Genomic DNA, 72,089 nt, shown 5'->3' with positions numbered 1-72,089 from the left:
AGGTCAGGAAGCAACAGTTAGAACTGGACATGGAACAACAGACTGGTTCCAAATAGGAAAAGGAGTACATCAAGGCTGTATATTGGCACCCTGCTTATTTAACTTCTATGCAGAGTACATCATGAGAAACGCTGGGCTGGAAGAAGCACAAGCTGGAATCAAGATTGCTGGGAGAAATATCAATAACCTCAGATATGCAGATGACACCACCCTTATGGCAGAAAGTGAAGAGGAACTCAAAAGCCTCTTGATGAAAGTGAAAGTGGAGGGTGAAAAAGCTGGCTTAAAGCTCAACATTTAGAAAACGAAGATCATGGCATCCGGTCCCATCACTGCATGGGAAATAGATGGGGAAACAGTGGAAACAGTGTCAGACTTTATTTTTCTGGGCTCCAAAATCACTGCAGATGGTGACTGCAGCCATGAAATTAAAAGACGCTTACTCCTTGGAAGGAAAGTTATGACTAACCTAGATAGCATATTGAAAAGCAGAGACATTACTTTGCCCACAAAGGTTTGTCTGGTCAAGGCTATGGTTTTTCCTGTGGTCATGTATGGATGTGAGAGTTGGACTGTGAAGAAGGCTGAACGCCAAAGAATTGATGCTTTTGAACTGTGGTGTTAGAGAAGGCTCTTGAGACTCTTCATATTCATTACCTAGCATGACCATCCTGTCTCCTCTGAAAGACCAGAGTCATCTTTTGAACTCTGCAGGGTCCTAATTTAGAGGTTCAGTTGACTCTTCATTACCATGGGGTTGTTCAAGTGGCAAGGAGCATGTGCAGTATTTAAAGTGCTCTTAAACATTACTATCTATGGTAAATAAGAAAGGGGGCACACGTATTAAAGTTGCTGTTTAATGATGTAGGAAAAAGCTGCCCGGTAAAGTGCACCATTAAAAGAAGCTGAAATCTGTGCCAAACAATGACCTGATGATATACTGAGAGCTTCAGGGGCAACACCACATCTCCTAACTTGAAAAGTGATGGGTGTCAAGTGTCTGTGAGAAGTCAAGAAACCTAAGGAGTGGAGGATGCTAGGTTGGAAGAGGAAGTGATTGATGAGACAGGGCTTGCATGCATGTGCATCCATGAAGCCTCTCACCGAAAGTCTGGTTGTGTCTCATTTTCAGATCTTCTTTCTTATTAAACCAATGAAACAAACCCACAAGCTTAGAAAACAAATCAAAACCCCAGTCAACAAGAGTAATTTGTATCTGTTAAAATGGCATATGGTAAGCAAGTCTTGGATCCTTCGAAGAGATGCCCAAAGCAAAACTACTCTTACTATTATTTTTCTGCTTTTACAAACACAAGCTAGTAATTACAATCATGTCTTTGGTTTAAAATGTTTTGTGCAACATGAGACAGCAAATTTATCTGTATAGTTCTAGTAAGCTGTAACTTTAAAAACTACAAGGGATTTTATATCCTCCCAGGAAGATTTTATAGGTCTTTAAAAAAAAAAAAGTTGAAGAATTATGAAGTCTGTATCTGCTTGTTTAGTAGAAGGAGAGTTCCAAAGGCTATTCCTTTGTAATTTCTATTTAATTGATCACGCTTACTGTCTGGTAACTTATAGTGATACAGACTACCGATTATAAGTATTTCCTGAGACTTACAGGAGTGTAAGTCCATGATAAAGTGTTCTCTGGGTCTCACCTGAACATCTCTTAGATTCTTTCTGTTGCTTTGTATAGACAGAGCTAGTCAACTGAATGGAACCCAGCGAGGAACATGCTTCCTAATCCTGAAACGCTAAGAACAGGGTTGGTGAGACAAGACATAACTACACATGGAATGATATTTAGAAAGGTATGGCAAGGGAGTAAATATTTTCTTGGTTTTCCAAGAGGATTATACTTATGAGAAATATATTGGCTCAGAAGGGAGGGGAGCTAACATTACATTTAGATGGTTGGGGAAGTTATAACATGTGAAGTTGGCACTGGATCTAAAGGAGCTGATTTTGAAGTCAGAGGAAACAGAAGGGTGTGCTAAGTGAGTCTAAGCCTGAGCAAGTAAGCAGAGGAAGGAGACCTCCAGATGGGATCTGGAGACCAGAACCCTAAACAAACCAGACTGCCTGAAGCAGATGCCATATGCATGTTGCAGGATTGTTTACTACAGAGGGAGGCTTAGATTAGGCCATGATCACCTTCTGTATCAGGCTAAGGAGTTAGCATTTTACCCAATGTCTAAACTATTAGCTATGGCTAAGGTATATCAAGATTGCCTTGGTTAATAACAATGGAAAATTAAAAATTTTTTTCTCCAAAGATTGAAAATTGGCCTCTCTTTCAAATATTTGTCCATAAGGCAGATAGAACATTTGAATCTTTACATTTTTTGTCACTGTTTTATTGAGTGCATTTTATTTATTTATTATTTTATTAGGTTGATTTTTTTTCTTTCTAATTTATTAAAATATTACAATGCCATTCTCCCAGTATAGTTCTACTATACACTGGTCAAAACTATTGGCAAAGATGGAAAAGAGTTTGAATGTTTCTGTGACAAGAAAACTTATTTGGAAACTTGGGTAGAAGTCTCAAGAGGAAAGGACTTATCACTGAGTTTATTTTTCTATTTTTCTTTTCTATTGCAACTGAATATCCATTAGTGAGTGCATCATGTAAAAGAAAACTCTGATTATAAAGCATTCTATGCAGAAGCAATTGTTTATGTTCTGGCAGACTTGAAAGGACCCTAAAGTAGTGTCCTTTGTGTTTGAGATTGATAAGTACAATTAATCAAATCCTTATCTTACTCTGGCTTCCCTGGTGGCTCAGAGGTTAAAGCGTCTGCCTCTAATGCGGGAGACCTGGGTTCGATGCCTGGGTAGGGAAGATCCCCTGGAGAAGGAAATGGCAACCCACTCTACTATTCTTGCCTGGAGAATCCCATGGATGGAGGAACCTGGTGAGCTACAGTCCAGGGGGTCACAAAGAGTCGGACACGACTGAACGACTTAACTTTCACTTTCACTTTATCTTACTCTACACTCCAATCATCCTTATCTTACTCTACACTTTAAACATCCATGAGGAGAAAGGCTACTTTTAGACAAGACATGGAAGAAACCTAAGTATCCATTGACAGAGGAATGGATAAAGAAGATGTGGTACATATATACAATGGAATATTACTCAGCCATTAAAAAGAATGAAATAATGCCACTTGCAACAACATGGATGGACTAAAGATTGTCATACTGAATGAAGGAAGTCAGATATAGAAGGCGAAATATTATATGACATCCCTTATATCTGGAATCTGAAAAGAAATGATACAAATGAATTTACAAAACAGAAAGAGACTCACAGACTTTAAGAATGAACTTATAGTTGCCAGAGGGAAGGATGGGGGCAAGGGACAGTGAGTTTAGGATAGACATGTACACACTGCTATATTTAAAATGAATAACCAATAAGGATCTATTGCATAGCACATGGAACTCTGCTCAATGTTATGTGGCAGCCTGGATGGGAGGGGAGTTTGGAGGACAATGTGTGTGTGTGTGTGTGTGTGTGTGTGTGTGTGCGCGTGCGTGTGTGTGCGTGTGTGTGTGTGTATGTATGTGTGTATGTATATGTGTGTGTGTGCATGTGTATGTGTGTGCGCGTGTGTGTGTGTGTGCGTGTGTGCGTGCGTGTGTGTGTATTCTGTGAAAGCTGAATCCTTTCACTGTTCACCTGAAACTATCATAACATTGTGAGTCAGCTATACCTCAATACAAAATAAAAAGTTTAAAAAAAGAAAGGCTATTTTATTTTACTCTTAATACCCAAATCAAACCAAATTGTGAGAGCATGGTATGTTAGACTGTAGCTGATAAATATCAAAGAATGTAAACATTAGGTAACCAAAGAGCTTGGGCTATCTCATTCTTAAAATTAATTGGAAGTTTTATATCCTTGCCCCAAGCATAGGGAATGAAGGCATACACAGTTACATGGCTAATACTTGAAGGACATGTTGAAAGCTTATAAATTTGGAAGATACTAGACAAATTCAGCCTGTCCAGGTTTTGTGTGGTCTTTACCATCCATATCAGTCATCTTTTATAAAGATAGATCTAAAGGATTTGACACTTGCTCCCCTTGAAATAGTTATTTCAGAACTATTTACATATTTCCCTAGGATGCCAATGAAAGCTAAAAATAGTGGTGAGTGTGTACACTTGAAATTCCAAAACCATCAACCTGAAACCTATATTTTTCCACTTTTCTTTTCAGACTCACTTCTCTCCTCCCCTCTCCTCTACCTCCTCACCTCTTTTCATTCCATTGTTTCTCCACTAATTTCTATCCCACCCCATTATGTATTCCATCTCAGAAAATAGATGAGCATCAATTTTTAAAAATTTGGGTGGACAATTGGCTTTTTGGTAGAGTTACAAAGAGGAAAGTTGCATCTGACAGGCAGATTCTTTACCACTACCCATAGGGCCTTGACATCAGCCAATTTTTACAGAAAATCATGGCATCTGGTCCCATCACTTCATGGGAAATAGATGGGGAAACAGTGTCAGACTTTATTTTTTGGGGATCCAAAATCACTGCAGATGGTGACTTCAGCCATGAAATTAAAAGATGCTTACTCCTTGGAAGGAAAGTTATGACCAACCTAGATAGCATATTCAAAAGCAGAGACATTACTTTGCCAACAAAGGTCCATCTAGTCAAAGCTATGGTTTTTCCAGTGGTCATGTATGGATGTGAGAGTTGGACTGTGAAGAAAGCTGAGCGCCAAAGAATTGATGCTTTTGAACTGTGGTGTTGGAGAAGACTCTTGAGAGTCCCTTGGACTGCAAGGAGATCCAACCAGTCCATTCTGAAGGAGATCAGCCCTGGGATTTCTTTGGAAGGAATGATGCTAAAGCTGAAACTCCAGTACTTTGGCCACCTCATGCGAAGAGTTGACTCATTGGAAAAGACTCTGATGCTGGGAGGGATTGGGGGCAGGAGGAGAAGGGGACGACAGAGGATGAGATGGCTGGATGGCATCACTGACCTGATGAACGTGAGTCTGAGTGAACTCTGGGAGTTGGTGATGGACAGGGAGGCCTGGCATGCTGTGATTCATGGGGTTGCAGAGAGTTGGACACGACTGAGTGACTGAACTGAACTGAACTGAAGGTTGCCACATAATGTTTCCTTGCCTCCTGATTCCATGTAAATGCATAGGAATCATAAATGCACATATAACCTAGACCCAAAAATGAGTCTTTGACTATATTATCTTCTAGAAAATCCTTAGCTCCTTAAATAACTAAGCTACATTTGGATGCAGATAATGTGATTGTAAGCTTCTTAAGTTTCAGTAAACCCTTTTCCCAGGATTTTTGCATCTTCTGCCAACCTTTGGGAGGATGTGTTTATAGCTTTCAGGTCAGCACGCATATTTCAGGGTTTTCTGGTTTCCAAATTGGCACAAAGCTCAAGGAGAGAGAGAAATCATCCAACAACCACCTGCAAAACCTCCAATAGGTATGTTTCTTCTCAACCCAGTGGTTTAGAGTGCTGTAACAGTGGGTTATGATCCAGAAATGGTTCTCCAAACATGCAGTCTGCATGCTTTGAACTCTCTACCTTTTGTAAATAGTCAAGGCAAGGAAACAAACTATACGTCCATTGATAAATGAATGGATAAAGAATATATGGTATATACATACAATGGAATATTACTTAGCCATATAAAGACTGAAATAATGACATTTGTAGCCCCATGGATGGACTTCGATGTTATTATATTAAGTGAAGTAAGTCAGACAGAGAAAGACAAATATCATATGATAAAACTAATACGTAGAATTGAAAAAAATGATACAAATGAACTTATTTATAAAATAGACTCACAGACATAGAAAACAAATTTATGGGGATAAGGGGAGGGATAAATACGTAGTTTGAGATCAACAGATACATGCTACTACAAATAAAATAGGTAAACAACAAGCACCTACTGTGTGTCATAGGGAACTATGCACAATATCTTGTAATAAACTATAATGGAAAAGAATATGTAACAGACTACACCTTTATGTTGTTGTTTAGTTGCTAAGTTGTGTCCAACTCTCTGAGACCCCATGGGTTGTAGCCCACACAGCTCTTCTACCCATGGGATTTCCCAGGCAAGAATACTGAAATGGGTTGCCATTTCCTTACCCAGGGGATCTTCCCAACTGAGGGATCAAACTGTGTCTCCTGTATTGACAGGTGGATTCTTTACCACTGAGCCATCAGAGAAGCCCTATATATCTATATCTATATATGTGTATATGTATAACTGAATCACTTTACTGTACAGTTCAAACTAACACAACATTGGAAATGAATCACCATGCTTCAATTAAAAAAAAAAGACAAAGAAAATGCTTGATCTAAAAAAAAAAAGAAAAGAGCTCTCTGCCTGTTATTCCCATGTAGTTTCTTGAGGTTGCATTGCAGATAGCACACATTCCACTAAAGAGGGAGTTTTGAGAGGGTATTTTCCAAAGTTCCTTAATATGAAAACTCAGTTTTGTCCTTGCTTCCAGGAACCCCAGGACACAGGAACATGTGCTTTGGGGAAATTCAGACTGTTTCCTACCATCTTCTTTTCAAGGATCCCTTCATAAATGAAATTGAATGCATATGAATGTTGTCTTTCTCCTCAATTCAATTTTAACATATAATTCAGAAAGCTGTCTGTATGCTTTAGTACATATCTGCTTACATAGAAGAGACAGGTTCAAATGCTATGGTTTCCACTCAGTGTTCAACCAAAATTATCTGAGAATTTTCAGTATTGTATGTCACTTTTCTTAAAAATAAGAATGGAGACAAAAACACTTGCTGAGAAAGGCCCTGTGCTCAGTCTTTATTTGTATCAAACTTATTTATCCTCCTCATAACTCTAAAGATGTAATAGTCATTTTTCTACTTTACAAATGAGGAAACAAAAACTCTAAGAGTTTAAGTTGTTCAGAGTCTCATAGCTCACAGTGGGTGCAGCAGAATTCCAGTCCTGCAGTCCTGATACAAAAATAAGTAAACAGAAACAGAAACCTGTGCCCTTTCTACTGTAACTTGCAGTCTCCCTACTAGATAACTTGCTTTCACTTCTGTGTCTTAATCTCTTAATTGGATGCATTCTTTTTCTTTCTAAAAAAGACAAAACAAAACTCTACTCCTTTGGCTTCCAACAAGTATGAAAGTATTTAACACCGGGGATGGGTGAACATCAGAAGGCTTGGACTTGGGGAGGGAGCTCACATCACCTCCTCTATGTTCTCATCCAAGAACCTGGCAGGGTGATTCAGTGAATAGACCTTCCTGTAGGTGATCAACACTTTGGAGAAAATAGCATTTCTCCACCTGTAAATGCGAGATAATGTGAAAATTCAGAGACACAAATGCAGTCAATCTCATCCTATTAGCAAACACGGAGAATCAAAGGAAGGGCTGAAGTTCTGACATCCTGAGAAGCGTTGGACAGAAGTTGGCCAAGGTGCCCATGGCTCCAACTTGTGCTTCTTCCTCCTTCTGCCAGGGCCCTGCCCTACCTCTCACATCTCTCTGAATCCTTCAGTGAGGGTTATCTCATTCAGTGTTCAAAAGATAGAGACGGCCACTCCTGCTACCTCCATCTCCTAGATGAGGAAACGTGGGGCTAGCAAGATAGGTGATTTGTCCACAGTCTCATGGTTACCAAGTAGCAGAGCTGAATGGGAATGGCTGACCATCTGTAAGATATGATGCTTAAACCAAGATAGTCACAGGCTCCCTGGTATCATTGGTCAGCCTAGAATCAAAATTAGTACTGCCTCACTTCATCCTCTATGCTTAGCCTCTTTATAGAACAGGCCCATTCAGGTTTCCCTTTTAACCTGAATTCAGAGATGACATTTAATTCATACAAAATAAGGTAGGGCACTATGGGTTCTAGAGAGGTTCTGGACAAGATGGATCTGTAAGCCCTTCTTCCTTCTGTCTTGACTCTTTGTCTTCCTGCAGCATCCATTCTCTTATACCAGCTTCTCTAAGGAGCTGGTGGCCACAGGTGGAGTTGAGCCTCTTACTCATTCAGGCTGCTCTGAGTGGTGGACACTGATGGAGTTCTAGAAGGGGAGGAGAAGCCAGATTACAATCAGGTGTGGTTTCTGTGTTATGTTTCTGATACATGGCCTAAGAAACCATGGATGAAAAGAACCCAGATCCCTAAACCTCCAGTAATGTGTTGTGATCTCTTTTCTCATCCTGAATACAAATTCTATTCATCCTTAATTTTATAAGCCACAATTTTACATGCCTTTTCTTAAAGACTTCCCAATTGTATAAGCTTCAGGTCCCAACAAGCTCAGATCTGCATTTACCAAGCCCTCTGGGGATCTACCCAAGTCTCTTTCTACCTTGAATGGGGCCTCAAATCACCTCTGTCCACACTGTATGCATCCTCTTAACAAAAATTTTTGAGCAATCCTTCAGTATCTGTATACTTATTTATTTATGTTATATACATAAATAAGTTACATATAAAACATAGTCAAAACCAGAAATTTTAAAAAATGAGATGAACTATAAATATCCCAAGTTTCAGTATGGCCTCTTCCTTCCCCAGTGGATGGTCAGCGTGAACATTCCTTGGTGTGTGCAACCTGGTTAGGAGAGTCTAGTCTGATGACTGGTTTTGATCTGAGTTTTTCTAGAACTGGTTGCACAGTGACGCAAGATTTGTACAGACACCAGATTTAAATACTCTGACTTCCTGAAACGGCAACTTTCTTTCCCAATTCCCAATTTAAAGATTTTTGAAGCAACTCCATTGATCCAATTAATGGACTTTATAATAAATATATGTTATTAGATGAGGGCTTCACATTACATTTTTGAAAAAGGCTCTGCCATGAACAATATTTCAAATCCACTTCTCTGCTTATTACACTTATTACATTCCCCCAGGTGGCTACCGCTACAAAAATATCTGATGGGCTCAGTTATTGTAAGGAACGAACAGCCAATAATTATTTAATGCATTATCTCTCAAGAGGTAGATGAAGTTTAGATAATATTTCTCAAGGGTGCTCAAGAATCACTATGGGAATCACTAGCATAGTGGGGTCAGATCAGGAGGGGAGAGGTTTTAGAGACAACCTCATTTCCTGATCTTTCAGGGTATCCATCTACTGGTGAATTGGACCAGGAAAGGATTTTCCTCTGCTGGGGTCATCCATTCTCAGATTCAGTGGGATGAGCTCAAAGCCTCACTCACTGCCAGCAGGAGAAGGTGAGTGCTGAGTGGAGAGATGGCTCACCACCCAAAGCCAACAGCTCAGGTCCTCACCTCTGTTCTGCTACTTGGAGTGTGTTTGGAGGTCACTTTCTGGACCTCGGCTCCAGCAGCAGGAAACTCTATGTGAAGCAGAGGTGGCCGTGTCACCTTAAGTTCCTTTGTAGAAGGTCAGTGCTGCGGTTTCATGACGTCAGTGTTGCTGCCTGTGGGAGAAGTCTGAGGGCAAGGGTGGTGCCTGGGGTCTAACTCACTCTGTATTTGCCGTTGTCAGGTTTGTGCCAAGTGGCTCCGCCTTTAAATTTGGGTTTACTCTGACAACTAATTTCCTTTCTACTTGATGAATTCCTGATGTGCATGTGTCTCCACACGGGAATTTTCTTTTCTTTCTTGTTCTTTTTTTTTGTGCTGTCCTTTTTTGTTTCTTAGTTCTTTTTTAAAAAATTTATTTATTTTAATTGGAGTCTAATTGCTTTACACTATTGTAGTGGTTTTTGCAATACATTGACATGAATCAGCCATGGGTGTACATGTGTTCCCCATCCTGAATCCCTCTCCCACCTCCCTCCCCATCCCATCCCTCAGGGTCATCCCAGTGCACCAGCCCTGAGCACCCTGTCTCATGCATTGAACCTGGACTGGCAATCTGTTTCACATATGATAATATACATGTTTCAATGCTATTCTCTCAAATCATCCCACCCTTGCCTTCTCCCACAGAGTCCAAAAGACTATTCTATACATCTGAGTCTCTTTTGCTGTCTCGCATATAGGGTCATTACCATCTTTCTAAATTCCATATATATGCATTAGTATACTATATTGGTGTTTTTCTTTCTGACTTACTTCACTCTGTATAATAGGCTCCAGTTTCATCCACCTCATTAGAACTGATTCAAATGTATTCTTTTTAATAGCTGAGTAATATTCTATTGCAGAGAAGGAAATGGCACCCCACTCCAGTACTTTGCCTGGAAAATCCTATGGACGGAGGAGCCTGGTAGGCTGCAGTCCATGGGGTCGCTGAGAGTCAGACACGACTGAGTGACTTCACTTTCACTTTTCACTTTCATGCATTGGAGAAGGAAATGGCAACCCACTCCAGTGTTCTTGCCTGGAGAATCCCAGGGATGGGGGAGCCTGGTGGCTGCCGTCTATGGGGTCACACAGAGTCGGACACGACTGAAGTGACTTAGCAGCAGCAGCAGCAGCAGCAATATTCTATTGTGTATATGTACCACTGCTTTCTTTTCCATTCGTCTGCAGATGGACATCTAGGTTGCTTCCATGTCCTGGCTATTATAAACAGTGCTGCGATGAACATTGGGGTACACATGGCTCTTTCAATTCTGATTTCCTTGGTGTCCACATGGGAATTTTTAAAGCCTTTACCATGGGCAAGTTTTGGTCTACCCACCCGCCCCTCACCTAAATTAATAACTATCCATTTATAATGATCTGTATGGGCTTCCCTGGTGGCTCACAGGGTAAAGAATCTGCCTGCAATACAGGAGACCTGGGTTCAATCCCTAGTTAAGTCTCCTGGACTGAAGGGACTGGCAACCCTTTCCAGTATGGTTGCCTGGAGAATCCCATGGACAGAACAGCCTGTGGGCTATAGTCCATGGGGCCCCAAAAAGTTGGACATGACTGAGTGACTGACACTTTCACTAGAATGATCTGTATATTAATCTCTGAATCATACAATGGAGAAAACCCTTAAGAGGCTTTGTTTCCCTTTTTTACCTATACTCTTGCTTTCACATCTAAAATTTTCTTTATTGAGTATGTGCTCACCTTAGCTTCTGTTCTGTACCTTCCCCATCCTTCAAAGGCAACACTTCAATGCTGTGACCTCCATAAATGCTGCTGCTATTTGCCCGGTCACACCCAAATTCTTCCTGTGCCTCAGGCTTCTAGTACAGAAACTCTTATCCCTTGGGGTATCATTATTTTTGGACATTTCTGTTCCCTCTCTAATATCACATGCCTTTGTTTATTCATCTTTATTCATCTTTTCCTCCCTCTTGTTAGTTTTTTTCCCCTCTCTGTCTCTTACATCCCCCCACTTCTCCCAAATAAACAGCATCTAGCATTCCCCCCAGTCTTAGAAACTGAATTCCTTCTTAGGGTCATTGTCAAGGACATATTTAAGGTCTTATTCTTAAAATGTATGATATGGTATATTTTTTCTTTTAAATTGATAATGCATCTCCCTAAAGGCCCTTCAGTGGTCTGCCTGTAAAATAAAACCAACTGTTGTGCCAAAATCAACTTGCCTAATGCCTTCTGAATCATCGAACAGCAAGCTACAGCCATGCTCACCACCAAATGGGAAAATCCAAGCTCCTGTCCTGCGCACAAGTCATTCAACATGAGGTGAGGTTGGAATTTAAGTTCCACAAAGCAGGGGTTTTGAAGATGAATAATGAAAGAGATCCCTGAGAGGATGCAGCTCTAAGACTGTCTAAAGAGGCCCTGAAGGAAAGCTAAGGACCATCATATACCTAAGATGATAATTAGCTCACAAAGCACAGGCAATGGGAGAAGCTGCCTGTGGCCCTTCCTCTCTGGTGATTAGAGAAAGGAAAGCTTGAGGAATGCTTCTGGAGGCTGAGACAAGCATAATTCTTTTCCCCTAGAACTTTCGAGAAAGAGGAAGCAACCACAATCCAGGGATCTTTGGCTCTGTTCATGTACCCACCTCAGGAGCTGGGCAGCCAGCAGTGGCAGCTTGTGTCTGGTTATTAATTTTAGTCAGAGCAGATTCTCATTGTTTGGGGCCTGCTAGGTGGTGCCAGCAGTAAAGAATCCTCCTGCCAATGAAGGAGATACAAGAGACATGGTTCAAACCCTGGGTGGGGAAGATCCCCTGGAGGAGGGCACGACAACCCACTCCAATATGCTTGCCTGGAGAATCCCATGGACAGAGGAGACTTGAGGGCTACAGTCCATAGGGTCACAAAGAGACATGACTGAAGTGACTTAGCATGCACGTAGAGCTGAGGCAGAAATTGCAGGACCCCGTGGGGAACAAAGTTAGAATTCCCTACCATTTACTGAGCACCTATTATATGCTAGGACTATGTAAGCCCTTCTAAATAGAATCACTCTTCAGTAAAATGGATGCTATACTATCTATACCTGAGAGTTGTTCTAAGGATGAAGTGAGTTATTTCATACAAGTTTGTCACCTGATAGGCCCTCATAATGGCAGCAATTGCTTTGTTTTTGTTTCATCTTTACAAAAAGTCAGCGAAATAATTGGCATCTAGCCTAGGATGCCGCAGGTCTTCTCAACCTGAAATCTGCAAGGTCTCATGCACAAAAAAAATAATAATGCTGCTGCTAAGTCACTTCAGTCATGTCCGACTCTGTGCGACCCCATAGACGGCAGCCCGCCAGGCTCCCCTGTCCCTGGGATTCTCCAGGCAAGAACACTGGAGTGGGTTGACATTTCCTTCTCCAATGCATGAAAGTGAAAAGTGAAAGTGAAGACACTCAGTCACGTCCGACCCTCAGCGACCCCATGGACTGCAGCCTTCCAGGCTCCCCCGTCCATGGGATTTGCCAGGCAAGAGTACTGGAGTGGGGTGCCATTGCCTTCTCCAAATAATAATGCTACCAAATTAATAATGTATTACAATTAACATAATGCATTCAAATATATTATCTCCTTTAATATTTAGCTCTTGCTTTTGGAGTAAAAATTAGTTTCTTTATTTTAGAGATAACTATTTGAGATGAATAGTCCTTCAGGGTCATGTGGTTAAGATAGACCTCAAACACATCAAAACTCATTGGTGGAAAAGACAGGGTCCTGAAGGTTATCACTGTAATGGCAACAAATTAGCCTTCTGCCCCCAATTCAAAATATCTTTTTCCTCACTTGACATGGCCCTGCAATCCTTCCTTCTAAGCCTACGGATTCAAAATAAGGCATTGAGTTTCCAAAAGGTCCTTGAAAAATGTGCAAATACTTTTCCTGAGCTTGGAGGCTATATAATAAGTCAATGATTCTCAAATTAGTGCATCTGCTAGGATATTTTCACACACCACATATATGTGACTATATTACATATAGTAATATATGTCTCTGTGGCTGTAATAACAAATAACCACAAACTTGGTGGCTAAAAACAGTATAAATATATTGTCTCTTAGTTATGGAGGCCAGGAATTAAAATTCAGTGTAACTATACTGAAATCAAAGTTTCCTCTGAGCCTGGAGGGGAGAATCTGTCTGTATCTTTCCAGCTTCTGGTAGCTGCCAGCATTCCTGGGCTTGTGACCCTATCTCCACCTCTGTGTTCACATTGCTTCTCTTCTATGTCTCTGTGTGTCTATTTCAAATCTTTGTTTTCCCTTTATAATGATGTATGTGACTGCATTTAGGCCCACCCAGGTAACCCAGGAAAAATTCCTTGTCTCAAGATCCTTAATCACATCTTCTGCTATACACATTGATATTCATTCTTTTGGCAGTAAGGCAATATTCACGGTTCTGAGAATTAGGAAGTGAATATATCCTTGAGGGCCACCAATTTAGTCCAGTATAGTGACTTAAAGGAATGCTTCACTTGTGAAAGAGAATGATGATGGGACCCAGAGCCTGTGGCATTGGCCAAAGCACTCCAGTCTGAGGCTGGATCCTCAATTCAAATGACCCTGCTGAGTTCCTGGCAGCTTAGGAGTAAGAGCTAAATATTATAGATTGTAAGTTCTTTCTCCTTGATTGTGTCCACCTGCCAACCTTTTTCTTCCTCTTCTTCCAAAAACCTCTTTCTACCCATTCTTTAAGGCCAACACAATCCTTAATCCCAAGGCCACTTCTGATCTCCAAAGCTGAAAACAATCCTTTCTACCACTGAATTTCAAAACCATTTTATGTGGCTCTTTTATGTGATTTTCTTTATGACATATATGACTTTTTAGCTTGCATCACTGTAACTCACATATATTTTCTCTCTCCTCCTAATAGAGTTCCCTGAGGTTGAAGACGTCGTTCACCAGGACCACCACCCACCTTCTATCTTCACTCTTCCAAGCGGCAGTCAGTTCTCCACATAGCACAAATTGATCTCTACAGAATAAAAATCAGATCATGCTATTTCTACACCAGAAAGGTTTTGATGACTTCCTGTCATACATACTCAGAATAAAAATCCAAACTCCTTACCATGACCAGCAAGACCCCACGATAGCAGAAACCCTCTCCAAACCTTCAATCAGCAGATGCCACCTTAAATGACTTTGCTCCCAGGGCCCTGCTCTCTGTATTTGCTGCAGACCATGTGCCACACAACAACTCTCTGGGGTAGACAGACATGTTACTCAAAGGCCTCCTTCCCTGGCAGATAGAGCTCCAGCTGGAGCCAGTCCCCAGCAGAGCCTGGTCCCTGTCCCTAAGCACCTTTCTGTAGCCCATGACGTCATTTCCTCGTGTAAACAGATTCCTTCCCCTGATTCTAAAGATGGAATATGTATAAGTAGAAAAGTTAAGCAATGCAATAGAGTGAGAAAGAGGAAGTATGTAACGATACTCATCACAGAGTTGTCTGTGACAGTGAAAAAATGCAAATGACCTAAATAGTTATCAGGAAAGAAATGCCTGGATTATGTTTAAGTGCATCTCCAGAAATCAAAGCACATGTTGAAGAATAAGACAGTGGTTGCCTAGGGTTGGGAAGGGGCTGCTAATGGTTGTGGGATTTTACTGAGTGTGGGGAGGGTGATGAGAATGTTCAAAAACCAATTGTCATGATGGTTACATAACTCTGCATATGTGAAAAATACTGAATTGTGTACTTTAAATGGAAGAATCGTATGAGAGGTGAATTAAATATCAATAATGCTGTTTAAAAATGTGATAGAGATATATAAGACAACAAAAACAGGTAACTGTGCTGCCACTTAATATTTTAAATAGAAGCATGTTATAGAGAACTTAAATATGTAATATATTTAAATTTAAATAATTATATTATATTGACAATACTAAAATATGTAATATATGATTGTTTCCAGTTGAAGAAAACAAGATATCTAATGAAATATACATTTTCAAATATATTATACACATATGTATATGTGCATGTGTGTGCACAGACCCACACAGGCAGATTGAGAGAGAGAATGCAGTGACAATAAATACAGTTTGTATCCAGCTGCCCTGGATATAAACTCTGGACAGCTGTATTGGTGGAGAGGTTGAAAGGTGATTTCGTTTTCACTCTAACCAATTAGGAATGATTTCAGCTGCAAGTAGTTGAATATCTGAGAAACCAAAAACAAAGAGAGGTTAGTTTTTGTCTCATAACAGGGAAGGCTAGAGGCGGATGGCTGCTTGCTTTTTGATTTCAAGGCTTGATGCCATCAGGACTAGCACCTCTGCCTGATCTTGGCTCCCCTTCCGACTGTTCTGTAAGGGCTGCCTTGTCCCTGGACTGGACAACAAAGTTAAAGCTTTCTTCGATTTCTCTGGGTCCCAAAACACTGTCTTTTACCTTATTACTGGAATTGTGTCACATGGCCATTCATCATTACAAGGAATGGAAAGTATTCCTGGGAAAGGAAAGTATTCCTTTTCCAGTCTCAGTAGTGGTAGGTACTTACAGACAAGGGGGCTGGAAATAAATGCTGGGGCTTCCCTGGTGGCTCAGATGGTAAAGAATCTGTCGCAATGCAGGATTGACCCCTAGGTCAGGAAGATCCCCTGGAGGAGAATTCCACGGACAGAGCAGCCTGGGGTCGCAAAGAGTCGGACATGACTGAATGACCAACACTTTTACTTTTTTCACAGCAGCCAGCAGTGTGTACCCCAGGGATCTCCAAGTGTACCTCAACTGTGTCCTTTGCACTTTTTCAAGAAACTTTCACTCCTTTTGTAGGTACAGAAGTAATAATGATAAGCTAAATCTCACCACTCAAAGGTAGGCACTATTACCATTGTGATATCTATTCTCTCAAATTTCTCTCTTCTTCTATGTATATAGACATACAAATATATGTGTGTATATACATGTATGTGTGAATCTGTATATATATACAGATACACATGTAATTTTATATGAATAGGATCATACACTATTTTCTATCTGCTTTTTTCACCCCAAAATCATGGAAATTAATGTCAGTGGATATAAATGACAACATCCTTTAGTTGTTGCATTGTTATTTTATTATTTTTATTTAACCAATTTCCAATTAACAGACATTCGTGTTGCTTAACAATTTTTGCTATTTTAAACAATATTGTGGCAAACATCTCTCTCTCAGTGCTGTAGTACTAGTGTCCATCTCCTTTGAATATAGTGACATTATTATTTAAATTTAGAAAGAAATCTATTGATGATATGAGATGCTTAAAGTGATAATAAATAAAATCAGAATTACCTTGTTTTTTATGTAAATATTTTTCCTCTTGTTCAAAATATTAATAACAAAGAATATGTAAGGAGGAATATCTCACAATATTCAAAAAAATCACAAAACTACTTCAAAAAAAACTCAAATATTTTCTTTACATAAGGGAAGAATTGAAACTGATTTAAAAAGAGATATTAAGAAAAGAAGCTCTTCTTCCCGGTATTCATTTCTTGAGTTAAAAAAAAAACAACAACAACAGTTTATTTCATTAGTCGTTTTAAAACGAGGAACTTCTATATTATTTATACTGAAAAGGGAAGATCACATTAAGGTCTGACACAAATTGACAAAAGCCAGAGGATGCAAACTGAACACCATCCCTCTATCCCAATCTCAAGCATTTTAAAGCCAAAATGGTTTTAACAGAAGAACTGTGTTCCAATCAATCAAATTATGTCTTTAAAAGATAGAGTAGTGACTTTGTAGGAAAGTCAAAACATATCCAGCATCACATGTTTCCATTGCAGGGACTCAAAACATTTTTAAGAACCCTCTAAAGGAGGATAATAGCAGAGAGCTCGCCAAATTCATGGCTGGAGAGAATAAGATTCTGGCAAATCTTACCCAGAGAACAATCCGGCAAAGGCAGATAAAAGGGAGGCATAAAACAACCTTGCAAATAACCTGCCCAGATATGTCTGCATCCTCCTGTCTGCAAATACTCTGGAAGCGGGTAGATGTAGGAGGGACTGGACAGCCTGTAAGGCATCTGTGCATATGCTTATACTAACTACCTTTAAGAGCAACACACACCTTCTGTTCTCTGAGAGCAACCCACTTTCTGAATGAGTCCTTCACATTCAAATTTACTCTTAACTCATGCTATTGTCCACTGACCAATCTTTGCCAGTTGCCTTCTAAATTCACAACATCTGCAAGGGATCTATTCAAATTTATCATAGTCTCCTCTTCAAAGCTTCACCACTTCCATGGCTTCCATCCTTCACCTCTACTGACTCCACTCTCATGCCCACCCCTATATCTGCACCCAGAACTGAAGACCACAAAGTCTTCTCTGGGCTCCTGCCAACACGGCAGATTTAAAAATAGTGGAAGATCCCTCTTATCAGACATAAAACCACTTGTTAATCAGTTAATCCAAAGTTAGTTCAAGGAGGAAAGGATTTGAAGTGATCTTAAACATTTATTTTAACACACATTCGCTTCTCTTCTGGTTGCTTTCTTCTGTCTGGATCCTCTTTGGAATTCAACAACATCTTTCTTGTATAACCCACAAGCCAGAATGCATTTCTGCAATTTTCCAGTTTGGAGTTTTTCTGAGAAAACTTCATGATACTTGCAAAACAATGTGACTGCCAAAAAGCTGTCCACATTTTTTACAGCTTTTTCTAGTCTTTTACAGTTGTTTTACCCACTCCAATTAAAATAGCCAACTTTAAAAAAAGAAAAGTCACCTATATCAAGTCTTTCCAAAGCACTTAGCTTAATTTTTCATGGTTATAGCCCTTTCTATCTTCATATTTTGATTGTGTAATATTATGTTACATGAGACAAATATATTAACAAGCATGAGTACATAAGCAAGTTTGGAAACAAACTACAGCTGCATTTGGTTCTCTGCAAGCATTTAGTTCCATGGTGAGGAGCCATTAGCATTCATTCTGCAGAGGAATTGATGCAGTGAGTAGAGAGCAGTTGGCTAATCGGGTGGGTCTAATGGGGAAAAGTGGTTACACATTTTAGAGCTGAACCATTCTTGATAACTGGCAGAGAAACCCAGGACTTAGCTGTTTGCCAGAAAGTTACTAAGTGACCATAGGCAGGGGTGATATTAAAAAATATCCAAGAACCATTGGCCAGGATAGCCTGGGCTCTGTCCAATTAGAACAAATGCCTATCATAAGCAACCTGTGAGGATATACTATGTCCTCTAGCTGAATTTAGCTCTGATATTGGATAAGCTGATGGTTTCGGCCTTATTCACTTGCAAACGATGGAGGCTGGTCAAGCAAAGGAAACGAAAGAATTTCCTTCCAACTCGGAAATTCTTTATTGAGCTATATACAGCTCTAATTAATTTCCTCTCACGGGATTCATCAATTCTCTGATTCAATTGTTTGTTCTTTCTTTGGAGAAGTGCCATCTCAGAATTGTCATTGAGATGCAGACTCTCATGGCAATAATATAAAGACAATAGCAAGGGAGGCATGCATGATAAGATATATAGTAAATACAAATGTACAGCATATCTTATATATTGTATATCTGCTTCATTAAAAATCAGATTTACTCACACAGATTCACGTTCTCCTGCCTGATTCTCCACGGGTCTGTGTTCTTGTTTTGTTTTGCTTTTAACCTGAGGAGGATGCTTATTTTGATGCCTTGCTTAGTTATACAGATTGAAGCATGTTTTCCACATGCAGCTTCTTGTTTGCCAACAAACCCAGCTGTTGGGGGGCACTGAAGATCACCCGATTACAGAAAACAATCTCGAATACCTTGTCATGTCTCCCTCTCCAACCCTAGAGGATCTTTTCCAACAACTGCAATCTTAAGAGCCTCCTTCATTTACAGGAAACATTTACTCCTTTATTGTCATTTTTTCTCTTTTCCTTTCCAAATCATCCTAAAAGAGTTTACCATAGAGCAGGTAGGGGGCTCTTTTCAACTGCCTCTGCCTACAGACCAAAGGGAATCAAGTCCGTCTGACCAGACTTTTATTTTGAACTCCCTCTAAAGGGAGACAGGACACAACAGATTCAAGCACTCACTTGGAAAAAAAAACAAAAAACAAAAACCTCTCCATACTACTTTACAGTGTTAGCCCAGGCTCCCGTAAGCCAAGTCCCAGCCCATAATAAATTTTATTGCAATGTTATAAACTCCTGAAAAGAGGAACTTGGAATAAAAGTGCTGACACAGGCTGCCAGAGCTGCAGCCCTTCGTTCTGTGGCTTCTGTCCCGACATCAGCTCACATTCAGGACAAAACCCCAAACACTCAATTACCAAAATCATGTTTTGCCCATCAGATACATACTTTGATCTTTCTCTCAAATTCATTTTGATAAAAAGAAACGGAGGGTGTCATCAAATAAAAGGAGCAGTCTTGCAAACACGACATGACTTCGTGTGGATGCTGGTGTCTTAGAGCTCAACGAGTTATTCAAGCCAAAGTTTAAATTCTTCTTGCAAATAAAGAAGGCCTTTTTGGGAAGAGGGGGCAGTGGGAGGGGTGGGTGATTATTCATGTAAATGACAGCTTTATGTACTATAATTAAGTCATGAATTGAAGGCACAATTACTTTATCATACATTACCAGGATCAAAGAAGGTCTCTTAAGAATCAGTTGTCAGCATATAGAGTCAATACAGAAATTAGACCAAATACAAATATGAACTGGAAAATTCTGTTTAAATAATGCCCTAGAGGTTAAAGAAACAATGAGTTGAAGTTGCAGAGTGAGAAAATTAAAATGACACACTAGAGGTCACTGTTGCTACTTGAGCTGAAGTTATATCTATATAAAATACATACCACTATGCATGCAGATTTCTCAAATATATTTATACATTTATACTTATAAATATATTTTGGTGACCTGCATGCATATTGGACAAACTCTAAAAAGATCAGCTATCTTCATTAAATAATTTTTTTTAAAAATCCATCATAATTTGTTCTTTTTTCATCTGGGCGTATGTGAACAATTTGGATATCCAAAGATGGAATTTAAAAAGAAAGCTTAATTTTGAGGAATTCTTTCATAATCGTATCAAATACTTTGACAAAAAAAATCTTTCACCTATTTGGTGTAACATGGAATACACCTTTCAATTATTCCTTCACCTGGATCCAAAAGTAAAAGTGATTGAAAAATTCTGGTTGGTAGGCCTCTCCTTATGAGGGAAAAATGATTCCATCTCCTAGCACTTTGCAAAAATGTGAGATTATTAAATATGGACCATATATTTAGTTCCACTTTGAAACTAAGATAGAGTCTCTTAGGTTCAGCAAGTCTGTGAAAAATCTTGAAACAGGTTATGGGAATTGTTAGTAAATAAGTTCCAATTCTACGTACATAAAAAGACATTTTTTTAAAGGGAAACAACCAATGTCCCAGACAAGCCATTCATTAGTCTAACAGGAAGAACTCCCTATTTGCAGTTCCTGAAGGAGACTCAGGATCTGTCCGTCTCCCACCAGGACTGCTGGTGCTTTAAAAGTCCATCTTATTGATAGAAGGAGCCTGTCCATCCCAGGCTTCTGAGTGCATTACAGAAAAGCTAAAGATTGCATTGTCTATCCCAACTTGAGTATCATGTCATTGCCTAGGAAGGGATTCAGTACTTTTCTTTTCAGAGTATTGGTCGTAGATATCTGCTTTGGAAACACAAGTGTCAATCTGCAGGTGTGTGGTTTCAACTTGACTAGAGTTGAAACAGGATTTTCAGAAAGATGTCCATCCAACTCCTTTGCTTTCTGTTCTTTGTGCATGAAACAGATCTCTTCCCCAGTTTGATAAAGCAAGGTCTACAAAAGGAAAGAAGGAGGAAGAGGGGAGAAAACTGTGATGTCTCTTTCATCTGCTGAACCTGTATTTAGCTTTCAATGGCATTATTTGCTTTGTCCATGAGGCTCAGAGTCCTGGGAGTAATTAAAGTTCAAAGACCTGAGTAATAACTCCTCTGGAACTGGGTGTTTTCTGCAAGTTTCATGGGTGTGGGTAAAACAGATTTTGAATTTAATTAGAGAATTTTAATGGAGAACTCCACATTTTTAATAGTGGTTTCCAAGTATCATTTGTAAAACTAGTGGTTGCGGAGAAGGCTCTTCAGAGACTCAGAACCTCAGTGTGAATCAGAGGTAAGTGTCTCACCAAGCAGCCATGCAGCTTGAAGGAAGGGCCATGGGGCCCAGATGCTCTGCTTCCCCCACTGTCCCGCCAGGGTGAACTTGGGCAAATTCTCCATCTCTCTAAGCCTAATTTTTTACTTGTAAAAGGGAGATCATAATATCTGTCTCTCCAGGCAGGCTTACATAAATTCATGGCTGTTAAGGACTTGGCCCAGGGTAAGCATTCAGAAAATGTTAGTTGTCATTGTTTCCATGGCTGAAGTTCATTGAACTCCTTTGTAACTTGAAGAAGAGACAGAAATTGTGTCTACGTTCACCAGCAGGTTGGAAACAACCACTACATACAAAAATAGCAGTTGAATTCAGCAGCTTGTTGTTTGGGAGAGGGAAAAAAAAAAACAAAAAACAGGTTTTAATTGACTTTATTGTTTTTGTTTTTCCAAACAGTTTTGTCTGTGCAAACTCAAACTTGGACTTTAGGGAAAACAGAATACTAGTGTACCACAAGAACTATTACCGTATTTTTTTTGGTTAAGAAAATTATATCCATTTTAGTAACTAAAAAAAAAAAAATAGAGATAAAATGTGTCTGGGTTTTGTGCAGTGTAGTAATTTTTTGAAAATGTCCTATAATTCACAGGCTGGATAGAGGATGGGGTTCATTGAAGACAATCGCATTTCATAGCAGCCCCGCAATTCTCACAAGGTTGAAAACCACTGCCCTCACTGCTTCTGGTTACAATTATAATACGCAATACGTTTTGTTTTAATGGAAGCTTTTATAATGAAATTTGGAAGCCAGCGTCATTTCCCTTCCTTTGCTTACTACAGAAAGAGGATTTGAGGGCAGACAATAAAGGAAATGGCAGGGAACTATTATGTGACCTTGGGCAAATCTCTTAGGTGGTTCAGCCTTGTACACAGACACACACAGACACACACACACACACACACACACTTAGTCTTTAATTCTTTTGCAAAACTTTGTCAAGCAAAATGTGGGATGGAGATTTGGCAATTCCATGGTTATTTTGAATAATGAATATTTTATGAAGTTGGATGAACAATTGTTACCAAATTTTCTAATTAACCAGCTAATTGGTAAGGCTGTAGTGTAATCTTACTTAAGAAGTATTGCCCACAATAGGGGTAAATGAAGAGTTTCTTTCTCACTTGCAAGTCCAGTTGAGAATTTATAAAGAGCTACGGGTATTTCAGCTGAGAAATGATAGAGGAGTAGAAAACATCATAGATTTGTCTTCCTGTCATGGAAGTCCTGGAATGGCCTTTTAGACTAGATTAAAACAGTTTTTTAAATCCTTGTTTTCAACCACACCCTGGAATAGCACTTCTGAATCATCTTTATTTTATTAACATCCTGGGTTAAAACAGAGTTTGGGCAGAAATATCACAAGATGTCTATGACTTCAGACAAAAAAAAAAAAAAAAAATCCCAAGACCCTTCCCCAAACGCTCCTAAATGGATAAAAATCAATCCCCTGAGGTAGCGCATCTGCTGAGCCTGCTGGGCAGCAGGGGACTGAGCTGTCCACTCGGTGCCAGTCGGGGAGCCGGCTGCGGTATGTCTACAGAGCATGAAAGGCAAAAGCTGTACAGCTGCAGCTGAGAAACTAGTGAGACGTCCCACCGGAGGTGGAAGCTGCTCTGCGAACGCCTACAGCTCCTGTTTTCCCCTCTGTTGATGCAATGTTGCCACATTAGGAACTCTCAGCACCACAGTCTGACTTTAGGGATAAATAGAGTATCACGGATCCACTGAAAAAGGGGACGTCAAATGGTGATGAGACAGTGAGCAGGAGGGACTTTGGAAGAGAGCTCCATAACCCGGGCTGTGGGCTGAAGAATGGGGAGCAGACCCAGGATGAAAAGAGAGCAGTAGGGAGAGACTGAAGCCCCTCCATCCCCTTTGACCCCACTCATTAATTTAGCCTGTGTCTTCGACTGGAGAATTGAGTGCCAAGACCCTTCTGCCAAAAAGAGATGTCTGTCCTTTGTAGAGAAGTGTGGATTCCTCAGATAGTTCTGCCCCTTTGTGTTTCATGAGTTCAAGCAAGTCACTTCTCTCTAGACTCTAGAACTTTTCCGTACAATAAGGAGAACGCATTCAAGCATCCTCCTCATGTAACTGCCAATGTTCTTGTAATTTGCTGTGGGAGGTATGAGACATTGAGTTCCCAGACCTCAAACATGGTTGATGTAGGTCCAGGGCAAAGCCTTCCACCTAAGGATCCCCAGCAGGATCTTCTCCAGTGCTTCTCAAAGTTCAGGCCACTGATATGGTCACCAGCATCACCCAAGAGCCTGTTTTTAAAGGTACAGTGCCCCCAGCCCTACCCAGGACCCACTGAATCAGCACTGCTGGGTGTGGAGCCTGGGAATCTGCATTCTGGGCAGCTCCCTGCTTACTTTTTGTTTCTTTGCACACTGTGGGGAAATATCATTGGCTAGATATTGAATTTTAGTCTCAATAAGAGCTAAGCTCTTTAAGTTAGTATGGACCTTTTCTCAGTGGCCTTTGGATTGAGCAGGACTGGACTCCACTCATTAAAGGACATCAGGAGAGGGCAGTTTAGTTCATCATTTATTCCACAAACCTGATTCTGAGTGGCATGAAGAACATTAGGGGTTTTGAGAAATTTTTAATCAGTTGAGTGAGATACAGGGACGACACTCTTATCTTGGCCACATCTGCCATAGTGTGGATTCAGTCACTTCTGCTAATCACACATTTAATTAGAAGCACAATCATCATAACCAGTGAAGCAAGATTATAAAGGTAGGTTGTTGTCAGCATGTTGATTTTCTTTAAGTTACTGTTCTGAAATACTGTTTTGAGAAGATAATTTTTAAGTGATAAGTTGGCTGGTTTAACTGCCAATGTTCTTGTAATTTGCTAGAAACCTAGGACTTTCCACTCCTTTCAGACTGTCCTGATATTAGAAGGAGTTGAACTTTAAGTGTGCCAAAAGGTATGAAGGAAGATACATCACATTTTAAATATCTAAATTGCTCACTTTATACTTTCTGTACCATGCATCAAAAATTACATGCTATGAAGAGAATAAAATTTTAAAATAAATATATCCAGGTTGAGGAAAAAGCATGCTACATAAAAATGTCTTTGTATAAATACCGAATAAGATAGGGTGAGGGGATATTAACAGTACTGCAGATGACTTAATACTTACCGCCCTAAGAATTCATCCATCCTTCCAACCAGCCTGAGAGGCATTTAAAACCAATAAAGCATATTTGTGTCCAAGCTGGGAGGAGAGACAGGCCTCACATAGCAGACCTGAGATGCTCGGGCCCAGGGAGCTTAACTAATGTCAAATGTAAACCACTTTTCAAAAACATGTTATCAGGTCCACACCAGACTATCCATTTTGATAATCTCATTCCATTTTTCATTTTACTGTTGAAAGCAGAAATAGATTAATGAGAGCCTAAATCCCCCTAGAAAGAAAACCTTCCTTATAAGGCATGTCTGAAGAGATATTTGGAAAAATTACTTACTCTGCCTTTGTTTTGCCAAGTAGAGTAACTTTTAGATCATTTATATTTTTGAAAAATTCTTAACCCGGTCAGTGTGGCCTACTAGATTAAATCTAGAGGGGAAAAATGAAGAAGAAATGAAGATGATGATGATGACCATGATAATGATGCATTTAGGCAAGTTATAAATCTCTCAGATCTGGGCATGCTTTTATGTACAATGGGGATTTGGAGGCAAACCCCTATGATCCACCTCAGATCCAACAAGAAAAAAAATTGGCCCCAAATAGAAGTTGCAAATGGTCTTCCCTGGTGGCTTAGACAGTAAAGAATCTGCCTGCAATGAAGGAGACCTGGGTTCCATCCCTGGGTCGGGAAGATCCCCTGGAGGAGGGCATGGCAACCCACTCCAGTATTCTTGCCTAGAGAATCCCCATGGACAGAGGAGCCTGATGGGCTACAGTCCATGGGGTCACAATGAGTCGGACATGACTGAGTGACTAAGCACAAGCATTTGCAAATGGCACACCACTTAAACACTTGTCTAAAAAGAATTTTGAATATCCAGCTTCTAAGTACACAAGGTGTATTATTTCAAGTATCTGAGAACAATGAGAAAGCCTTACAGAGAGTAATAATCAGAATCAAAGCTTGGTCCGTGATAGAGAAAAAGGAGCCTTAGAAATCATCATATCACATTGGTGATGTCATTTTACAGATGAACAAACTGGAGTAAAGGCGAGCTTCATAATTTAAAAAAATTTGTCTCTCTTAGTCTTTCAGTGAAGTGGGGGCAACCAATGCTACAGCAGATTCAGGAGGAAATACTTAGGTTTGGAAACTCTTTTGTTGCCCAGCTCTGGAACAAGAGCCCAACTTTCCTGGCTCTTGACCAGAGAGCTGTTCAGGAAAGAAAAGGAGCCTTCCTTTTGAATAACTCCATTTTGTCATCCAATTGGAAGACAATTTTACTTGGATGTTCAGTGAAGACGTAGTAAATTGTTGTTTCTGACTAAAAGTTCCTGCCCTCCATGAGGTTTACAGTAAAGGGTAGTCCTGCCCTAAAACGTTTACCACTCCTGTGTCATTTTTCAACCCTACTATCCCCAAACCCCAGGGTGATTCTCAGGGCTATCACTGCCATTGATCATCTAAGCTTTCAACAAAATCCTCCTCCCTTTGGCTGATAACAGTGTTGCAACACTGGATCCTGCCTGTCACCCTCCTTTGAGGCCACCACAGTGTTAGATTCCTACCAGTTGAGTTGGGAGCTGTGGGTAAAGATAAGTCATCAATTTCACAGGAGTTCAGAAGAAAGAGACATTACTGTCTTTGAAGGAGAGACTAGATTAGCTGTAATGTCACTGTTTACCATGAAGAATTGGGGGACAGGCTCATGAGCAAAGAGCTGCACCTGACTTGATGGGTTATGCTCTATGATCTTATTAGCAATATTCTTGTCTGCCATTTTTTAAATTTTATTTTATATTGGAGTTTGTTGCCAACATCTTGGCTCTCTGTGCACCAGTGCCAAACAGAAATACGGATACACAGTTATGGAGGAGAAATAAAGAGTGGCTTTATTACTTTGCCAAACAAAGGTGGAACACAGCAAGCTAGCTCCTTAAAAATTGTGCTCCCCTCCCCGATGAGTAGAAAGAAGTTATATAGTCAGACAGAAGCATGTGATAAGGATCAAGGCAGTAATAGTCTTGTATTCTTTCTTCTGCAAAGTTTCAAAAGGGTGGAGTTGTTGACAAGATTAGGGTGTAGGCAGGGTCTTAAGTCATCCAGTCTCCCAATCTTGATGGGCCTCTCTGGTCCCTTTAATCTTGCCTCTGGTGGTTTTGTTGCTACTTTTCCTTTGATTGGGCTTCCCTTTGCTCAGCTGGTAAAGAAGCCGCCTGCAATTCGGGAGACCTGGGTTCAAGCCCCAGGTTGTAAAGATCCCCTGGAGAAGGGAAAGGCTACCCACTCCAGTATCCTGGCCTGGAGAATTCCATGGACTGTATAGCCCATGGGGTCACAAAGAGTTGGAGACAACTGAACAACTTGCACTTGGACTTCAGATGGTAAAGAATCTGCCTGCCATGTAGGAGACCTGGGTTCAATCCCAGGGTCAGGAAGATCCCCTGGAGAAGGAAATGGCAACCCACTCCAGTGTTCTGGCCTGGAGAATCATATGGACAGAGGAGCCTGGTGGGCTACAGTCCATGGGGTCACAATGAGTCAGACACAATTAAGTGACTAACACACACACTCCTTTGATTAGCAACTGTTCTGCTCTTGAGAACTCAGAGAAAGCCATGGAGGCTAGAGCTTGCCTAGAAGGCTGCTGCTGCTGCTGCTAAGTCTCTTCAGTCGTGTCCGACTCTGTGTGACCCCATAGACGGCAGCTCACCAGGCTCCCCCATCCCTGGGATTCTCTAGGCATGAGCACTGGAGTAGGTTGCCATTTCCTTCTCCAATGCATGAAAGTGAAAAGTGAAAATGAAGTCGCTCAGTCGTGTACGACTTGTAGCGACCCCATGGACTGCAGCCTACCAGGCTCCTCCATCCATGGGATTTTCCAGGCAAGAGTACTGGAGTGGGTCCCCAGTGCCTTCTCCTTGCCTACAAGGAATGGGAGACAAAAAGACCTCCATGCCCAGGAGCCTTACAGGGCCCTGCTTGACATCAATCTCTTCTTGTCAGGCATTTTGATGTCTGCATTTAGAACCCGAAGATATCTATCACCTTCATTCCTGGGGACATGGGGAGGAGAGCTGATTCCTTGTTCCTGAGAGTTGAAGAACACCTAGAGCCATCAGGCATGGAGAAAGTGACCCATTGCCTTCCGGCCTCAGACCCACCTGGGGCTGCATTGAGGCACACCCCAAGCATAGTCTTAACAAAACACTACATTAAGTGAAACAGGGAATCTCCTTCAGAACCAGGAAAAACACCTCAGGAGGTTGAAACCTGGCCCAAAGGGCAAGCAGAGCCTCAGATTGCACTCCCAGGAAGGGACCACATGTTGTCTCAGGAGGGTGAGGGAACCCTGTGGTTTGGTGAGCCAAGGTGTGGTGCACCTAAGGCTCTCCCACTATGCTGCTTCAGAGAAGATGCAAAACCACACTGCGATACAGACACCCCTGCAACAGAAGGAAGTTAATTAAGACCCTGTGCTGACATTCCCTTCTGAGCTCATGCTACCCTCCAGCTAGGGCCACACATTACTTGCGGAGAGAGCAGACACAGCTGTGGGAGCTGTCTAGACCTGCTGTGATGGAGAAGGACTACGCTGCCTTAATGTTGGGTATGTTTTCTTTTGTCAGTATTGTCTCCTAATTTTAACATGACTGAATTGTTAAAGGTTTCTTTTTTCCTTTCTTCTTTTTTATTTTATTTTATTTTTTGCCTTGCCTGTAAAATGACACAAGTCCTCTGCTTCTCTGGTTTCCATTATATTCCATTGTGTGGCCATGCACAGAGTTAACAATTTTTTTTTTAAGTTTGTGTGTATTTTCTGTCTAATACCATGCAATAACTATTAACATGTAAGCATATGTTTAGGCACTTTGGAAAACAATTTTTAAAATTAAAATGCCTTCTGTCAATCACAGGCATGCAGAACTGAAGATGCAGATTGTATATTCGGCAGAAAATATCCCTGTACTTACTGTGCCTACTCCAGAACCACTTGCCAAAGGGAAACATCTCTGCCATTAAAATAGCATCTTTATTTTGTGAAGACAGTAAAAGCAATTAGAGGCCAGTGTTGATGAATCGCTTGCCAATTTTCCATTTTTAAATCAAAGATGCTTTGGACTTAGTATGCGTGAACTCCGCAAACATCCATAGTCACTCTATTTGCATTTTGCATGCATTCAAAATAACCACTTTCTTCCTGTGAAAAAATGATTGAAGAAACACTTACTCTCGAGTTGAAAAACATTACACCCCAGAGCAATCTGTTATAGCTAAATGAAGGCTTTCTTGATATGATGGTCCTTAATGAAAATTGTGAAGAATTTTCTGCTCTAAAAGCCTGGAGGAGATTGGGTGTGGAGGGCATCCCTGTTCTCCCCCACCCCCAACTACCCTCCAGTAAGAACAACATCCACCCCAAGAAGCAATGAATGTGTTTGTTTCCCAGTCCTCACAGCTTGCTCCTTAATTATTTCAGACATTCTGTCCTGGGACTTCACTGGTGGTGCAATGGATAAGAATCCACCTGCGCATTCAGGGGACAAGGATTCCATCCCTGGTCCAGGAAGATTCCACATGCCCGTGAAGCAAATAAACCCATGAGCCACAACTATTGAGCCTGTGTGATGCAACGCCCTAGAGCCTGTGCTCCAAAGTCACCGTAATGAGCCCATGTGACCACAACTAGAGAGTCACCCCCACTCTCCACAACTAGAGAAAAGCCCTCGCACAGCACTGAAGACCCAGCACAACCAAAAATAAAACAAGCAAATAAATAAATAGATATTCTGTCCTTATTAACTGCTTTGGGTGTTCTCCTTCTCTCTAAATTAAGAGGAAAGTCACTCACATAAAATATGTTGTTGCAAAAGGATAGGAACACAGCGATTTTCCAACATTAGGAATTGAGTCACTTAAGACTTGAAAATCTCAACGCTTATAATTTTTTGTCATTATCACCATTTTTAAAGTTTGCTTGTGTGCACACCAATTAAATGCCATGATTCTAGCTATTCAGTCAGGACTTGGTGAGTTAAAGAATTTAAGGGGATTGTCAACAAACATCAGTCCCAGGTAGCTCAGTGGGTAAAGAATCCACCTGCAATGCAGGAGACATAGGAGACATGGGTTCAATCCCTGGAACGGGAAGATCCCCTGGAGGAAGGCACGGCAATCCACTCCAGTATTCTTGCCTGGAGAATCCCAGGCACAGAGGAGTCAGGCAGGCTACAGTCCATAAGGTCACAAAGAGTCAAACACGACTGAAGTGACTTAGCACGCACACATGCAAATAGTTTGGGTTGTGCTGTCAGAGACATCAGATAAAGAACTATTTCAATCTAAGGCATGTTTCTCAAGAAGCACTTTATTTGCCCAAGCTAAATCTTCTATTCCTATACAATTTTATTCACATTTATTTGCTTAGATGAATCCTTGAGTAACTATGGAGCTATTAAGAGCTCTTTTCACACCACACCTTGTGTGTAAAGGTCTTGACAAGGATTGGAGGTATAAAGATAAGTGAAATGGCCCTGCTTTCAAAGACTGCTGTGTAGAAAAGACATCTGTCTAGATATTAATATAAAACAAAGAAAGGCTATACAGCTTAATACATATAAAATCTTGTTTGTATTTGTAAGAAAATAGCCTGGAGAATGAGGGATTCATTTTTTTCTGGCGAGGTCAAGGAAGAGGTAAACCTGAGTAGAATCTTAAATATGAATGGTAGCATGTTAGGGTCACAAGAAGAAGGTGATTTGTACACAAGGATTCATATTTAGAAGAACATGGAAGAGGGAGTCATGGATAACTTTGACCCTTAGAACGCCAATGAAGCATTTAAGAAAACCAGGTAGACACAGATGCAGATGCTAGAGGCAGTCTTAACATTTTTTCAACTATTCATCACTGAAAATGACAAAAATTCAACACTCAGATACATGGTCTACTTTATTCCAGAGACAGGATACGCAGGGTCTATCATGTGGCACTGCACTTGGCAGATTCCTGGGAAAACTGGTTACTCCATGGAGGCGGTCTAGAAATCACTGCAAACAGAGTTGGACCAGAACTGGCTTTGACTAAAACACTTAGTCAGAAAGGGGAAAATTCAGTAAATCGTTTAGCTGCTTGGTCTACACCATACTTCCGGGACCCCATGGACTATACTGTCCATGGAATTCTCCAGGTCAGAATGCTAGAGTGGGTAGCCTTTCCCTTCTCCAGGGGATCTTCCCAACCCAGGGATCGAACCCAGGTCTCCCACATTGCGGGCAAATTCTTTACCAGCTAAGCCACAAGAGAAGCCTAAGAAAACTGGAATAGATAGCCTATCCCTTCTCCAGGGGATCTTCCTGACCCAGGAATCGAACCAGGGTCTCCTGCATTGCAGGCAGATTCTTTACCAACTAAGCTATGAGGGAAGGCCCATACTGCCCCCTACTATGTCCAAATCTATAAGAAGCTCATACATACACAACATGTACACCCAGAGATGCCCAGAAACACATCAGAAGGATTTGAGAGTATTTTCAGAAATGATTGGACATTTGGACTGTAATTACCATGTTCCTGGAAACTAAGGTAATCAGAGGAATACACTCATCTCAAGGATAAACATTTATTTCAGATATGTTCCGAAATGCCAGCATTTATTAGAAGATGATTTGCTTCTGGATATTCCTCTCATTTCTGCCCTTGCTATCTCTGCTGGTGTCCCAGAGAGCTTAGCCTTTTGGGATATAATTGCTCTCTGAAAATAAGAAAATGTATACCTAGCTCTGTCTCAGGCACAGTGGGATGTTTTACATATCTTACCTCATTTAATCCTCACCCCGACCTACAGGTTGATACTGGTATTACTTCAAATAAAGAAACTGAAGTGGAGAAGGTAAATGACTTGCCCAAGGTCATATAAGTAGTAAATGTATAGACACAATTCAACCCTAAGGAGTCTGATTGCTTATCCCAGTGACCTTTGCCATTTTCCATGTCTGTTCATTTGGATTTACAGATGAACCAGGTTTCCTTGTACACACACAACAACTCAACCATTTCAAACTTTATTGCCAATTATTATTGTCATTTCCAACTTCAGAGTTCACATCTATAGTCATGTGATCCCCTGCAAACCCAGGAAGACCTAAAAGGATGAGATGACACTTCTCCAGACTGGTGACTTTACTCTAGGATCCAGCTGAACTGCATGAATTGTCAAGGCTAAAACTAATACTTATATCTTAACTAACACCTGCCTCTCTCTCTGCTGAAATATAATTAGCTGCTCTTTCTGGGAGAGACTGTAAAACTGAATGCAGTTAAACAAAAAGGGAGACAGCAGATTTTATGGCCAAAAAAAAAAAGTGATTTGGACAGCCAACTAGATGGATGCATATTCAGCACATCAGAGACAAAGCAGACCTCCCTGATTTTGCAGTAATGTAAAATCAAGGAATCTATCCTTGTTCACTGGTGCTCACAAAATGATTTTGGTTGAATTAGGATATTTACAGAGTAGCAATTCTCTGGCAATTGTTTCACATGGGTCAAGGACCCAAATAAGCACGTGATCTGTGAGGTATAGTCCACATCCTAACTCACCAAACAGTCCTGTGGCAAGACCGCTGGTGCCAGGCAGGGTCTCAGATGCTCACTGAGGCTCCTGCTAGCTAGAGGTGTGAGGGGTGGAACCAGCTGCTTTGCTTCTCTTGGTCCAGTTTCTCTATCTGGGAAATGACAATGCATCAGCCTCCCCTATTTCCTTAGGAGAATATGGTGAGACTCAGAAAGGGGCTCAAAACAAATTGGCTATTTGATTCCGGTTTGGTGAATGAAATGCCTGTAATACAACTATTTGTAGAAATAAGTTTGTAAGTTGGAGAAGAAATACTAAGCCCCTGAGTGAAATTCCAGGAGAAGACCAAATTACTTAGTATAATGACTCATCACCCTCCTAAAATTGCATGTAGGGATGTCACTGTCCCAAAGGCAGACCACAAAAAAAAAAAAAAAAAAAAGAGAGAGAGAGAGAGCAAGAAACTCCGTGATTTAGTCACGAAAAATTGAAAATATTTATAAGTGCATCAGAGAAGAGCAAACCTTAATTGGAGGGAAGAAGTACTCAAGGCAGATGTGCAAAAGATGATCAGTGGGTAAAAGCAACCCTGGGGAGAAGAAACAGGGAGAAAGGCAAGCTAAATGTTAGCCTCCTGCTAGAAAAGACCTGCCTGGAGGCGCTCTGGGTTTTATTGAACGCTGCAGGGCTGCTTTAATTTAGCAGTGTTTATTTTCCAAGGTTTGCAACACCAGGGCTCTTTCCAATATACTGCATTTGCCGGTGTGTTTTGGCTGTGCCTAGAGGCCCACCATGGGCTGACGGATGTCCAGGTGTGGAAAAGCAGGTTAGCCATTTGTTTGCACAGTGGATTGATTTCTTTGCACTTTCTTTGTCCCTCTTAATTGAAATAGTAAACATTACTGTACTCAAAACTGAAATAGTCCCTGGACATCAGTCTTATACATTAATAATTAGAAATATAACTCCTTTAGGATGCCTCTTTCTCAGATCACATCCTTCAAATGTCAAGCCAGTTTGTAATAAGCATCAGAGAACTGTATAAGGCAACCTGATACTTAACATGAAACTACACAAACTCTCACAAAACAAAAGCATCACAGAAAGCAGGAGAAAAGAAAGGAGAATTTTAAAAATCGTCTTCCCAAGGCATATGGAAATGCCAGTGCTCTGTTTTTCCAGGTTAACAAAACTAGGTCTCTCTCTTCTAGGTGCTCTGAATAGGTTACTGATGAGCCATCTGTAGCAGGCCTGCTCCTGGATGTCACGCCCCTGTTAATGAAATCTGGATGTGCACTGGAAAACGGACCTGGTGAATGGTAGATGTCAGCCCTTGCGTGATGGGCAATCATCAATCATCCATTGTCAGTTATTTCTGTCCCAGTGAGTAAGCCTTTATTTAAAGCAGAAAGTAAGAATGTTGCCAGACCACAGGAACAAGCCCTGAGCTGTTTGCAGGTGCTGCTATTCACAGCTGCCAATTAAACCCCTGACATTTCCATATTGGCCATGAGGCACAGCATATGCTTTGGACATACCAAATCTTAAAAAAAAAAAAAAATTGTCAATCTCAGATTATCAATACATGTGTCTTTTCCCCCCATGCTTTCAACATTAGGATTTTAAAGATAGTTTATTTTAGAAATAGAGGAAGGAGAAACAGAAAAACTTAAGTGAAGGGAGTTATTAAGATGTGCACGTAGCCTCCTTTCTTGTTTTTGGAAAGTGGCCAGCATTTCAGATGTGGAAAGTCTTTTCTGATGCTGACATCTACATAGCAGAAGTCTCCTTTTAGGATTTCCACTTTCAAAAATCTTTTTCCTGCTATCCTTAAATTTTTTCTTACTGGTTGATAGTCAAATGCTACTGCTCACCTCATGCAATCGAGTACTATTAAAAGGAGATATTAAAATTTTGATCATGCAACTATATTCCATTTCTTTCACTGGGATTCAAACACAAGTGTGCTTTGCGTTTAAAGAATTTCATGAAACTTGCCAGAGACATTTTAGCCTTACATGAACGTAAGCCCATGATAGGATGGATTCCTCTGCAGAGTTTACACGATGCCTTCACTCTCACATATGTCCAGATTGGAAGATGAAAGCATTCAACCATTCTTGTGAGGATTATGGATACTGTGGATGTGTTAATTCATTAATTCTATATATGGAGAAAGAAATGGCAACCCACTCCAGTATTCTTTCCTGAGATATCCCATGGACAGAGGAGCCTGGCATGCTACAGTCCGTAGGGTCGCAAAAGAGTCGGACAGGACTTAGCGACTAAACAATAACAAAACAACGCACATAGGATACAGTTAAAGCGTACAAGCCAGTAGCAGCTAGTGTATCCACAGTGCTGCGCAACTGCCACTTCCCTCTAGTTTCAATACGTTTTCATTATCCCAGAAAGCACCCTGCATCCACTGAATGATCACTCACTCCAAATTTTTCCCACCCAGACCCTGGTAACTACTAATTTGCTTTCTGATTCTATAGATTTACCTATTCTGGATATAGCCTATGAAAGTAATCATATAATAGGTGACCTTTTGTGTTTGACGTCTTAGGATAATGTTTTTGAGGTTCATCCAAGTTGTACCATGTGTCAATATGTCTGTTTTTCCTTTTTATGGCTAAACAGTATTCCATTTTATGAATATACCCCAATTTGCCCATTCATCTGTTGAAGGACATCTGAGTTTTTTCTATATTTTGACTATTATGAGTGATTCTGCTATTAACATTCATGTAAGAAAAAATTCTATACATTGGCAGGAAAAAATATCCACATACAACATCCAGGAATATTTTGCCATTTTAAACTGATTTTACAAGTTCTCTAGGTATGAGTAGCTCTTGATAAGAAATAAAGTGTGGCGACAATGATAGAAATTTTAAATGAATTATTCTTTCTGATCAGTGTTTAGGAAACAAAGATGTATTCCATATGGTTTTACATTGTTCCATCAAGAATTAGATAGCAATCATCTGTGATTGTCGGAGAAGGCAATGGCACCCCACTCCAGTACTCTTGCCTGGAAAATCCCATGGACGGAGGAGCCTGGTGGGCTACAGTCCATGGGGTCACTACAAGTCGGACACGACTAAGCGACTTCACTTTCACTTTTCACTTTCATGCATTGGAGGAGGAAATAGCAACCCACTCCAGAATTCTTGCCTGGAGAATCCCAGGGACGGGGGAGCCTGGTGGGCTGCCGTCTATGGGGTCGCACAGAGTCCGACACGACTGAAGTGACATAGCAGCAGCAGCAGCATCTGTGATTCTAAGTATTTCTTTGTTTCCTGTGTTGAACAATAGGCTTTGATCTGAGATATCTCCCCCTTTCTCGTCCATTTCTTATTCATCTGGCTGAGCTCAACAGTTACTTCCATGTTCTTTGAAATTCTGGTTTCCACTGATTTTAGGGACATCTGTTAGGGAAAAGCAGAGTTGACAAAGCCAGGACCTCTTTTGAATAACTTTAGCTGATGACTTCAGCAGGTAACAACTCTCAATCTCTCTTTCTCTCATGGTGATAATTTCACATCATGTTCTCACTTTCAAGAAAGGGGCAAGTGGCTATCCTCTTTGAAAGAAGCTCGGCCAATTTCTGTTTTGAAAAGGAGAGTACATTTGTTATTCCCATCTACATAATGAAGGATTTCGAAAAGAATTCTCTCTTAATAAAAAAAAATGTTTCTCCTCTGTAAAATTAATTTTAAATAATAGATGCCCCACACATGCATTGAATGGTGAAGATCTTAACAAGAGGGGATATTTTAACATTATATCAAGAGTACATATGTATTTGACATGAAGAAAAGAAAATTCAATGGCTTACAGCTGCCTTGAGCCCTTGGGCTATGGGAACACTTATCACTTTACAAAACTGAGGATGCTGTGCTGTGGCATCAGCTCTGGGCTGCTCACTGGGGATGATGTCCGTCCACAGGCTTTAAGAGTGAAAAGGAAGGGTTTAGTCTTGACTCAGTAACACTGCTCTAACTGGCACCATATGGGCCACTTTTCTCCCCTTAACACCAAGCCTTCCGTGTGCTTTGGGTTGCGGTGATCACGATAATAATAGCGATGATGACAATAATAATGGCAGCTACCATGACAGAAGGCAGCTTTGTGCAGTAGTTGAGAGCACAGATTCTGTAGCTAGCCTGACTACGTTTTACTCCTGGCTCTTTCACTTATTAATAGTGTGACCCTGGTCAAATTACTTAACCCCTTCGTGCTTCAGTTGCTTCCTCTGTAGAGACAGTAGCTACCTTATTGGTACATCGAATGCTTAGAGCAAAACCTGGCATGTACTCCAGGAAGTACCACCAAAGCATTAAATAAAATAAATGAGTGTTCCTAGAAGGTACACACAGACTGTCTCTATTGTTATTCCCATTTCTCAGGTGGGAAAATTGAGGCTGTGTGGAATTAAGTAATTCTCCCAAGACTGTCGCAAATTCAGAAATTTGCAAATTTTAACCTGGGTTGGTGTGACTTCAAGACCCAAGATGTTGTTTTCATCTTTCTCCCCAGACTTCCTGTTACAGGCATCATTTCACAATTATATACCACTGGTTCACAGAGAGAAGGCAAGGGGTTGGATGAAATAGAGACAATATCAGAAATGCTGGAGCACGCAAGAATTCCACAGTGTTAGGGAGACAGAAATCATCTAAGGTCAGGGGAAGAGCAACACTTTCCCAAAGTCGAGGCCCAGTTAATCACCACACAGATGGCTCCTGAATCAATAAATTCATTCATTTCCTCAACAGCTATGTATGTCTCTACTCTTTCTGTACGAGGGCAATAGCTTCATGTCTAGCCACTTAATACATATGAGTATTTGTTTACATCATTTTGTTAAAGAAACAGACCCATGATAATCTTAGAAAAAGATACCAATGAGAAAAATGATAGCATTTTCCTGGCAACTGAGTCAAATTTGGTAAGTTCTGGGGCTCCCTCCTCTTCCTTGCTGCAATGTCTTAAGGCAGAGCAAGCTGGCCATAGACAAGGCAAAGGCTGGCTGTCCCAGGGCTGGTCTCATCAACACATACATGTCTCTGATGGGTGTCTTTATCTAGCCTAACTGGTATTGTTTTTTGCACTCTTTCATAGTGATGTTATGCTTTGGATGTTTCCAAAACTGAAACACACAGGTCTTTCATTTTCTTTCTACCTACTAAGATTATTTCATCTCCTCACATGCAAAGTAGAGGATTATGCAAGAAATTCATCATATCGGAGCAAAGTAGCTACTGAAAAATTGCCAAACACCATAAACACTGGTCAAAATGGAGTCCAACCATTTGCACAGAGAATAATTGAAGCTATGGATTCACTTGGGGTAGCTAAGCAACTTTTCATTATGAATTATAAAGCTTTTCAAACATAAAATGATACCTGAGAGGAGTGCATTACCTAAAAGGTTTCGATAAGCAATGAAAGGGGCTTTAAAATATGCAGTCAGGATCAATCATTCTGCTGAATAGCATTACTTATACTTGGTGGTGTCACCTACATGCCTTGATAAACAATGTCCCGTAACCTCTGAGCATTCCCATTATTTTCATCAGCACCCAGACATAAGTGACAAAAGTGTCAGATGATGTTTTATTTACTAATATAAAACAAGTTCTTATGGAAGTAGACGTTCTATGACAGTGGAGGTTTATGAAGCCTGTTTCCAGCACCACAAATGATTCATGTTATCCAAGAAAGAGATAAAGCTTGCTATTCGTGATGAATTTTAATTGGAATGTTGCTCATCATGGGCATGAATTTCTTTCGTGTAGGAGATGACATGTCTTGTTTCTGTAGCAGAAGGATAGTTGAGTCTCTCTGGTGGGGGAAAAGGGTGGGTAGTTAAACAAACCTTTTGACATGCAAAAGGTAGGGATATCTTGGAGTTATCCTGGTATCACCTGCCAAAACAGGTACTTGGATGTCTCTTACCATCATCATTTTGCAGGGGACATTTGCATCAGTTACATGAGAAAGCGATCCCACTGTTTGGACTCAGAATAAGGACAGTTTTGTCTCCTTCTATCTTGTGAATGAAACATAATGAAATGGGGTGTCAACTGGGAAAATAACTTGATGGTAAGACAGAGTTCTCTACTTGGAACTGGCTATAGAGTTCTACCCAAGAGGCAACAGGATAGAATATTAACCAGCAGAGAAGAAAGACCATTGAAAATTATAGATCCACTTCCTTTTAACAGAAGAGGTCCTAAAATGTGGCCTATCAATGTTGATTAATGCTAGGTTGTGGGGAAAGGGAACGTGAAGTTAAAAGTCAGGAAAAGTGAAGTTAAAGAGAGTGAGGTGAGAGGAAAAGTTTTAAGAAAAGGATGAGGAAAAATTGGATATATGAAAATGTAGTTTCAGGACTGCATGTCCTTTGCAAAGAGGAAATCACATACCAACATTTATGTGGTAAGATTTAAATGAATGAAATGAACATCGGTCTCGTGATGGTGGAGGTAAACCACCTTGCTTGACTAGGATGACTAGGGTAGCTGGAGCCATCCCTTTTGGTACTCGATAGAAAACATGGATTTGCATCCTGGAACTCTGTCAAGCCTGCTTTGTGGATATGGTACAAGGCAATCAGTGTTCTAAAGATATACACATTGATTACTTCAGTTACCAAAAATTAATTTTCCAGAATGGAGTGGGGTATATGGAAATATATTTCAAAAAATCATTTTAAAATTTGCCCCCTCCACCGCCCCTGCCCTCCCATGTAGTTCTCCCTCTCCTGCATCTTTGCTTTCTTAAGGTCTATGGCTCAAACTGGAACCTGGTTAAAACAACTACCAAATTGCACCACTCCCTGTGCCCCAGTGAATCTCCTCATTAGCTCATTGCACACAGTTCTTAGTACTGAACCAGAGTTTGCTCTTATAAGTAAAAGAGTCAGGTCTATTCATGTTTGCTTGTCTGTTTTCATTTAACAGCAGTGATTTGAATTGTGGCTGTCCTTTTTTCAACTGGCCTGCCATGTCTGTTTTTACATATGTTGTATATGGTCTATAAAAACATGGACTATTCTCCATTTAAAGATAATATATATTCGTGCACAATTATCTACATATACAATATCTCTCACACAAATAAACAAAACATGAAAACTTTTAAAATCCTTTCAGATGGTTTGAATGATTTTCTTTACATGCTTTCAACTTAATCTAACAGCAAACCTCACTTCATTCTACACTAGTCTAATTAGTTTGACAGGACTGGAAACTTGTTCTTCCTATTCACACTTATTATTCATCTCTTGGAATGCCCTGTAGGGAGAATGAAGCCCAAGAAAGCAGTAGTTACCAAATGCCTCAACTCTAAATGCCCTTTTAGGCTGACTCGGCACAATAGTGGCAGTGAGAAGATCTGACTTTAGGGCAACCTAAGAAAAATGACATTTTCTAGAACATCCTCTATTTAAACAAGTCGTGAAGAAGAAAACTATGTCCATTTTTCCCTGGAGCTTTGCAATGGGTCCTGGGGACCCTAGTTTATCTCCACGGTATCTGAAATCTTTGCTAAAGAAACAGTAGAGGTATCAGATTTTGCAAGATAAGCCCTCAGTTTGTAACAGTGAATGTGGAGATAATTTCAGGATTTTTAAGGACTGCAAAGGTAACCTGAAACATTTCAGATATTTTGTAAAGTGGTGAGTTGAAACGCAGAACTGATAAACCAGGAAGAAGGGCTTTTCCTTTCAGTTAACTTTGAAAATTTCCTCAGAGAGCAAACTTTTGATATGGGGCAAAGATTCTTACAAGGTTGGTACAGGTGGATAATTAAAAAAATAAGAGTGAATTTATCTGCATACATTATTTAAATACCTAGAGCATTTCTCTGCTTTAATGATAAATTACGATCAGTAAAATCTGTTGGCTGCCTTCAAGCTAACTAATGGATCACTAATCAGCAACAGTCGAATCATTCTAGCTAAGGTGAAATAAATACCTTCAAGGAAGCTGCAGCTAATTTTTATCATTTAAACTCATAAAGATGCCCACATATATCTCTGCATTCTTGTCCTACATATGTGCATATGTAGGACAACATACGCACATACATATGTGCTCATGCACATGTTAAAAAGTTATTCCTTGACACATCCTTGTCCACCCACCATGGCTCTGTTCTCCTTGGTATACTGGGTAAGAAAGATTGTTCCTGCAACTAATTAATCCTTAAAGAGATTGGCCGATAGATCTCATTGTTAGCAATACATTTTTAATTGTTCATTTTACTCAATCACCATTTGAACACAAGTCAATTTGCAATTTCATTAGAGAACAGAAAAGGCCTGGGGTCTATTTCTGGTTTTTTTTTTTTTTTTTTCTTTTAAAGAAAAGGATAAAAAGCAGGCAAATTTTCATAAGGAATGTTAATTCTCTAATTAATTTTATGTATCAAGCAAGGTTGAATACGTCCTGCTATTTAAGCAGAAGTCTTCTGGCCAAGAAGTACATTTTGTCATATCTTCCCTTCCAGAGAAACCTCTTTACAAGCTTTGTGGCCAAATACCCAGGCAACTGATGACCAGCTTTGAACCAACTGTTCACACACCATTTGCTTTGATGACATTTAGAGGCTTTTCTCCCCTCATTCCAAGTCTATTGTAAGTAGAGTACACATGCGTGCAGCCCTTGAAAACTAATCAATACAGTAAGAATCTTCAGGGTGCAGCTGACTAGTATCACATCTTCAGACTCTCTCTCTCTTTTTTTTTTTCCAGCTGACTTGCTGTACACATTTTTAAGTTAAACCTTATGAATGAGGTTGGGTGGATTATCCTCACCATATTCACAGGTACCCTAGTGCACCTTGGCTCACTCTTCCATATTTTAACATCAAAAGCTCATAATCTGTGTAAGCTAACCTTCCATAAAACTAAAATTATATGGTCATCATACATAATCTGATGATTGATTACAGCTGCCAAAAAGGTCACAAATTGTGACTGTTTACTACAGTTGCACCATGAAAATTATTGTACACTTTTAAGGAATCCATCCAGAGAAAATAGACAGCTTACACTCATAGGCTGAAGAACTGAAGCATGTATGTTTTCTTTGTGACTTTTAGCTCTCTTAAAATCAATGTTAAAACCCTTAGGTCTGATTTTTCATTTCAATGTCTTTGTGTAATGTGCCTCGACCATACCTCATCTAATTTAATAAGATGCAAGCTAAGGAAGTACTTAAGTTACTTATCAAGGGTTTCAGATGACACATTATTATTGTATTCGAAAGTCAATATTTGCTAATCATGTTAGTACAGGAACTGTTCCAGGCCCACAATTCTTAAATTGCAGAGATATTTAAGGTTAATTAAACCTATCTCCCCTGGTCCTCTCTCTCCACCTCTGTGGAAGGAGTAAATCAATGACATCCTAAACATGTCCAGAGAGCCAGAGACCCAGGTCTGAAAGTCACTAACATCTTTAAGCCTCTGTTTGCTTCAGTGCCCTAGAGTTGAGCTTTGCCATTTCTCCACAGTTTAAGGAATATTTGCGTGTTTTGAGAGCAAAGTTCACTAATTCACTTGATGTAATTAGAGAGGTCTGGCCATTCTTGAACATACAACATGGACTCCAAAATTTTTTTAAGTCAGGAGAAGGCTGAAATAACATATGGCCTGACTTCTTTTTCCTTTCTGTATGGCAACTTGTGGGTAAATTTGTGGCAGAGTTGCAAGGTCATGTGTCCTTTCTCAGGCCAGGCATAATGAGAACAGGTGACTGGGCCCACATCCCTGAAGAGATTATGCTTGTATGAGGCAGTTCCACTGAACCCCTGACCCCTCATACCCCGGAGCAGAAACAGTCAACTGTTCAAAGGTCAATGTTCCCTTTACTTTTAGACAGTAAGCCCATTACATCAGAACCATTTATAATCCAGGGTTACATACAAAGCCCAGGACTTGGCTGAGATCAGTGCTAAATAAATGTATGAAGTCTTATTAACATGTATTGACTAGGAGAAAACTGGAAAACAGAGCACTTCAGTGATGACTTACAGTAGCTGCTAGTTCAGCTCCCTCAGGGAGAAACACTAACATATTAACCCAACATGCCACCCAGGATATATTTACAGGTAGTTAGTAAAAACAGTAATGCTATATAAACTGAATATCTGGGACATGAATCAATAGAGACCAGCTAATTAGGTTATAAATGTATTGATTTTATTTTGAATATGTCCTCAAATATAGTCCGCGAGTAAGCATTCTGAAACGGGGCTCTTACACTGAGAGAAGGGACAATCAGATATTCTCTGCCACTCTCCAATCAATCCATAAGAGTTAGGTAAAGTACTCTGATGCATATTCTATATAATCAGAATGACACATCCTATTAATATTCTAATTACTGTTGAACTGTTAGCAATGCCTTAAGTCCGATGTCTTAGGGCCTCATAGCAGTAATCCGGGAACCTCGTGTCATCTTTTGTGTTCATTCATCCAATTTAAAATGAGACGATTTTCCCTTTAAAGCATTTTTTATTAAACATTATTTTATGCATGGATTTAACATTCTAATTGATTTAGGTGGACTCTCAGAATGAGTCGCTAAATCCTTTTGTTCTTTTCTTCACTGAAGGAGGTCAGCAGCTGTGATCTTATTTATAAATTTAAATGCCAAATTTTAGCACAATGAGTTATTATTAAAATAACAGTTATTCATGTTCATAAAAAGTCTCTTTTATGCTGTAAAAACCAGGAATCCAATAATTTAATAAACTAAAGATAGGCCAGAATTAATGTCATCTTAGAACACATAAAATTCATAAAATTGTGGATGTGAAAATGACTTTGGAAAAAGCAATGAGATGTTTCCACTCTTCTGAGTATTTTTCTCAACCCCAAATGTACTTCATTTTACTTTGAAACTCATGTAGGGATACATCCTGTATCATAGATAAGATACATTTCCATGAGATAAATACCAAACAACTGTTGGAAAAGTCAAACTTGCCATCACATTCATACATGAACAGCCAGCCTTTTAGAGGTTTGCTTTATCTTAAATCAAATTCAGTTAAAAAGGTTTATGTGATGATGGTATAGGTCTACTCTGTCTTGAATCATGTAGCTGCTACTGGTCCTGAATATCATGAGTCTGGTGTTCAACAACTATGGCCTGGCACAGCTTGGGAGAGGTGGGGATGGAACTAGGTGGATGGATTTGAGAGATGTTTTGGGGGTCAAATTTAAAAGATGAATGAACTAAATTTGGGATATGAGTAAAATGGAGGTGTCAAGGAGACTACTAGACTTATGGCTGAAGAAATTGGAAGACTTATTTCCAAACATGGCAAATATTGGGGAAGTGTGGTTGAGTTTTGGGGGTGCTGGTGTAATAGTGTTCTCATTGAACACGGTAAGTTTGTGATGTGCAAGTGGAGATGTCAAGGTTGCAGCTGAATACTTAAATCCAAAGCTCAGAAGTGAGGTCTTGACTAAACACGTCAACTTTAGCATCAATGGCATTTAAAGCTTTGGAAATGGATGAGCTCATCCTAGGCACAAGTATAGAGAGAAAGGAGAGACTAGACCTGAACCCTGCAGAGTCAACATTTAAATAGATAGGCAGTAAGTGGCTTTTTGTGTTAGGCTCAGAGACCACACTCCAGAAAACTTTAGCAAATGATCCATGATGAGATGTCAAAGGCATTTCTTTCCTCATACCCTAACTTGTTGCTGTTTAGTCGCTAAGTCATGTCCAACTCTTTGTGACCCCGTGGACTGCAGCACCCTAGGCTTCCCTTTCCTTCACAGTCTCCCAGAGTTTGCTTAGATTCATGTCCCTTGAGTTGGTAATGCTATCTACCATCTTTTTCTCTGCTGCCTTCTTCTTTTGCCTTCAATCTTTCCCAGCTTCAGGATCTTTTTCAATCAGTTGGCTCTTAGCATCAGGTGGCTAAAGAATTGGAGCTTCAGCTTCCGCATCAGCCTTCCAATGAATATTCAGGGTTGATTTCCTTTAGGATTAATTGGTTTGATCTCCTTGCAGTCCAAAGGACTCTCAAAAGTCTTCTCCAGCACCACTATTCAAAGGTATCAATTCTTCGGCTCTCAGCCTTCTTTATGGTCCCACTCTCACATCCATACATGACTACTGGGAAAACCATGGCTTTGACTATATGGACCTTTGTTGGCAAAGTGATATTTCTGCTTTTTAATATGCTTTCTAGGTTTGTCATAGTTTTCCTTCCAAGGAGCAAGTGTCTTTTAATTTCATGGTAGCAGTCATTATCTGAAGTGGTTTTGAAGTCCAAAAAAATAAAATCTGTCACTGTGTCCACTTTTTCCCCATTTATTTGCCATGAAGTTATGGGACCAGATGCCATGAACTTCATTTTTTTCAATGTTGGGGTTACAAAGAGTCAGACATAACTGAGCGACTTTCACTCACTTCCTTAGGTCTGGGAGCCTCCATCCACAGAGAGCCATCTGGCTCACTCCCTCGTGTTCTTTTGGTGTCTGTGCAAATGTCACTCATTCAATGAGGACCTCACTGACCACTTTATCTAAACAGTAACACCATTCCCATCCCTATCACTCTCTCTCCCCCTTCCTCTGCTTTCTTTTCTCCATAGAACTTATCACCATGTGATGTTTATGAGTTCATTTGCTTTTCTGTCTCCTCTCACTAGACCCTAAGCCCTACAAGGGCAAGCATTTTGTCTGCTTTCACTGCTGTGATCATAACACCCCTCAAAATGCTTGACACATAGTAGATGTTCAATAGATACTTTTTAAAATACATGAAACAAAGAATGAACCAGCAAAATAGATAGAAGAGATAAAAAAGAGCAGCCCAAGAAATAGGAAGAAAACATGGAAGTATCTCAGAAGCTAAAAGAAAAAAGTGTTCGAAAAGGAGCACCCATGGTCAAACAAAATGCATGCTGCCAAAGGGTTCAGGAAGATACCTATGAAACAAGTCCATCAGATTTGGCATTGTGAGAGTAACCGCATATGTTGAAGAGAGCAGTTTCAGTGTAGTGCTGGGGGCAGAAGTCAGAATGATTAGAGTTGAGGAAGGGCTAGGAGGTAAGGAAGTGGAAGTAAAATCAGTAGCTAACTAGACTAAAGAGTTTTGCTGTGAAGCAGAGTACTGATACGAGGCAGTTAAGAAAGAAGAATTTGAGATCAAGGGAGGGTGCATTAATACTTTTTGCTTTGGCTTTTTAAAATAGTGTACCAGTCATCTCCTGCCATGATAATGCTGCTTAACAAACAACCACACAACCTGAGCAGCGTTCGACAACACACATCTTTTGTTTCTTTGTCTGGAGCAGTGAGGTAGGTGGCTTGGCCTCACATATGGATTTGGGATGGTTGTAGGCTGGCCTCAGCTAGGGTAACTCAAGTATGTTCCACGTGTTTCTCATCTGCCATCAGGTGACTCCAGACATGTTCTCATTGTGATGGCTGAGACACAGAAACGGAAAGAGGCAAGTCCTCTCGAATCCTAGGTTCAAAATAGGCTTCCTGTCACTTTCTCTTCATTCTGTTGACTAAAGCAAGTGAAGAGGTCAGCTAGATTCAAACGGGAGGTATTCCAACTCCTATTGCTATGAAACAAGCTACTCCCAAACTTAACTTCAGAAAATTCAGTTCAGTTCAGTCTCTCAGTAGTGTCTGACTCTTTGCGACCCCATGGACTTCAGCATGCCAAGCTTCCCTGTCCATCACCAACTCCCAGAGCTTACTCAAACTCATGTCCATCGAGTCAGTGATGCCATCCAACCATCTCATCCTCTGTCATCCCCTTCTCCTCCTGCCTTCAATCTTTCCCAGCATCAGTGTCTTTTCCAATGAGTCAGTTCCTCGCATCAGGTGGCCAAACTATTGGAGTTTCAGCTTCAGCATCAGTCCTTCCAAAGAATATTCAGGACTGATTTCCTTTAGGATGGACTGGTTGGATCTCCTTGCAGTCCAAGGGACTCTCAAGAGTCTTCTCCAACACCACAGTTCAAAAGCATCAGTTCTTTGGCTCTCAGCTTTCCTTATAGTCCAGGTCTCACTACTATTTTATTATCCTTACAATTTCTCTGGGTCAAAAGTTCAGAGAGGGCATAGTAGGGTTGGCTTGCCTCTGCCCCTTGGTGTCTGGTTCCTTAGTTGGTAAGATGCAAAGGCCAGAGGCTGAAATCATGCGAAGGCATCTTTACTTATGTTTGACAGTGATGTCAGTTGTCAACTATGACTGCAGCTGGAGCTGTGGGCTGGAGCACAGCCCGTGGCTTCCCCACATGGGCTAGGCTCTCTCACAGCATGACAAAATAATTGGATTTCTTCCATGGCAGTTATGAGATCTGAAGGCTGGTGTCCCAATGTACAAGGCAGAAGCTATGTCTCCTTTTATTACCTAGCCTCAGAAGTCATGCAATGTCACTTCTGACACATTCAATTGGTTACATACCAATTCTCAAGCCTTCCCCAGGCTCCAAGAGAGAGGAATGATACTCTAGTGCTTAACGGGGGAGTGGGAAATTCAAGAGATGGGTACAGGTACATTTATATGTGTGGGGTTGAAAAGAAAACAGATACTGTAGTTTACTTGCTAATATTTCCTTGGGAAATGTAAACCTAGTTGCATATCATTGGGTGTTGCTTCTCCATGTCTACTCTTTCTGAGAGCAGCCGACATAGACTAGAAGGCTCTTTACCCTAATAGAAAAGAAAAAGTAATTTTAACATGAAACTGGAGTCTCCAGGATAAAGAGTTTGTCTAAACTGACTCTATCTAGTTGATTTTGAGGTTAAGTCCTTGAAGATTCTTGGAGATGGCTGCTGTGAAAACTTCTTTACATTTAAAAGCTGTAACAAAGAAAATATAAATTCAAGTCTCAACAATCATGTGTTACAGGGGTTGGGTCTATATATTTGACTCAATGCTACCCAGGGCTTCTCCTGAAATATTTCTAGGGTACAGAAACTCCAGTATAATAATGTCTCTCAGACCGTACTGACTGCAGATTAATTTTGCAAAAACCTATAAGACATTTAGGTCTTTGCAGTTATTTGATTATTTAATTTAATTTAAGCCACAGATATTTGTATGGGAGTCCTCTTATTATTTCATTTGTCAATTTACTTAAAACTTGCCATTATTTCAACAAATTAGATTTGGGATATGCTAAACCTAAGAAGCTTAGGGAATAAATGACACTTTAAAAAGTAAATTTTGCCTTTTCTGTGGCTTTTCTGAACTAAAATATTGAAAATAAGCTGACGTCTGTTGTAAATTTATGCTGTAAATTTGTATTCTCTAAAACCATATAAAATTATATGATAAACATATACAATGAATCATATGCATATATATTATATACGGATATAAACAAAATATCTAAGAATAGTTTGCTTATGTTTAAAACAAAAAGTTTCAATTCTTTTGTGTTACACATTGGTTTTAAATGACAAAGTTGATGTTGAATTATTGACAAAATATACTGTTTGAAGAAGATGGTATTTTTGTGACTAGAGAGAGAAGTAGTTGTATAAATATCACCAAATATTATAAATATTTATAAAATGTTTTGTAGTTTAAAATTTTTTTTGAATGATTCTTGGTATAGCCATATTTGGTATGTAAGGCAGGCATTATTGTTTTATACTCATAGATGTAAAAGCTGAGGATCAAAATATTTAAATGACCTAATTTCACAAAGTAAAAAAATGGCAGAACTAGAATCTAAACCTTGTTTCTATTATACCCCACTAAGTGGACTATTATGTTTATAAATATATGCCTAAATTTACATATCTGTATACACATATGCAATCATATAGGTCAATTTTATGTAATCCATAGTCACATATCTAATTGTATGCATATCTATAGAAATGAATATATTCATAATTATTTAGATTTTAAGAAAAATCACTCATATTTTTATGTTACAAATGTATGCTTATATCTATTTTTCCATCTCCCTATTAAACTTCCATTTGATATTTGAGACTATTCTTACATTCAGTCATGCATTGATAAAAAAGTGTTTAAAAGATGATAGCTACTAAAGATGCCTTTAGATTTTTAAAAGTTGAACAAACACAGAACTTTAGTGTTCAGACTTGGCATTCCATCCACTCCCTTTTTGGAGTTAAAGGGATTCAGCAGTTAAAGTCCATGAAAATTTATGAGGAGGAGCCAAGACAGAGAAAATAGTGTTTATACATAATCCACCCTTGACCTCAACAAAGCTTTTGATAAAGTACAACATGTAAGACTTTGTGCATAGACTTGAGGGCAAAGAACTCAGGAAAAAACCCAAATGGCCAGGAGTTTACAAAAAAAATGTGTGTGTAAGTGAAAAGGAGATGACAGATGCAGGCAAGGCAGAGAGGGTCTCCAGGATGTTTCTTTCCAATACTGATCCAGTAGAAGGAAAGAGGAAAGAGTCATTAATACCAAACTAGAAAAGTTCAGGCCTATATCCACAAAAGGCAAATATATATATTTTAACCCAAATAACTTTACTATCTGAGGAGTAGAGTCAAAAAAAAAGGGGGGTTCCAACATTTATTAGTGTCTCAAACTCATAGTGAAGTCTCATGTACTTTTGACTCACTGTACCTCCAGGATTCTAAGAGGCCATTCTTTGAAAGGCAAAGTACAAAGGAACATTTAGTACTAGTCTTTTGAGGGAAAAACACTACCTCTAATGTGCATGATAAGTTTAGAACACATTCTGGTTGCAGACATGTGAAAATGTGAGGGTAAGAAGGTGGGCAGTGCATCTTAAAATCAAGGAAATAAGGTTAATATTTGACTTGAACCACCTGGATTAAGAGAAAAATGTATTTCACGAATAGCACTCAAATGATAACAAGATTGAACAAACAGCAGAACTCTCAGTGTGGTACAATTAAACCAGCAGTTAAATAATCCAGCGTACAAGTGCTTCAACAAGCAAACAATCACTGCCCGATCACCACTCAATGCACAGAGCGTGAGTCACAAGAAATTATCTCAGCATTATTGAAGGGAAAAGCCATGTTGTGCTCAATTCTGGTTGATGTATTCCAAATAAGGATATCAGAGAAAATGAGAAGTGTATGGCAGAAGGTAGATAAAGTTATTCAGTGATTCAAGGAAATTTATTATAGAGGAAAAGTACAAAAATTAGGTGTGCCTGTGATGACCTCATTGAGGGAAGCAGGATGACAGGCCTTGCACGGGTAGATTCCCTGAAGAGATCTGCATTTAGAACAACCAAAAAGGGAAGCATCAAATCACCAAGAGAGCCAACCAGGTGCTAAATTTAACTGATATTTCTCGTCTATACACTGATATTTGCTAACATTGGAAAGAAAGGGTTCTGGGAATTGATTAAGATGAACGTCAACAGTCCAAATAGGGGTCTTATTGAGAATTCAGAGAGAGAAAAAGAAACACTTAATGAAGGCGCATCCTTTAAAATTGTACTTTATCTGGACTTTTGAATGACCCTGAATCAACATTTTACTTAGGAAGAAAACAATGCACACCTGTATTGTCTGCAGCTGGCATGTGAATGCAGGCTCTGAGTAGATTTTGTCGCTAAGTTTTAGTAGTAGGCAAATTATTTTTCTTTGTTTATCCTTGGGATCAAAATATTACATGAAATGACGAGACCTAAGTGGTTTAAGTGGTTTGTTATAGCTGCTGTTCAGACATCACATTTTGGCTGTTACACTCGACACTTGATGACTCTCAGAATTATCTCTCAGAATCAGCCCCAATATAACCCTTCAGATTAGACCTGTGTGAGATTCCTCAGGTGCCTGCTCCATCTCTTATTTAAGTTATTTTTATCTGGATCACAGTGATTTCAGCTTTGAGTGAAGGAGACCAGAAGAAGTTAACATGCTCAAACTTTATAAACCCAGAATAAAAGTGAACAATAGCTAAAGGAAATACTCATTTGATATAAAAAGTTGATCAGGACATCTCTTCAGAATATTTCTACACTAGCCTTGGCATTCAAGAAGCAGATTTGCATTCTATTAAAAAGAGCCCTCGAGAAAGCCCAGAATTATTTAGAAAATAACAAATGCAACCTGAATGCCCTTAAGTCTTACCATTCTGTAATTTTGAGTAAGGTCACATTAACAGAAATGGCCAAAATTCTCAGAGTTAAACAGGCTTTTCTTAAACAATATTACACCCAGAAACCTTAATGAGAAGAATGCATATTCTATTTCCTAAAATTTTTAAACTTTTCTATTACCAAAGGCAATATTAACAGTTGAGAGAAAAATGACAAAATGCTAAAATTCAGTTTAAACCTATATAGAAAGTTATCTTAATATAAAACTCGATTTTAAAATATAGAAGCACTTGCAAAGCAAGAAGAAAGATGGATAATTGGGGGAGAAAATTAAAAAGTGATAGACAAAACAGATGTTCAAGTACATATCAAAGCAATGAAAAATGAAATAGCAAAATAGTATGTTTTGCTTCTCATAATAATCAATTGCTGAGCAGGGTGTTGGGGAAATAGTGAACTCTTAAATGGAAGATACGGAGAAGGCAATGGCACCCCACTCCAGTACTCTTGCTTGGAAAATCCCATGGACGGAGAAGCCAGTTAGGCTGCAGTCCATGGGGTTGCTAAGAGTCGGACATGACTGAGCGACTTCACTTTAACTTTTCACTTTCATACATTGGAGAAGGAAATGGCAACCCACTCCAGTGTTCTTGCCTGGAGAATCCCAGGGACGGGGGAGCCTGGTGGAGTGCCGTCTATGGGGTCACACAGAGTCGGACACGACTGAAGTGACTTAGCAGCAGCAGCAGCAGCAAATGGGAGATGAGATTTTAAATTGGAACATTTCTAAACAATATAGTAAATAAATAAAAATTTTTAAATGTTCTGGCCAGTGAATTGTGTGAAGAGTGATATGTGTCACTTCCGGGTTGGAACATTTAATTGCCCATTCAAGAACCCCCAAAATGCACTTTTTCCCTCTGGTACAGGAATGAACAATGTTCAAAATAGGATGGCTTCCTCAGAATGGGTCTCAAAGAGACTAGATAAATAAAGAGACCTTGTTCAATGTGTGAAAAACATACAATAAGAACAAAAAATGAACTTATATTGTTTCAACCATTGAGATTTTAGGGTTTATGTCTCACAACAAAACTGAGCTTATCCTGATAGATATATCTTCTAAGACACTGTGTGAGAATCTACCTGGAGTATATACACAGGAGCAGAATTGGCATGCATATGTCTTTTTTTCCCTCACGTTTTGGCTGCACCTCACAGCATGTGGAATCTTAATTCTCCAACCAGGGATCAAACCCCACTTCCCCCCGCCCCCCACCGCACTGGAAGGCAGAGTCTTAAACACTAGACTGGCAGGGAAGTTGGTATGCATACATCTAGCTTGATTAAGTACTGATATTGCTCTCCAGGATGGTTCCCCCAGTTCATACTCCCTATATGCCCAATCCCTGCCAACATTTGGCATTTTCCAGCTTCTAATTCTGGTGAGACTAATTGGTATAAATGCAAAATTCATTGTTTATTTAGTTGCATTTCCCCGATAAAATTAATTTAAGCAATTATTATGCTCATTAGCCTTTGGGGGGAAATTTTATTGTCTATAAATTTTTTTGCTCATATCCCTTGTCCACAGTTGCACAGTTGTGTTTTTCTTGTTGATTTGCAGGACTTCCTTTTATTTTATAGCTAATAATCCCCTGTCAGTTAGAAATATACAAGTGTCTTCTTGCATTCTGCCATTTATCTAAACACTTTCTCTTTCCATGATGACCTTAATTGAACAGAAATCCTTAATTCTGATGAAATCAGGTGCATTAATTTTCTGCCTCATCTTTTGCACTTTGGAATTTTGCTTAAGAAATCCTTTCCCACTATTAGGTTGTTGGTGGTGGTTTAGTCACTAAGTCATGTCCGACTCTTGTGACCCCATGGACTGTAGCCTGCCAGGCTCCTCTGTCCATGGGATTTCCCAGGCAAGAATACTGGAGTGGGCTGTCATTTCATTCTCCAGGGGATCTTCCCAACCCATGGACAGAACCAGCATCTCCTGTATTGTAGGTGGTCTCCTGCATTGCCGGTGAATTCTATACTGCTGAGCCAACAAGGAAACTCGCCATTAGGTCACAAATCTATTTTTACATACCCTGATCTAAAAGGCTGGAATGCTAAAATGTTGAAGTGTTAAATGTTTGATAATTTCTGGTAGTCTTATTTCACTTTTCAGTATTTACTGAGCACTAATTATGTGCCAGGTGTGATGCAAAGTGTTTCTTTTCTTTAATTCTTACAGCATTGTTTTGAGGAGGATACCATTAGAAATTCCATTTTACAGAGAAGAAAACTGACCTTCAGAGAGGTCACGTAAATTTCTCAAGGTCCATATAGCTAATAAGCAACAGAACTTGGATTCCAATCAGATCGTCTGACATCAAAATCCCCTTGTTCATAGACACAAGATAGCATGAGTTCAAGGTTCAATAGATTGACATCTGTTTATTGAATATCTATGTGTGCGTGTCACACACCAAGCAAGCCATGCCCTTGGAAAAAGTAATCATTTCTTAGATGTATATATGTGGTAAATATATTTTAAATTTTAAAATTATGTATATATAGTTATATATATGCATACAAGGAAATAGCTTTCCTTTTTATTGACTCCATAAGCATTTATTGAGCACTTATTTATGCCAGATGTTATGTTAAATGTTGGGATGTGATAATGAACAAGGGGAGATTTCTGCACTCCTGGAGCTTATGGAATGAAACAAATAGTGAATTCCTAAATATCACAAGTAATTGATTGTGTATGTGCATCCAAAGTAAGGTACAGGGTTCTTGGGAACAAGTAAGGAGGGTATATGCCCTAGATGGGATCAGGGATTGGTGATGGCGTTTCTGAGGATCAAATATTTGAATTGAGACCTGAGAGGTGAGTTGACCTCAGCCAAACGAAGAGATGAAACCGAAACTTGACAGGTAGCAGGAATGGCCTGAGCGTTAGACAGGAAAGGCATGCGTTTACCCGGTAAAACCCTGCAAAACAGGGTTCTCTCCCGGAAGAGGAAATAAATAGATAAAGCCTTGAGTTTCCATAGGATTTAACAAAAATCCTACGGTTCTTACTCAACATATTCCAGTTTATTGATTAACTTCATGAGGTCAGTCTCTTAATGCAGAGGACTATAAAATATCCGTTTGTTCTAATACTAGTTTGTCATCATGGGATTATTTTAATTAAAGGGGTTGATTAAACCTTAATTGTTAAGTACTTAATTAAAGTAACCGATTCAAATCAAATCAGAGAAATCAATTTTCTCTAATGTTCTCCAAATACACAAACACATATTCACACACACACAGATACATTCTCACACACATACACAGGCAGTAACAAACTCTCACTAAATGTATCCACAGGCATAAACTCACATGCATTCACACCTTCTCATACAGATTTATATGCAATAGTGCATCCTCACATTCACATAAGCACCAATAACACACATTCACACACACACATATTCACATCCTAAGGTATGTAGCTTGGACACATGCACTTCACCTCTAAAAGCACAATTCATTTATTTATTCAATTTTTTAACAAGTATTTATTGATCAGTTATACAGTGGAAGTGACAAATAGATTCAAGGGGTTAGATCTGATAGATGGAGTGCCTGAAGAACCTATGGATGGAGGTTCATCACATTGTACTGGAGGCAGTGATCAAGACAATCCCCAAGAAAAAGAAATGCAAAAAGGCAAAATGGTTGTCTGAGGAAGCCTTACAAATAGCTGAGAAAAGAAGAAAAACTAAAGGCAAAGGAGAAAAAAGGAAAGATATAAGCATGTGAATGCAGGATTCCAAAGAATAGCAAGGAAAGCCTTCAAAGAATAGCAAGAAAAGCCTTCTAAGAAAGCCTTCTTCAGTGATCAGTGCAAAGAAATAGAGAAAAACAATAGAATGGGAAAGACTAGAAATCTCTTCAAGAAAATTAGAGATACCAAGGGAATATTTCATGCAAAGATGGGCACAATAAAGGACAGAAATGGTATGGACCTAACAGAAGCAGAAGATATTAAGAAGAGGTGGCAAGAATACACAGAAGAACCGTACAAAAAAGATCTTCATGACCCAGATAACCATGACAATGTGATCACTCACCTAGAGCCAGACATCCTGGAATGTGAAGTCAAGTGGAACTTAGGAAGCATCACTACTAACAAAGTTAGTGGAGGTGATGGAATTCCAGTTGAGCTATTTCAAATCCTGAAAGATGATGCTGTGAAAGTGCTGCACTCAATATGCCAGCAAATTCGGAAAACTCAGCAGTGGCCACGGGTCTGGAAAAGTCAGTTTTCATTCCAATCCCAAAGAAAGTCAATGCCAAAGAACTTTTAAACTATGGCACAATTGCTCTCATCTCACATGCTAGCTCAAAATTCTACAAGCTAGGCTTCAACAGTATGTGAACTGTGAATTTCCAGAAGTTCAAGCTGGATTTTGAAAAGGCAGAGGAACCAGAGATCAAATTGCCAACATCCGTTGATTCATCAAGAAAATAAGAGTGTTCCAGAAAATCATCTACTTCTGCTTTATTTGACTATGCCAAAGCCTTTGACTGTGTGGATCACAAAAACTGTGGAAAATTCTTAAAGAGTTGGGAATACCAGACCATCTGACCTGTCTCCTAAGAAATCTGTATGTAGGTCAAGAAGCAACAGTTAGAACTGGACATGGGATAACAGATGGTTCCAAATTGGGAAAGGAGTACATCAAGGCTGTATATTGTCACCCTGCTTATTTAACTTGTATACAGAGTACATCATGTGAAATGCCAGGCTGGAAGAAGCACAAGCTGGTATCAAGATTGCTGGGAGAAATATCAGTAACCTCAGATATGCAGATGACACCACCCTTATGGTAGAAAGCGAAGAAGAACAAAAAGCCTCTTGTTGAAAGTGAAAGAGGAGAGTGAAAAAGCTGGCTTAAAGCTCAACATTCAGAATACTAAGATCATGGCATCTGGTCCCATCACTTCATGGCAAACAGATGCGGAGACAGTGGAATCAGTGAGAGACTTTATTTTGGGGGGGGGCTCCAAAATCACTGCAGATCATGACTGCAGCCATGAAATTAAAAGACGCTTGCTCCTTGGAAGAAAAGCTATGACCAACCTAGACAGCATGTTAAAAAGCATAGACATTACTTTGTCAACAAAAGTCTGTCTAGTTTAAAGCTATGGTTTTTCCAGTAGTCATGTATGGATGTGAGAGTTGGATTATAAAGAAACCTGAGCACTGAAGAATTGATGATTTTGAACTGTGGTGTTGGAGAAGACTCTTGAGAGTTTCTTGGACTGCAAGGAGATCAAACCAGTCCATCCTAAAGGAAATCAGTCCTGAATATTCATTGGAAGGACTGATGCTGAAGTGAATCTCCAATACTTTGGACACCTGATGTAAAGAACTGACTTGTTAGAAAAGACCCTGATGCTGGGCAAGATTGAAAGTAGGAGGAGAAGGAGACAACAGAGGATGAAATGATTGGATGGCATCACTGATTTGATGGACATGAGTTTGAGCAAGCTCTGGGAGTTGGTGATGGACAGGGAAGCCTGGTGTGCTGCAATCCATGGGGTCACAAAGAGTTGGACACTACTGAGCAACTGAACTGAACTGACCTTGTCAATCATCTACCAAATGCTAAACCTTAAAGATACAACAAAAACATGAATCATCTTTGCCCTCATGTGGCTGACATTCTAGTGAAGGTAAAGAGACTCAATAAAATAATATCGATACCATGTATAAAGTAGATAACTAATAAGAACTTACTGTATAGCACAGGGATCTCTACTCAAAGCTCTGTGGTGATCTAAGTGGAAGGAAATTTTAAAAAAGAGGGGATAGATGTATACATAAAGCAGATTCAGGATTCTCTGGTAGCTCAGCTGTTAAAGAATCTGCCTGCAATCCAGGAGATCCTGGTTTGATTCCTCGGTCAGGAAGATCCCATGGAGAAGGGATAGGCTACCTACTCCAGTATTCTTGGGCTTCCCTGGCTCAGACGGTAAAATCTGCCTGTAATTCAGGAGACCTGGGTTCTATCCTTGGGTTGGCAAGAGGCCCTGGAGGAGGGCATGGCAACCCACTCCAGTATTCTTACCTGGAGAATCCCCTTGGACAGAGAAGCCTGGCGGGCTATAGTCCATGCAGTTGCAAAGAGTCAGACACGACTGAGCAACTCAGCACAGCACAGCAAAGCAGATTCCCTTTGCTATACAGTGGAAACTAGCACAACACTGTAAAGCAACTATACTCCAGTAAAAATTAATAAAACAATAAGATAACAAAAATGCAGATTATTATTCCAGGATGTGATGAATTCCATGGAGAGAACAAGATGAGCTAACTGTTACTGGAGACGGCCACCTTGGACTATATCATGGAGATAGTATCCCTGGAAGACAACACCTGAACTGAGGCCTGAGTGATAATGAGATAATCACTCAGAGGATGGGAGAAAGAGCCGGGGAGGCTGAGAGAAAAGCCAGTGCTGACGAAAGGGCTTGATGTTAACAAGGAACTGAAATGTGGTCACATGGCTGAATGTCAGAGAGTAAGGAGGACAGTGGAACAAGATGCAGCTGAGAAGAGATGGGAGCCAAAGTCAGCCAGGCCCTGTAGATTGCATGGCTGAGTTTAGGTTTATTCTAAGAACAGAGAGAAGTAACAGTTGATAAGGGCCCCACTTACAATAGGCTAGCCACTGTAGTTTTGTTAAGTCTACTCTGGCTACCGTTCAAGGAATGAACTGGAGAAGATGAAGGTAGAGGCGTGGGATCCGTGAGATGGTGGATGGTGTTGACCAGGGGAGAGATGGAGGTGGCTTGGGCATGAGCGGGCACAGTGAAAGTGGGGACAAGAGCAGGATTTCAGATTTACATGGAAAGCAAAAAAGCAGGACATTGTTAAAGATTTGATGAGGCAGTGAGACAGGGTAGGGTTAGGAGTTCTCCCAGGTCTTTAGCTTGAGCACCCGAGAATACTGCGGTACTGCTGCTGCTGCTGCTGCTAAGTCGCGTCAGTCGTGTCCGACTCTGTGCGACCCCATAGACAGCAGCTAACCAGGCTCCCCTGTCCCTGGGAGTCTCCAGGCAAGAACACTGGAGTGGGTTGCCATTTCCTTCTCCAATGCATGAAAGTGAAAAGTGAAAGTGAAGTCACTCAGTCATGTCCGACTCTTAGCGACGCCATGGACTGCAGCCAACCAGGCTCCTCCGTCCATGGGATTTTCCAGGCAAAAGTACTGGAGTGGGGTTCCATTGCCTTCTCCGCCTGTGGTACTAGCCTTTATCTAATCACCATCTGGATCATAGTAATGGCTTGTATTTATTTAGGGCTTACAGTGTGCCAAGTATGTGCATTATGTATGTGTGTGTATGTATGTGTATATATGTGTGTGTGTGTAAAATCTTATTTATTCTTTTCAATATCTCTGTCTTAGAGAGAGATGAGGAAAGTAAGGCTCAGTGAAGTTAACTTCCTCACTTCTAAGGACTTGTATGTAAGTGCTGGCATCAGAAATTAAATACAAGGATGCTGAACCAGAGCCACCTCAGTGGGACTTTGAAAAAATCATACTCTGGGAAATTCTCATTCTGCACTGGTGTTGCTAAGATTCTTATTACCAGCTTCTCTTTGGTCCTGAAGTTGACTCAAATGGTGATCGGTTCGCTGCAATTTGTATCCTCACTCTAGACGTGGAAGGATGAGAACTATTGACCATTCATTTGTCTCTTTGTGCTGGAGAAAGGTAGTACAGATGGACTGGAATTATAAACGGAAATGAAGTTTGAGGATTATTTTTGACTTTTATTTTGCCTCCAGTTAATATAATAAGAGATTTAGTTGTATATGAATCATCTATATCAAATGAACAACTCCAGAGAGGATTGCTCTGGGTACAGTTTTTTGCTCAATGACTAATCAGTGTTGGGAGCACACTGTCAGCATGGATCCTGCTTAATGGGATTGTTCCGTTCTGATACTTGTAGGACTCTCCTCCACCCATTGAGCAATTACACACATCCCTGATTCATGACCCTTCTTTCTTCGCACTCCTAATACAGTCTACTTTTGTGACTTCAATTCTCACCACCCTGCTATTCCTAACACCCTCTGTGCACTTGACCCCTCTTAGAGCACTGGATGGCATTTCTTGTCCACCAGTTCTATGCTGGAAAGAGAAAGTAGGGAGAGTGCACTCTAGAAAGCAGAGTGGTGAGAGGTGATGAGGATACTGAGGACCATGAAATATCTGGCCATAAGCAGAAGCAAGCCAGATCCAAAGTCCTACTTAAGACATTTAAGGAAGTCTTGCGTATACTTTCCATACAGGCCCTGTGACCTTCGAGGCAAATCAATACTCAGATTCTGATCATTGAACTGTTACATTTGTAGATAGAGAGCATTCACTATATAGTTCTCAACTGAATATATGTAATTCACAGACAATACATAGGAACCATAATTTCTACATCTAACTCCCTAAATGTAGGGTCTTGTATATAAACAGGACAAACATAACCTAACCAGAGACAGTTCTGAGAGGCTAGTGGAAGCCACAGAAGAATGCTTGGCTGGAGCGTTTATAGGACAAAAGAGGGGGAGGCATTCCTAACCCATTAGGCACTGTTCAGAAGATTTCTAAACAAAATACAAGTTAGATTAGTGCCTAAAGGGAAGAATGAATGCATTCTTGACACTGTCCAACCCTCCCAATCCCCACCCCTTGTACCATGATATGTCTCTTAGTGAATAAAACAGACAGAAGAAACATAAGGCAAGACTGCAGAGGGAATTAAAAACTGGGAAGAGGGAGGAGGTGGAAGACACCAGTCAATTAATCCTCCCATTTTTGAAATCAGAGAAAACCTTGGCATTCAGTGATGATGAATCAATGCTGCTGACAGATACATCATGTTAGGATCCCAACAATCTAATTCTTCCATCAACAGAGAAGGCAGGTGATTACCATATTATCAGAAGGCTTAAGAAATATGGAGGAAATGCCATACAAGTTCTAGTGCAGCATTATCTGACTCATCCTGCTAAAGACACAGGACTATGTTCTAAACTGATCAGCAGTCCTGGAGAAGGTTGGGATGGGGGTGGGGAAGTGGGTTAAAATCTGGTGGGGGCAATTCTTCTTAGGAGAAAAATGTCTTTTGATTGGAAAAATGAAAAAAATTGAAGAGTCATTTCAGTTGTGGAAAGATGGGCCTTAGGATATGGCTGGTTTTGAGACAACGGTACATAAAGACAGCATTGAATTGTTCTGCATAAAAAATGGGGAGAATTTTTAATTTTCAAGGACAGGCATGAGAGAGGGATATCTCATCTCTGAGCAGTGCTGAGATGAAAGGAGAAGGAGGGAAATAACATTCAAGGAAAAAAGTCACAAAAGGACTAGTTCTCAATAGCAAAATGGCCAGAGAACTTTTGAGAAAGTGAATGTCTAATATTAATCTTATCAATTGTGCTATAACTCAGTGTAAGCACTCACCAAATCAACAATAAAAGTCTGTTACACGTAACCGTCTTCTAAAACTGCCTTGTTTGAATTGTGCTTTGGAGAATTTTGAAAAAAAGGTTTTTATATTTGTTGAGTAAATGAAAGAAAGAAAATGGACCTTCCATAAGAAGTCAGAGATAAATGAGATAAAAATTCAGCAGAAGCCAGAAATTTGAAGTAGATGTGACTGTAAGAAACAGGTCCCAGATGATCCTAAGATACACACTGGGGTACACATTAGATTTTTCCACCATAGTGAAATGGACACTAAAATTATTTGAATTTAAATATTAAAACCCTTATGGTTAGAATACTGAGAGGCTTACATCTGAGTTATACTGTGTACGTCAGAAAATTGTTTCATCTGCTTCCCATTGTTTAGAATAGCTTCAAATGGAAAATTAAATACTCAACATAGTGCAAGAAAAAAGTAATAATACATCTGCTAGACAGAAAATTATGCAATCAATAAAATAGTATTTATAAAGCATTTAAAATAAACTTATAAAAGATTTTGTTATGTTGTTTAAGTAAAAACAAATGATTCAGATTGTATATACAGTATGACTGGAACTCTATATGTTGCCTAAATTTATCCTAGAAATATAGAGATGATTTGATTCTAAGAAATTCTTTCATATACTTCCACCAATTAATAGATCAATGAAGACAATTGCATTTGTTTCCATAGATACCGAAAATACATCCATTCTTGATTTTTATACCTCATTAAAATAATAATAGGTAATTCCTTAACAAGATTTTCTACCTGAACCCCGAAGCAAGTTCTTGCTTAATGTTGGATAACTTGATACATCACTATAAAAGTGAGGAACAGTTTAACATTGTTTAAGCTATACTGACTAGACAACACAATAGGTTAGAGAACTAGAAAAAAAATTGTAAATAACTCAGACATACATCAGTAGAGAAGTGATTAAGTAAATGATACTTAATTATTTCTCCTTATAATACCAAGTGGAGAAGGAAATGGCAACCCACTCCAGTATTCATGCCTGGAGAATCCCATGGACAGAGAAGCCTGGCAGGTTACAGTCCATGGGGTCGCAAAGAGTCATACACAACTGAAACGACTTAGCACATAATACCAAGAGGCATCTGCAGATAAGGGGCTCATTTCATGTAATTGACATAAAAATGAAAAACAAGGTACAAAGCATTGAAAATACTGTACGAAGCATGCTTCCTTTCATATAGAAAAAAAGACAGTTTGCATATACACAGATTGCTTTGAAAATAGGAAACAGATAATAAAGGAAAGATTAGGAATCTGGAGGTGTGGACAGGAGGTTATATAAACCCTTCTTTACTGTTCAGATTTATGATTTGTATGTATCATTTTTCCAATTAAAAGAAACTAAGAGTCAAAAGAAAAAAAACTTTACAGATCAAAAAGTAAATGGAAACTAAATATCCAATAATAGAAAGTTGGATAAATAAGCTATGGTCAAAGTATTTTATGGGATTTTATGCAGCTATTAAAAATTGTGTGTGCTAAGTAAAAGAAAGCTGAGCACTGAAGAACTGATGCTTTTGAACTGTGATATTGGAGAAGACGCTTGAGAGACCCTTGGACTACAAGGAGATTCAACTAGTTCATCCTAAAGGAAATCAGTACTGAATGTTCATTGGAAGGACTGATTTTGAAGCTGAAACTCCAATACTTTGGCCACCTGATAAGAAGAACTGACTCATTTGAAAAGACCCTGATGCTGGGAAAGATTGAAGGCAGGAGGAGAAGGGGATGACAGAGGACGAGATGGTTGGATGGCATCACTGACTCAATGGACATGAGTTTGAGTGAACTCCAGGAGTTGGTGATGGACAGGGAGGCCTGGTGTGCTGCAGTCCACGGGGTCACAAAGAGTCGGACACGACTGAGTGACTGAACTGACTGAAGTCGCTTCAGTCATGTCTGACTCTTTGTGACTCTATGGACTGTAGCCCGCCAGGCTCCTCTCTCTAAGGGGATTTACGAGGCAAGAATGCTGGAGTGGGTCACCATGCCCTCCTCTATGCATCTTCCCAAACCAGGGATCGAACCCACTTCTGTTACGTCTCCTGCATTGGCAGGTGGATTCTTTTACCACTAGTGCCACCTGGGAGGCCTAATTTGTACTATAAATGAACTTCATTAAAAAATTAAGTGTATAAAATTAAAATGCAAATGTGTGCTATATTGCTCAGCGGATACTTGTTGAATGAATAAAATGATGAATTCCAAGTGGGAGGAGAGACCAGATAAAAATCATGAATCCTGAATAACCATAATTATATACTACCATCCAAATATACACACAAGAAAAACAATGTCAGAAGGAAAGAAAAATAGAATAGTGATATCTTCTGCTTATGGTATTACAATGTACATACATGTACATTAAAAATAATTTCTTCTATTTTTCTGATTTTCAGAAATTCATGTAATAAATGTGCATTGTTTTAAAATGGACAAAAATTCTTTTAGGAAGCGAGATGTTCTATCTGCTTTTCTGAGGCAATGTGGAAAATAGCAAATAAAGTACTCCCCAAAGGTGGTCACAGACCCTGCTGTGTGGGCACAATTTCCTTAATGTTCACCCTAAACCCAACTATTGATTTTAAGTTTTACTTGCAAAATAAACAGTGAGCCAAAAGTGAAACACTGATAAAATTGAACTTGATCTGATTTATTCTAAAAGCAGACTTGCCTAAGGCAAAATTCTTTAGGAAAACATTCCAACAGCTAAGAGAAGGTTGTGAGCCTGTACTTAAACCAGGTGAATTTTCATTCATAAAATTCTTTCCTGTTCCTGTTATAGCATCACAGAAAAATTAAAAGCTGCTGCCCTTGGACTTTCAATTTCGTATGCATATGCTTTGTAGGAAATAGGTGACTGTGTGAAATATATATAAGACACTCAGTTAACATTTGTTAATGTGATGGCCTTTAGTAAATATGTTTAAAGTCAATTGGAATCAATATTGGAAATCAAGTCTTAGTGAAGAAAAGGATTTTATTGTCTCTCTAAAACACAGTTAAATGCTTTTAGATTAAAGGCCTAATCAGGTAGGTCAGGTTGGTATATATATTTGTTGTTAGTTTCAGTGTTTACTAGTGATTAATGATTTTTACCTCTTATACCAACTCCCCTATTTTACTCAAACCCTTTGTCCAAAAATATATTTTACAAGAGAGGTGCTTATTTTTCTTTATATAAAATAGTGATCTGATTTTTTTTGCTAATTTACTAACAACAAAATATTTTCCCCTCTTCATTTGACTTATGTTTTTTAAAATATGTTTCCAAACTTTTGAGAGGAGAAATAAAACAAAAGCCCAATGGCTTCTTACTCCAGCATCAAATATTCAGTAAATCTTTCAATATCCTCATTAATCTATGTCCTCCCCTCTCGACACATACCCACAGGCGACATACCTGGGTCTCCAGCCAGAATACTGCAGCAATATCATTTAAGTCCCACTTCATTCCTTTGCTCATTATATTATTTCCAATGCCTTGTCTGGTTCTTGGCTTGAATTGTTCAGGCTCAAAGTCTCCCACCAGGTGGCAGTCCAGGCGTCAGCTGATGTACGCTGCAATCATCTCAAGACTTGGCTGGCATTATAGAATCCCCTTACAAGCTCACTCACATAGCTGTTGTTTACAGTTAAGGCCTCCAGTTCTCCCCACATAGGCCTCTCCATAAGCTGCTTGAGTGTCATCACTGCTGACCTCCTCCAAGTTGTGAGAGGAGAAAATGGAGCTAAGATAACAAAGTCACAAGGATGTGAATACCAGAAGTGAAGTTGCTCAGTCATGTCCGACTCTTTGCAACCCCATGGACTGTAGCCTACCAGGTTCCCCGTCCATGAGATTTTCCAGGCAAGAGTACTGGAGTGGGTTGCCATTTCCTTCTCCAGAGGGTCTTCCCAACCCAGGGACCAAACCCGGGTCTCCCACATTGTAGGCAGATGCTTTACCGTCTGAGCTACCAGGGAAGTATACCAGGAGTGAATACCAGGAGCGGTGATTACTTGGAGTCCTCTTCAGTTCAGTTCAGTTCAGTTCAGTCGTGTCCGACTCTTTGCAACCCTATGGCCTGCAGCACGCCAGGCCTCCCTGTCCATCACCAGCTCCCGGAGTTTACTCAAACTCATGTCCATTGAGTTGGTGAGTCCTTTTGGAGGCTGGCTACCCTCTACAGCTGTCACACTTTGAAGCCCAGGCTTGTTACTGAACCAAATTTAGGTCTGCTGATACTGGATTGTGAGCAAGGAAAGTGCAGAATTAATTGCAGGTGTAAAACAAGGAGTCTGGGCTATTAATGCTCAAAAGACCCGAACTCCCTGGTGGCTTTCAGGTAAAGATTTTTAAAGATGGGGTGATGGAGAGGGTTGCAGGGTGCGTGATCAGTTTGTAGATATTCTTCTGATTGGTTGGTGGTGAGGTAATCAGCAATCAACATCATCAGCCTTCTGTTTCCAACTGGTCTGGAGTCTATGTGCTTGTGGTCCGATTGCAGTTAACTTCTACCTGGTAGGGGTTTCAGCATTTGAAAAATAGCTCAAAGGATGTGGTTCAGAATATTATCTCTTGAGGAGAAATTGGGGCTTCCCTGGTGGCTTAGATGACAAAGAATTTGCCTGCAATGCAGGAGACCTGGGTTCGATCACTGGGTCAGGACCATCCTCTGGAGAAGGGAATAGCTACTCACCCCAGTATTCTTGCCAGGAGAATATCATGGACAAAGGAGCCTGGTGGGCTACAGTCTTTGGGACTGCAAAGAGTCAGACATTACTGAGCAACTAACCTGAGGAGAAACTAAAGGTCCTTGACTTTGTTTAATGACTAAACCATTATTATTTTGCCTTGTTGATTGTTTTCTTTTGTTTCTGCCTTTTCTCACTTCTCTAATTAAATTTGTTCTGTCAAACTCAGAGAAGGCCTAGGAGGCTAAACTTTTTCTCCAAAGTTTAGAGGCAGGCAGAAGACATATGGAGGAGTTTGTTCTGGGAATGTCCCATTGGATCCTGCTCTGCACACAGTCTCAGCTTCTCCCAGAAGATTTCTTTAATCACTACTCCTTTATGATTTCTTTCTTCTCAAGACACTTTTAGAACAAGTTATCTACCATACATGGCTCTTAATAAGGCTACTTTTTGAAATTTTTTATTTGTCTCATTTTAAATAATTCTCAAAGAGTTGGACATGACTGAAGCTTAGCATACTCAGAACCAAATAATTCTCCCAGTGCAATGAAGTTTCAAGTCCAGTAACTAAGACTCAGTATATTGTATTTCATAATACCTATCTCAATTATAGCAACATTGGGTTTAGTAAATACTGGGACAAGACTAATTGAGGATAACTTACTGGTTCTGAGTACTGAATGCTGATTAAAACCGCCTGAGGAGCTTTTAAAAATATTGATGCATAGGTGATAGCCCCAGATAGATACTGACATTTATTTAAATGCTTCTCAGGTTGATTCCAGTGGGCAGTCAGTGGCTTAGGGTACTTCCTGCCTCAGTCATAGATTAAGAGGAGTCTATTTTGAATTACGTTTTTTGTTGTTGTCATTCACTATCCTATAATTCCACCAAACAAAACATTTGTATTTTTGATTCAGTTCTCTTTGTTAAAAGAACTAGGACATCGATTAAGTATTCAAAACCCTATTAGTGAATCTATTTCTTTCATAGATATAGTTCTTACTTCATACTCTGTCAGAAGAAGAAATAGACATAATTACTTTTCCAGAATGTACAATTTTTGTGTGATCTAACAGAAAGATCAAATCACAAAATATAACTAATAAAAATTGTCCAAGAGTCATGAAAATCAACTGAAATGGCTACAACTACAGGCCATAAAATTACTTTCAATAGACAAAATTAAATTTGATAGTTTAAAGATCGCTATCAATACAGCTCTTTAGGATCTGTCAGGGGAGGAAGCGTTATTTCATCTGAAATCTCTTCCCCTCTTTCACATTGTCCATGAGGTTTTTAAATTCCCTACCAGTTCTGCTTCAAAAAATTCCGCATTCCCCACTACCCTCCCCCTTTGCCCAACCACATTTTACAATCCTGAAAAAGATGGAGTAAAAAGCCTTTCTGATATAAAAGACCTTTTTAAAGACATGGCTTCTGTGGCTTGAGATGTCACAAGGAAAAGACATTCTTTACTGCCTAGCTAGAAATATCAGCCTTTTCCATTGCTTATTTCATGGCGTTAACCTTAGTTCTTTTGCCAGTTGAATTCCTGTCCCCTAATTTTAAGAAATAAGTAGTGAGCTCATTTACCTTTTAAAAATAAGACACTTCTGTGATAGCAAAGTCTCTTTGGAAAAGGTTAACTAATTCAAGTCCGTGGGTAAAGTTTCGGACAATGATTTTCAAACATGATGCACACCCTTTACAGTTCTTTTTGTTTTTTCTTATAAAGTGCTTATCTGGGATTACATCAGACCTAATCAGCATCTTACAGCTTAAAATGTGTACTGATGGGCACTGAAAGAGATCAAGAGAGAACTAAGCATGATGAGCATCTTGCAACACTCAAAGATGTTTCTGGAATGTTTCTCCATGTCCAACATAACTGAATCAGACTAACAAATAAACAGTTCATGACTGTTGAAAGTAAGCTGAGGGAAGGTAAAATTAAAACATGTGAAGACAAAAATAAAAATTCTGGTTATCAAAGGTTTTCTTGATTAACAGATAGAAGGAAAGCTATGACAAACCTAGACAGCACATTAAAAAGTAGAGATACTGCTTTGCCAACAAAGTTGATATAGTCAAAGCTATGGTTTTTCCAGTGGTGATGTATGGGTGCAAGAGTTGGACCATAAAGTAGGCTGAGCACTAAAGAACTGATGCTTTTGAATTGTGGTGTTGGAGAATACTCTTGAGAGTCCCTTGGCCTGCAAGGAGAACAAACCAGTCCATTCTAAAGGAAATCAACCCTGAATATTCATTGGAAGGACTGGTACTGAAGCTGAAGCTCCAATACTATGGCCACCTGACATGAAGAGCTGACTCATTGGAAAAGACCTGATCCTAGGAGAGATTGAAGGCAAAAGGAGAAGAGTGTGGCAGAGGATGAGATGGTTAGATAGTATCACTGACTCAATGGACATGAATTTGAGCAAACTTCAGGAGATAGTGAAGAACTGGGGAACCAGGCCTGCTATAGTCCATGGGGCCTCAAAGAGTCGTACACAACTTAGCGGCTCAACAGCAGTGCAGAATTACTGAACAGAACCAGTGCAGAACAGAGGGCATAATAGTGCTAATAGCAGCTCAAAGTAGAACGGACCCAGAACCTTTTCCCCTGCCACTTTATAAAAAAGAAATCTAGAAAATCTGCTCCATGCTAAAAGGCTTGAAAGCCAAATTTCTACCCAATGGCTGAAAGTGAATCAGACTTAACAACATACATTTTGTATCCTAACCTTATTCCTGGCTTCATGTCAAACTGGATCTCATTTTCCTCCTATATTAGGCCAGGTTTTTTTGGTTGCAAATTATAGTAAGTTCAATTTTTAAAGATGGACTTTATATACTGCCTCTAAAATCATAGTTTAACAATTTCATTACTTTTCTTCTCACTAAATTTTATAAAATAGAATAAAACGCACTAAATTGCTTATAAAATTGTCCAAATATTTCTGCATAAAATGACAATGCAGTCAAAACAAAACTGTATCTGGAAAGCAGGTCCAGAAAGCAGATGTTTTAATTGTCCATTGAATTGATGAATTGAAGTCTGAGCTGATAGAGTTACAGGAGTACTGATGTAAAATATATGAAAGTACAGATTTTAAATCTGCACCCTCCCAAGAGGTCTTTCAAAAAATAGTTGAAATATAACTGGCTACAATAACATAGCTACCACATTTCCTAAATTTGTCTATTATATATTTTAGGTCTAAATATCTGACTCATTAAGGAAACAATTACAACTTAACTAGTAAGAAGTCAGAGATATAATTGAGAATTTCTTAAACAGGCAAAAACAAACAGAACTCAAATGGAGTTGTGCCTGAAAACTGTTGTTTTTTTCTGAAATATGCTTTAATAGATTCTGTAAGGAATAAGTCAATGGAGATGAGTTCTATAGTATTGAATACAATGTCTCGAATGGCATCAAAGATGAAGATGATGCTCTAATGTTAGAATTTTCCCATTTTCTTCCTGGAAATCACCTAAAGCAACTCAGAGGAATAGACATAATAACACAAACTTCTTTTTTGCAAAACATATACTAAAACAGTAATAAACTAAAAAAATAAGTGTAGGGTTCCCAGAAGAAGGGAGGTCAAGCAAGTATGTATGCAAAAGGAACAAGAGAAATAACATTGTAGCTTCAGATCTCAGGGTCAGAAAAATACACTTCGTAAAAAATAAGGACCACTAGCTGAGATGCAAATCCACATGCCTTGTATGCAACAATGGAAACAGGATGCACGTGCTGGAGGTAGGAACTCTTCTGGACCTAGCTTACTTCTGAAAATCAAAAGGATGACAACAAACAAGGAATCATAAAAAGTAGCTATATTTTGCAGCAAAAGTCTTTCTCAAAGAAAATGAGAGTAGAGATTTGGCATTGTGAAAAACCTCTGTATTGACTACCCTCATTGACTTAGGAAAATTAAAAACTAGACAAACTCACATACAAAATTCTGGGTCATCAAGATCATAATTCCAGCAAACCTGGAATAGTGCTATGAACCCTTCTATACACAAACTCCCCTAAATGATTGATCCTGGAGAAACTCATCTGCTTTAAAGATGAGCAGTGAAAAAGGGATGCATCACCAGAGGCACATAAATATACTACATGGGGGGAAAAAAAAAGAAACAAGAGGAAACAAGTTAGAATATATTAGAAACAAAGCATATTAGGTAGAAAATTTTTCTACTGTAGCAGACCAGTAGACTGAGACCACTTTTCCAAAAAAATTTAAATAGCACAATCAAGTAATACCTTTATGAGGAAAGACTGTAAAGATATATTTAATAACTTAAGGAAGAAATCATAAGATGAGAGGAAGAGAGAAAATATAAGTTCATGTATGAAGTGAAAGAAAAAAATAACAAAACCATTACAAAAACAAAGGCAAAATAAGAAGCACAATAAATAAAAGACTGCAGAAAACAATAAATAAATAGAAGACAGATATAAGAAAAGTAAGAAAAATAAGATTGAAATAAAGAGGTAAAAGAGAATAGAGGAAATTGACTCCAGACTCTCATAGAGTTCTAAAAGAAAAAAAAAATGAAAAAGAATGAACAACTTATAATATAGTTCAAATCTATTTCTCCAAGATTAAATATTTGGATTCAAATAGTGAAAGATCCACTCTGTGAAAGAACTATGTATTCAAAATAATAAAAAAGACATATCTTAGCAAATTTATAAGATTTCAATGAAAATGAAAAATGTATTTGGTAACCAGGCAAAGGAGAAGGAAATGGCAACCCACTCCCAATCTTGCCTGGAGAATCCCAGGGACGGGGGAGCCCGGTTGGCTTCCATCTATGGGATTGCACAGAGTTGGACACGACTGAAGCGACTTAGCAGCAGCAGCAACCAGGCAAAAAAGTTTTAAGGTACAGGGTGTGAGTGGGGGATCAAGCTGGTCCCAGACTTTTCCACAGAAAAATTCAAAGCTACAGATTGCAGAGGAATCCTATAACACTGTTAAGGAAAGGAAGCTGTGAGGATGAAGAGGACTGTAAGAATTTTATATCTAGCTAAACTATAATTAAAAAAATAAAGCTATGCATAAGAACTCAGGAAATACTAAAATAATGAGAACTTAAAAATATTATTCCCCTGAGTTCATCCTAAGTAATCTACTAGAATAATAAAAACTATAGAAAAAAAAAAGATCATTAAGCATTAATTTATTAACATTGAAGAGTTTAAAAATATGTAGGGTTACAATTACAAAGGAGTATAAATGCTGCATTCCCTAGCAAAGTAAGTATAATAAAGTTAATAAAAGATGGAAAGGGCAGGAGCAAAAAGAGAAGAAATTTAAATTTTCTAATTCCCTCCTCTTTAATATTGCAGATCAAAGTACATCACTAAAAGTTAACAAACATTTAATACAGATATAAATACATGTATCTGTTGTTGTTGTTCAGTCACTAAGTCATGTCCCACTCTTTGCAACCCCATGAACTGCAGCACGCCAGGCTCTTCTGTCCTCCACAATCTCCCAAAAATTGCTCAAATTCATGTCCATTGAGTAACTGATGCTATCTAACCATCTCATCCTCAGCTGCCCTAATCTTTTCCAGCATCAGGATCTCTCCCAAAGAGTCAGCTCTTATCAATTGTTTTAGTTATCTACTGCTGTGTACAACACACACCTAAAAATTATTGACTTAAAAACAGTTATCTCTCATGATTCTATGGGTTGATTAGGCTGGGTTGGATCCCTGGGTTGGGAAGATCCCCTGGAGGAGGGCATGGCAACCCACTTCAATATTCTTGCCTGGAGAATCCCCATGGACAAAGGAGCCTGGCGGGCTACAGTCCATGGGGTGGCAAAGAGTTGGACACAACTGAGTGACTAAGCACAGCACAGCACACTCTCTAGAGTAATTCAAAGTCTATATTTTAAATCATTTAATTAGTTAACAATTCTATTATTAGATTCTAATATTAAATAATGTTTATTTGGAGAAACAGTTTCAATAATGGGTAAAACTTATCTATAGGTCTTTGGAGAATTTTGCTCACATGTTCCCTCTTTAGCATGGTTACCTAAAGAAGAACAATATTTATCTTGTCCTCTTTACCTAACTGATGGATATGTTTCAAACCCATGATCTCTGTGGTTAAGTTTTAGATTAACTTTTTCAGCTTGGTTCACAAAGTAGTATTATGACTCACACATTTATAGTTCCTGACACAGTAGAGAAGCAGAAGCTTGACCAGGAGCCCAGCATCAGAGAAATGAAAATGGTATATAGATGGATAACCAGGGTTGACATGGCAGGAAAAATGTAGATGTTCTATGGGTAAACATTCATTGTGAAGTTTGGGAGCATATTTAAGTATTTTCTGAATGTTACATGACACCATTTGAATTGATTATTTGTTGTTATTTTAAGCGTAACTCATGAATTTTAGACCTTTTTCCAGACACATATTATTGTTCCTATGTTATATCCCATAACTTGCTTAAAGTATTTGGCTCTCTTCGATGTGGAATATATCCAACTTGGAACCAAAAATATGAGAGTTATGTGAGATTTCAATAGTACTTTCCAAAAGTAATACACCATTTTCATCAGCAGTATTCTGCCTTCTCTCAAATATAAATATAAAAACTACATTCAACATTTTAAAAAGAGGCAAGTGTGTTTGAAACATTATATAGTTGTTAGGTGTTGAAATAATTATATTATTATATTATTATATATTATTATATTATCTCAGAAAACAAAGGATAGTAAGTCTACAAGGATAAACAACAATTTAGAGGGGTGGGCAAGGGTCAACTCAAGAAAAAAATTGTGTTAGTTTTTTGTCTGCCCCACATTTTTCCTTTTTGGAAATCACCCTCTTGTCTGTCACATGATTCTGGTAAATTTGTCAATTAAGGAGCTACTTCCCTGCCCCAAAGTTTGCATGCGACTAAACAGAGATAACCAGAACTTCTGTTCAGTGATTGAGATGAAAATTGGGCAGGGGGTGGGGGGAGGAGGAAGAGGCTGTCTCTTCCAAGAGGTTGAGATTAAAAGGCATGTAACAGTACAAATGTTGCGATCCATTTTTTTCGCTATGTAAAGAGAGCTTGGCTGAAGATGAAATCAACAGAGAAGGACACAGAAATAGAGTGACAAACAAATAGACTGACCACAGGACCTCATTTAAACACTTGGATCAAGCTATTCCTAAAGCATGAAAAGAATAACAGAAATTACATAATAAGATAAAATGGTTGATTTCATTAATATTCAGCTATTTTGGAAACAAACCTATTTGCAGAAACAGTTGTAGGCCTAAATTTTTTAACACCACACATCAATAGTCCTTGTATCTCTTTTTGTATGCCATATTCATTGGAATTAAATTTATGTACTTTACCTAGTAGCTCAGCTGGCAAAGAATCCGTCTGCAATGCAGGAGACCCCA

Source organism: Bubalus kerabau, chromosome 11, assembly GCF_029407905.1.
Source record: "Bubalus kerabau isolate K-KA32 ecotype Philippines breed swamp buffalo chromosome 11, PCC_UOA_SB_1v2, whole genome shotgun sequence".
Taxonomy (NCBI): Eukaryota; Metazoa; Chordata; class Mammalia; order Artiodactyla; family Bovidae; genus Bubalus; species Bubalus kerabau.
Note: the sequence above shows the minus strand (reverse complement) of the source record.